The following is a 68,445-nucleotide window of genomic DNA, read 5'->3' as shown; positions in this document are numbered from 1 at the left end:
GAATACGGTTTACTCAATGCACTGTGGGTGGTAGGGGGTTGTAGGGGCTTGACGGGCAGCAGTGGTGTGGCTGTAGCATGTGGCAGCTACGACAGCATTTAAATTAACCATTTAGAGTAATATTTTTTCATTTAATGTGCGAGTGCGTACACAGTAAAAATGCACTGTGCGAGGTAAAGTTTATTATGTACTTAATTATGGGCACAAAATACCAGCAAAGTCAGCATTTTAAAATTCATTTTGAAAAGTAATCAAAACTATGTTCTTTGACTTGAGCTACAGAAACTTAGCAAACATTAAAGCATAAGTAAAATTAGGTCAAATAAGCCAAAGCAAATATAGCAACCACAAGCAGAACAAATAATTAATTAGCTTAAAGACTTTGAGCTTTGCTGAATCGCTTTAGATGAATGAAAAGCCACAATATTAATTGTTTAGCAAGCATTGTTGCAAGCGATTATTATGTGATTATGATGTAGTCTTATTAACAAAATAATTTGATAAACATGCACGTCTAATCCCCATATTTATGCAATAAACATTCAAGCTGGATTAAAGCAAATAAGTACGTGAATTAAATGCGCTTATAAATGCTGGTAATACTTTATTTGTGCTGTCAATTTGAGCCCATATAAAAATGGAACTATGGTAAACAAGCCACGTCAACCAAACAACTGAGCAAATAACGGTAAACATTTTGCCATTCAGTCCAAATCGTATGTAATTAATCATTCAGATGCGGTCCCTAACAAAAAAACAAGAACAAAAACAAAAACAAAAAACTTCAAAATAAAAGCTGATATCACCATCTGTACTGAGGGCGACCATTTGCATCCTTTTTGGTCATGTTTTTTTGTTTGTCCTGGCTTGGGGTTGAACAAATTGCTATAAATAACAAAATATTTGGCAACAGGGAGCGCAGTGCGGGAAGCGGGGAGATGACAGGGTTTTTGTTTGTATGCACTGTCGCTACACAGATATGTTTCAAAACAAAAGGTTATCGTACAAGTTGTGTAAGTGCATGTAATCCAATTCTACGATAAAATGAAAAAAATAAAAGAAAAGAAAGTGCGAAACGAAAGTCAATATATATTTACTTTGAATGTTTCCTTGCATACACAGGCTTACAGGGTATCTGGGAGTTGATCTCAATCGACATTTGACATTCTTAGCTGTTATTTTTATGTCTGAATGCCTTTTGTGCGCCAGCTGGATATGAAACGGAGTTTCTCTTTTCTTTTTTTTTGAAAGGATTCTTGGTCAGGCTGCCAAGGCAGGAACAAGTGCAGCCGTTCACACGCTCCGGCATGAAAATGAATGAAACAACAGAAAAGCAAAAACAAGCCTGCAATGGCAACAACAATGTGAACAGCTTGCCACAGAGATGACCATAGAAATGCAAATGGAAACTCAACGGCATGCATTGCTTGAATTAATGCAGAGACTCCTCAAACGCATCTTCTTGATGGATACGACAGAGCAGCAGCAACCTCAAATTGGAGTCGATAACTTTTCGGGTTCAGGCACCCATTGCAGGATCTCAACCTGCAGCGGGAGCAGCTGCCAAACAAAGTGGAAACTGGCAAGGAAAAGGTAAAGAAAAACCGTTGACGGGTAAATGTGGAAAATTGGTGGCGCAGCAAGGGTCAGAAATCATCAAGAAAAAAAAGGGTATAAGAAAAAAGAGAAATGGAAAAATATGCAAATATTGAACGAGACAATCAAATATGCAACAGTAATTTTTTGTATCAACGCCCTGACGGGCAGCTATATGCCCTGGCATTGTATTACGGCCCCAGGGATTGAGACAAAGGGTTGATGTGCTCCCCGGACTACATAAGCAAGTCGGCTGGGAGCTGCAAGAAACTTAACTAAATAATTCCGTATACCCTTTCTTAGTGAGCATATTGGACTTTTATTATATCTTAAAATATAAATAACTCAATTGGGTCTTAAAAGAATTGAAGGCCTCCTTTCACTACATATTTTGTTAGAGAAAATGGTTGCCACAATGTGACGGGGTATTAAGACTGCGGCAAGATAAAGTAACTTTTTTTTGGGGTTGTACAATTGTAAGTTGAAATCAGCAGACTGAGAGACAGTCAGAGACAAATGATAAACTTGCCTAAAATTTATATTTTATTATGCGAGCAACATTTTGTGTATTTGTGAAGAAGACTATCGCCAAACCCTTGGCCCAAATCGGTGCCACATAAGTTTTGTGTTTTTAAATTCATAAAATAACAGCAAAGGCAAGTTGCCATTTAAAGAGTACATTTGATCATGAATTTCACTTAGGCAACTAAACAAGCCAAGATTTTCACCATACTTGGCCTACAAATCTAATTCGCTTTTACTTTATTATATGCTTAGTTCGCGGATTAAATGGGTTAATCATCATGATGATTACGTTAACAGTTTGTCTAAGAGGAAAGTCAACTCTGAATAGAAGCTTGTTGTGAATAATACTCATGCATATTATCAATCACACTTCATTGCATCTCCAAACTCAATGGATTTCAACAAGTATTCAGAGATGCTTAAGTGTTATTCAATGCTCGCTGCGTTTTAAGCCAAGATGACACACACAACACACACTTGGCAGCTTAAAAGTATGTTTGCACTTGAGCACACAATTTATAAATATGTCGAGAAAAAGTTGTGCAACTATTATTTCTAACAAAATAAACATAACATTCACTTTTCTATTTCTCAAATTTAATTAAGACGACTTTAATAATAATATTTAATTTAACTCATGAAAACATTTCGAACATTGTTAGTGAAATTTGTCCATGAGCTTCTGCTTGAAAAGTATTTCTAAATTTTGGGACATTTACGGCACGGACTTTGTCAGTTAACTGTACTTTGTTGGGTTTACGAGTACGTGCAGCAGCAGCAAATGTTCAAAGGCAGATCATAAACTGGAATATGGCACTGGAGCACAAGAAGGTCGGGTTGTGATTGGTGGAGGGAGAGGAGGTGGGAGCAGGACATTAAGGAGTTTGCTGCTGCTGCATGTCAATCCAAGTCTTTTGGGGCAGTTAAATGGAGTTATTGATAGGTGCGCAGTTTGACAATAAATATTTGAGCAAGAACTCAGCTGCCTCATAATATTAAAAGCATAATAAAAAATGTTTACAAATGGAAAACCAACTGAAAGAAAGCGAAAAAAACCGTTATAAAAATGAATGAAAATCACAAGAAAAATAAACACATGAATATTTTTTTGGTATTTTGATAAAACAAAATTCGTTCTTTGAAGTAGTGAATTAAATCAAATAAGTGTGACATTAACAACATACGTCAGTGATTCGTCATCAAGGAAATAAATCATTTTGTCGCTTCATAAAGAGATCAATTTCATATTGTGCTTAAGTCTGACACTTGTGTACAAATAATACTTAAGAGCCTCCAATAAACATAAATTTACCTCAATTGCCACGCCCAGCTGCCTTAAACTCCGGCTCGTATCTAAGCACTAAAAATGTGTTTATGATACTGTGAGGTATATAAATATTTATGTGCTGTGTTGGCCTGTTCATAATGGTCATCAGTGCTAATGACTTGGTCACTTTACGTCGTACCGTATGAAAAATCACTGGGCTGTTAAGCACACGTAGCCACGCCCACACGCCATTTGTCTTGTACAGTCGGGGACATAAAACTGTTGACATGTCATTTGTCATATTCACGCGACTCACCACAAAAACATTGGCTCGCCTCCCTGGGTCTGCGTGTTAATTTGCATATTGCGCAGATATGGAAAATATTTGTAAGGCCTGATCCCGTTTAAAAAAGATAAAATGAAGTTGGGAAATCTGGGCCTGGAAAATCAATACTTGAAATTTAAAGAAAAACAACAGCAGTCTACTACCTACTCTATTTTGCTTTAATTTCTGTTTAGGAGCTCAAACAAAATTTCAAAATGAACACAATACGAAAAATTCGATCAATTAGAAGAATAGATGCAAGCCAGCTGCTGTATTACAGTACCGAAAAAGGATCGAAAGAGTCCAAGAAGTGCTCCGACCTTAAGGCAATTGCTGTGCCAAAGCCAGATAAGAAGAAGCCACAAAAGAAGGAGCCGCCAAAAAGCAAGGATCAGAAAAGGGTCACACTGATCCAGGGTGATGGTGTGGGCTGTGAGCTGACCACCGCATTGAGGCAGGTTTTCGAGTCAGCCAAAGTGCCAGTGAAATGGGAGGTGTTTGTCGACTACAAGGATTGTGAAACCAATAAGATTAGCCCAAAGCTGGTGGAATCCCTCAAGCGCAACAAAGTGGGCATCAAGGGGCCCATGGATCCCGTTTTTCTCAAACAGCTACGCAAAGCATTCGATTTGTACGCCTTTGTGGCAGTCTGCCGCAATCTGAAAGGTCAGAAGTCGGTGTATGACAAACTCGACTGTGTCGTCATCCGAGATGTGATCGAGGGCGAATATTCGGGCATTGAACACAATGTTGTGCCGGGCATCCTGCAGTCCATCAAGGTGTGCACGTCGTTGAATGCCGACCGCATCGCACGCTATGTGTTCAAGTATGCCAAGGAGAATCAGCGCAAGAAGATCACCGTGGCGCATAAGGCGAACATTATGCAACTGACCGATGGCAACTTTCTGGAAAGCATGCGGCAGGAAGCCACCAAGCATTTTGGTTCGGTGACTTTTGAAGAGCGGTACATGGACACCGCCTGCTTGAATCTGGTCATGCAGCCCGGCCTGAGCGATGTACTTGTCGCCTCTAGCATGTATGGCGATGTCCTTGTCATGATGGCCTCCGGCATTATGGGTGGCAAGTCATTGTGTCCCGGCTTTGGTGTTAGTAAACATGGTTTGATCTACGATACACTGAATAAGATCAACATGAATCTCGCTGGCAAGGATATTATCAATCCCACGGGCATGTTCCTGTCAGCGGCACTTATGTTGCGAACCTTGAAACTCAACTCGCATGCAGATATCATTCAATGTGCTGTCGAGCAGCTCTTTCAGGATACCGATATACGCACCCCGGATGTCGGTGGAACGGCCAAGTGCTCAGAGTTAACAAAAGCAGTGTGTGATATTATTTCAAACATGGAAGAATAACACTTTTAGTTGCAGCGAAATTATGCTTGGTGTGTGTGTCCCAAAATCCGTATATCCACATGGAAATTCTATGTATAAATTGGTTTAAAACCCAGCGAACATCTGCACGTTCTACACGAAAAGTAAAAAACTGTTGTTTTTTCTATTTTGGCCAACAATATGAAAAGTTTTGGACAAGCACGTGTGCGGAATAACGGTAACTGGCTACAAGTTGAAACTAAAATATAACCCAAATTAGATTCACTCCACAGGTAGTTTGTGCTGATAGCTGAGCCAACAAATGCCAAAAGTTTTCATATTTTTTCTTTTTTCTGTCCGTTTTTTGTTTGTTGGCTAACAGAAAAGTCAAAAATTGGACTTTTTGTAAGCGAAACTTTAAGGGGGTTGTGCTTTGGAGTTTATTTTGAAAACAACATAAGCGAAAATTGTTTTATGCTTTTTCAAGTTTATGTTGATTTGTGTTGACAAAATTCTAAATTCATAAATAAATAATTGGCTCGGGTGAAGAGTGGAAACTATAAAGTTTTAGTTAAAAGTCGCTTTTAAGAGGGTTGCTTTTGTTGTGGTTGTTTTGCTTGTAATTTGCCATTAATAATATGATTATTGCTATCAAAGCAGCTGCAACGAAGAGGAAGGGTCTCGTCCCTGGGTCGGTCACGTGCTGACCAAGTGCTGACAATGTAAGCCAAGATGCAAAGATGCCAACAAGCCAGACAGTCGACAAGCGACAAGACAGTAAGTTGCTGCTGTAGAAAAACTTGTTAAAATTTAATAATTTATGGCCATGGCCCATCGAGGCGAGCAAGTAATAAACGTCAGTTTTTGTGAGCTTCCAGCAGCAGCATAAAATTGGCCAAGCTTTTCAGCTAGCAGCACAGCTGACAGCAGTTCAAGATAGGAAACGTGAACGTAAACCACTTCTACTGCGAGACGGCAACGATTCTAGGATTCAAGCATTCGAGCATCGAGGCTGCCGGGCATCCAGGCACCCTGGCATTCCAGCCAAACCAATTTGGCTGCCTGCAGAATATTGCAAAAACCTTTTCATCTCCTTTCTGTTTCTTTTTTGAGTCGGCTTGCTTATGCGTCTAACTAATATGTAGTTGTAATTAAATTTTAGCTTTGCCCACCCCTTGGTCTAACTGGCCGCTCTCCGACAGTTATGCGGAGCCACAGGGCAAATTACCAGTCAGTTGTGTGCACTTCATGTAAATTGACTTCGGCGACACTTGAGTTCACTTCCAAGCTTTTAGATCACATCTACTTGGCCCTTTACTTACTACGTGGACGGCATTTTAATATCATTGTTAATTGTAAAGGTAGAAGTTGCTGCTCGAGAAGCATATTAAATGCCACTTGACTGCACTGTCTGCCGTGTGGCAACAACAACCAACCCAAACTGCTGTTCAAGATCTCAGTCAGTTTTCCCAATCTTTTCAGTTATTCAAAAGTCATCATTGACAAAATCCAATTAAGAAAATTACAATTTCATTGGATGGAACACCCACTTTGTCTAGCTAGCATTCCTATTATTTTTATATCATTTTTCTCCAATGTCTGATGGAAATAAAAGACTGAATTTTAAAGTTATATCTTTTGCATCGTAATAGATCATGTGTAAAAGTTTCCTCAAGAGCAAGCTTCCTTTTCTGTATACTTCCAATTATGCTAGCCTATCTACGAAAAGAATATTGTATTCCACAGAACCCCGAGATCTATGAGTGAATGCGTTCATATGTGGAAAAACCTTTGAGGCACGCATTTGCCGCAAGCCGGCAATTTCATTTTCGGGCTTGTAAAATAAACATGTGCGCCCCTAACTTTTATTGGTGAAACTTCAGAATCTGAACCAGACATAAAAAATAGAGTACTTTAGCTGACATAACTAGATTTAAGTTTCCAGACCATTTAAAAATAACCACTGTGTTGCAATCGATTTAATACTTGTAACAGCAGAGTTTTGGGTATATCCTAGGCAATCTCCCTTGCTAGAGCATACGTGCTTATTTTGCCAATTATTAGTTTGGTTTATTGTAAATTCAAATCTATTATTGCGGATGTAATTGCAGCTATTTAAGCCACACATAGTGCCCGTCTCTGTCTGCCACTCTCTCTCTCTTTCTCTCTCTCTCTCTCTTTCTCTCTCTAGTCTGATTGTTTTCTCCAAAAGTGCCACATGCCACGACTCTTGGATAGAGCACAAGCAAGAACTACAATAATAAGAATAAATATTTAAAATACAGGGAATTCTTGCATCATTGAGATGCATCCCGCTGATGTTGCCCTAGCATATCTCTCTCTCTCTCTCTCTCTCTATATCTCTCTCTCTCTCTTACTGTTTGTCCTGTTGCGCATTTTGTGCACATTTGTAAATGAACGCACGGGTTAATTATGGACATAATTGAGGATACTTGTGTCGCTGGCCAAATTAAAATAACGCAATCTGAATTCAGCATCAGAACGGAGCAGAGCTGAGCATAACTGCACAGCTTTGTTCCTATAATTACAGTATTATGGTCCTTAATCTGGGGCTGCTGTGTGTGAGCTTTCCCATCAATAATGTATACCTTAAGCTGCTTTTGTGCAGTTCTTTAATTTAAAATTGACCTGTGAAAACAGATTATGATGTTAATAAATGTCAGAAAAACCCAAGGAAGCTAGCAACTCTGGTTGCTCGGATGCTTCAAAGGATTCCTGTTAATGTTTAAGCTTATATTGCATCATAATTTGACTTATTTAATACTTTGTTTTAAAACTTAGCATTTATACATTTCTTTGGGTTTATTTTTTATTTTAATTTTTGCTATTTCAGCGCGCCCAAGAAAGTATGCTGTTAATAGTGAAAATTATAGATAAGTGGCGAAAGCAAGCTGAATATATTAAATCCAAACCCTGATAGACGGGACTAGTTAAGAGTAGTTGACCACCAAGGGAGCTACTTGTTAGTTATGAAAATTGTTTTGACCCCGCCAACAGGCAGCATTCTTCAGCAATCTCCTGTTGTCCAAATTGTACAGTATAATAAGGAGATTTCTTTAGTTTTTACTATGCAAATTGCTAATTGTACTCATCACGGGTTGCGCTGTCTCCTTTTTGCTTGTACTTCTCTAACGAGAAATGCAAAACACTCTCCATTCACAAAATGTTCAATGGCATAAAGAATAAAATGAGCCAGAGCTGGGTAAAAATTAGCGTTGACTCCAGGCTCGCACTCGTTATATAGCTACTATTTGCGCATACATTCATACTACTATACTATATAGAAACTTAAGTGCCCAGAAATGCGGGCGCACTGAGGCGTACAAATTGTTTGGGGACTAGCAAGAGCTAGAGTGGGGGAACGGGAGGAGAAGCTGAGCGAGAAGTGCTTCCACCTCACAAGTGGATATCCTTTGCCGAAGGAGCAGCAGGCGAGCTGACAAGCAGAGAGACGCTGCTGTGGATTTAAACAAAAGTTCCCAGACGTCTTTTTTGTTTTCCATTTTTTTTTATCTTCATTTGCACTACATGGCCGCATTATGCAAAGAGCGATAGGAAGACACCCAAAACCTGAGAACAGCGGCATGTAGCGGATGCCATTGGAAGTGCTATAAGTTGGCGTGAAGTATTTGCATGAGAATGCAGAATGTACCGAAAAGGTGCCAAATAATGCCAAAAGTAACAAAAGTAATTTAAATATAAGCAATCCCCTGCTCTTTTGCAATTCTGTGCGAATAACTCCCATTAGCAGTTATTAAATAAGTTAATTATAATTAAGTATCTCATGCGTATAAGAAAACACACAAAAAAGACACTTATATTAAATTTGTTAAAATTAAAATGCAATATAACTATAAATGGTAATGTATTTAAGAGCAATTTGGAGCTCGATCTTAAGGTGATTCAATATTGAATAAAAAGGCATATGGCCTATGTCTTTCCCAAGAATTTTGAATATAAAATAAATAATAAATGATAAAAAAAAACAAAACCAACCTCTGCATTCATTTGCTATGCGACAACTGAAATTGAAGTTGAACTCGCCAAGGTTTTCCCTATCAGCTCTGCGCATAAAAATTAGAACTGTTATACTGAACGCAACAACTTGGGAAATGGAACAGTACCTTCAGAGATTCCCACAGTCTGAACAGGAGCCTGTCTGTTCCAGGACATTTTACATAAATTTGCACAATTTCAACAAAGTTCATTTGCATTTTTTATGCATTTCTAAGGACTAAGGCCGAAGGGCAGTCGATTAAGTAGGGAAAGCAGCAGGCGCAACTCTGTATGCAATTAAGGCTATCAGCTTCTACACACATCGAATTTCAAATTACACCAGGCAACTGTTCAATAATGTGAGATATCGTAAGAATGAGGAGGTCCAGCATGTATATTTATAGACAATTTGCATAGCTTGGCATAATCGAAATCGATTGAAGAGTGCATGTTACTCGAATTCCATTTAGTCGACTAGAGGAGAACTATAATGAATGCTGTGCATTGTTGTATTGCTTACTGTAGCCATATTGGCACTGAATTACCAAAGGTATCTCGATTAATTCTTCACACCCAATTAGATCTTGGGGCTTTGCAGCATTCGCAATTGGCTGCTTGGTATGCAATGCATTCGTCTAAGTTTGCTTTTAAAGATTGCACAAATGCAACACAATTAGGTTTTAAAGTAATTAAAACTAACAAAAGTTTCGCTTACTTTGAAAGTTGCAGGTCGTGAATGCTTTGCCAAGGCGGTGACCCACTAAAGCACGTCCTGCCTCCTGCCTCCTGCCACGCAGCAGCCAAATGTAATTGGTCGTTGCTGCTACTGGGATTTTTGGTAGTCTTGCAATGTCAGCTACGCCATTTAGCCTTGTCACATTATTTTGGTTATCCTCCGTCTGCTTTTTGCTTGCTTGGCTTCGCTTTTGGGGCAAGCACAGCTTCTAATTGTTCTTGTAATCGCACTGGTGCCAGTTTTGCCACCGTTGCCAAACCATCGCCATTCGCCATTCATTCATTCATGCCTAACTCCATCCGACCCCACCACCCCCCTCTGCCAACAATCTACTTCATCTTGTTCAGCCGTCTGCATCGTTGGCCAAGCTGGCGGATAAGACGAGAACATCTTCTCCAAGCAGTCAGCGAATCATCAGCTAATGCCCCCAAACCCGGCTCCGCCATGTGCTTTCTAACCTTACTCACAATGTGTGAGTGTGTGTGACTTGATGCACTTTATTTTCATTCCTGTTTCTGTTGCTGTTCCCAGATGCAGTTCAGTTCAGTTCAGTTGAGTTCAGTTCAGCTGAGCTGAGCTGAGTTGAGTTTGCGTTAGTTGAGTTTAGTTTTGTGATAGTTGGGCTTTCCGTCTGTTCGTTTGCCTGTCTGTCTCCGCCTCTGCCAGAGCACTTTAGTACTTGTGCATCGGATGTTGAATTTCCGAATTTTACTTTTTTTTTTTGATTTTTATTTTTCAAACTTAACTTTTCTAACTGCTCGAATTAAGTTTAAGTACATGATGCGGTTTGTGCAAATAGGTTAAGTCACAACACTAGATTCAGTTAACTTTTTTACTGAATATGTTCACGATTCGGATTGCAGCTCGGCGTATGAATATTGTTCACTTATCACGACTGACTTTATCATAATAATAATTTCAACCTCATTTTATGAATGTTTCCGCAACTCTCAAATCAAAGTCCAAGTACGTGAATACAAAACTTCAACTGATATGATTTCCATTCGAAAATCGTGACTGCAGTCAACTTCAATCTTCAATCGATTATGCAACATCCATAAAAAATAGCCACACACACACACACAAGCATGCAACTGGGCAACTCTTGAAGTTCAACTACATGGAATACATTGCTTAACTGCCCGTACTTATGAATGTGGAAAAGGGCTTGTGAATTTTCATGTTTTCCATGTTTTTCTTTTTCTTTTTGGTTTGGTTTTGTGAAACAAAACTATGTTTTGGGCTGGACATTTACGGGTCAAAACTTTGCATGGCAAATTTGTGGTCTTATCTAAGTTTCAACGCACACAAACAAAATTTATTACTTAACTTCTTTCATGGCTGCCTTATGTGCAAGTAACGAAAGGAAAACATAAAAAAAATTATATTTAATTAAGAACAAACAAAAAAAAATTAAGATATAAAAATTAGAAATAAATTAAAAAGGGTAATTCAAAAACAAAGACTTAAAATATCATAAATTTTACTGGGTGAGTTTGTTAAAACACATTGCAAGATTGAATTTTCGTGCTTACCACAACGAGTGGCAGTCTGATGTGTTCACCCACCCCTACGCTCCGAACAATGGTTCAATCGACATACCAGAAACGGATGTGTGTGTGTGTGCTCAGTTCTTGTGCCTTTTGTTATTTGATTTAAGCACCACTATATTTAAATTATGATTGTTCAACATGAATATTTATTGCATTTAGTTAGACAATCGTTGCCGCATTTTGGCTATACTTGCAATACTTGTGTGCCATTTATTCTATGATATTCAGTTTATGACCAGGAGCAGCGTGTACTTTCTGTGGCTCAGGGCTGGGTAGGGAATGATGGTGGCGGTGGTGATGCGTGTGCTTAAACATAATGCATTTTCAATTTATGATTTTGAGTTGAAAATTTGATTTAAAGCTATTGCAGCTTATGGTTAACACACAAATTATTGCCTTTTTCACAACAATTGCAGTGAAAAAGTGTATTTTTGTAACAAAATATTTGAGTTTAATTCGGCAAAGAATGCGAGAACTGAAAGGTTTGTGCAAACCAAGAGGCCAGAAACGGAACCCAGCTCGACTCACTCTGACAATGCAATTAGTTAGTCAAGCATAATGCAATTAAAATTTTCTCGTCACATATATATATATATATATATATATGTACATATCATTTACATATATCTCTATAAAAATATATATAAATATATATGTGACAACAAATAAAAAATGAACAACACCAAGAGCAAGAATTCAAATAAAATATAATACGGCTATGCGCAAAATGGCAAACAGAAATGAATAATTTATGGCAAACACATGCAAAATAAGTCGACAGAAGTTTGTGTTCGCCTTTCGGATATGGTCAACAAGAGCTGCTGACCAATGGCCGGCAGTTTCACTATTACTTCCAACTCCAGCTGCGGCTGCACTCACAGAAAACATCATTTGACTGGGAAATATAAAAGAAAATTTACAAATTAAATTATTGCTTTCCATTCATTTATTTATATGTAAGAGATAAGATTATTTTAAAATAATTTAAAGTCTATAAAACATTGATTTGTTTATTTCATTCTGCAGCCACGAAACAGGAGCATAAGAAATTTGTTTATCTATTTATGATTTATTTTCTTGACATGGATGTAATATTTCACAAAATGTTGAAATTATTATTAGCAAACAAAAGTCATATTTTACTTTAAATATATAGTTAGCAGAGTAATCATAGTATTTGTCTGAGTGTAGCTGGGTGTGCGCTACATTTATGCACATAAATTTTAACGGCTTTTTGGCTCTACCTTATGCAGATTTGTTTAACTTCAAAAGAAATAACAAACTGAACAGCATTGGCTGCTGTTACTGCTGCTGCTGTTGCTGCTGTTGCAACAGCAATTCCAAGTTTTTCACTAACATTAATCCAGTAAACCGTAAACAAACGAGGCCAGTCAACAAAGGGACAACATTTCGTATGAGCTATTAAGTGTGTCATGTGTGTGTGTGTGTGTGCGCCACGTGTGTGTGTGTTATTATAAGCATGTGTGTGTTTGTCGTATATCTTATGCTTTCAGCCTGCTGTAAATGTTGTTAGTTTTGTGCTGTGTTGCAAAACATTTGGCTTTTCTAATTGTGCTGCCCATATCTAAGGGCAACCAGCCAGATTTATTATGCCTAGAAATGGTATTCCATTTAAAAGATCCCCTGTTAAATTGCCTGCATAGAATATCTGTATTGATCAACTTGTCAAACAAGCAAACAAACCTAAACTGAAACAAATTACTAACATATAAATATTTAGAAAAATATAAACAAATTGTATTAAATCATTAAAAGGACGGAAGCCTTTTATGCTTGTTAAAAGGCACAACAAATATTTAATTTCCGACTTAATAGCTACGAATTAAATTAGTTTCTGGTATTGTGGATATTTAGTTACTCTTTGAAATATGCAGAATTTATATAGATTAACAAAACTTGGCCAACAAATTCAGTTTTTGCTAATAGCAACGAAAATGTCATTAACTCTCTACTTACTGCAATCGTTTCGCTCTCTTTCGCTTTCTTTTCTTTCTCTGTCTCGCTGTCGCTCTCTATATCCCTCGCTCTCTCTCTCTCTTTGCTCTATCGCTCTCTCTACAGAGTGTACAAATTTTGTGTTGCAAGTTTTAGTTTATGTTTTCAATTTCATCAACATCAACTAAAACGAAAAAGCTATTAACTCGAAATGCGTCCGAGATGAGGATGGAGGACCTGAATGTGCCACTGGTCGGGATTGGGAGGGTGGGGGCTAGGAGGCTGGCAGGGCGTGGCACCATTTCCCTCTTGAATTTGCGTAAAATTTACACGAATTTGATTATTATTATGATGGCAATTTGCAAAAATGTCATCTCTCAACTGCAGAAAAAGAGAAATAGAAAATATATAGTTGGACAAACGGAAATTTCTCATTGCGCAAAGTGGCGCAGGACACAAAAAAAAAAAAGAAAAAAAAAAACTGGGTGCCCAGCTAAGTGGCTGGGGAGCATTGAGATTGGGTCAGTTATGGCTATGGTTACCCTGTGTTGTGCAGCAAGTGCAGCAGCTCGAGCAGCTGGAACGACAGTCCTTGGCATCAATTGTGCCTTTCCACCTAAGAGAAATGTATAGTCCTTTGGAAGTAGTGCGTCTTGTTGCCATCTACTCGCTTATCGCGGTTGCCCCATAATTATGACGCACTTTGTGGTCATAGATGGGGCAGCGATGTCCTTCGTGTGCTTTCTCCTCCGTCCGGCACATCCTGCAGCAGGATGTTCAATTTTCGCTCGCCTCTTATTTCGCTTTGCCATTTTGATTTCCTTATTTGCCTTGTCGCATTTTGCATTCATTTGCCTTTTGCACTTTATCTACCAACGTTGCATTACTTTAAGTGGCAAAAAACCGCGCACCCACACCCCCTCCCCCATCCTCCTTTAACGGCTATCCCCGGCTCGTCCGCACTTGACTCTTGCCGCTTCAGCGGCGGCTCACTGAAATTATCTGCTGGCAAAATCAAAAGTTTTGTGCTTTTATGTGGCTATGTCGGCTGGGAGGGGGTAAGTGGGGTGGGAGGGTTTTTTAGTGGGCGTGTCAGTCGGGAGAAACAAGCGCCTGGAATTGTGTCAAGGACACAACGCCCCAAGGCACACTTGGAGGCAAATTCAAGAAATTATTTGCGTAAAAGGAAAACATCGCCGCAAACATTGTTTAACTTTCATTGCCTTTCTCCCATTTGCCGACTTTAACATTTGTTTACAATACAACACACACACAACACACACTAACACCCAAATTAGCAATAAAAACCAGCTCTCAGGATACGACTGCTTGGCAGAGACTTATCGACCACAGAACATGCCCCATGCCATGTGGCGCGTTTAGTTGCCAACAATTATGGAAACTAACCATGCAAATATATAAATCATTTATTGTAATGAGTGTATTGGGTCTTAATTAAAATAAGTGTTCACTGGCACAGGCAAATAAGTTCCATAAATGATTTATGAGACATTTATGGAACTTATTTGCCTGTGACAATCCGATTGCTTTTCTTAAAATAAGCTTATCTGTTTCATAATACTTACTTACACTCATAGAAAATCAACACTGAGGCAGCTTAATGAATTCATAATCTAGCTTAAATCTCTAACATTTTCTTGTTATTTATTATACACATTTACTTTGTTGTTTCGCCTAAAATCCTTAAAGCCAAATGCAATTATCTAAAAGTAATATTTCTATGCAATTTACACTGGCCTTGGGCGGGCAGCTCAACGAGATCTCAAGTCGAATTACAACTTTAAATTGACATGCCTGACACACACACACACACCAACACACACATATGTATATATATATAATGCACACGTGGCATGCGCTAGTAGTATTCACATAGATGTCGTATCTTATAAGATTTACGATTCTAGGTCATACAAAGGGACTAACAATGTGCGCTGGTCTATTTTATGGCTACGGTAAGTGGCTTACTTTAACAACCCGACAAAAAGTTATCGGAGAAAGTATCTTGGCGAATGTGTGAATGTGAATACGCGAGTATGAGTGTGTGTGTGTGTGTGTGTATGTGTGAATGCGGAATGCAAGTAACTCACAAAAGCGCATGTAAGAGGCGCCACAAGGACAAATGCAACCACATTCTATATACGCCACCTTGCCATTGATGAGACTCTTATGCGCATCAATAAGCCTCGCCTTGTGCATATTTTGTAGCTCAATCTTACACTGCGTTCACACATTCAGCACTACACTCAGAAAAATACAAATGGCCAACAATTTAAAAGATTCAACTCAATTTAAAGTTGAACTCAGAATTAGTTATTGTTTTTCGTACTTGCATTCAACGCTCAAATGCCCAACAGTGTTTTCTTACTTCTGACGCACATCAATTTCTCCCAGTGTGCTGTCAATTCATTCGTTTAATTTAATTTTCTTACGACTGCCGCTGTCGCTGGAACTGTGACCCGGACAAGATGCCAAAGTTGCTGGAACTTCATTAAGTCGAAATCTGACAGGCAACTGAGCGCAAAAGTGAATCCCTTCCAAGGCCAGCCACTTGTGGATATGTCTGTATTCCATAACCCACTCCGAGTACTGATTTTCCTCTGGCCCTAACGACGGCTCAAATTCTTTGCGATTTTCATGCTGGCAGGCGAAATTAAATGAACCAGAAACTTGGCAAAAAGTATTTTAACCAGCGAAAATGTTGATGATAGGCCTTTGACTTTTTATGGGCTGCAGCAGTAAAGGATTTATGAATCTTTTGCTACTCTTGTCCGGTTGTGTCAATAAGAGAAAAAGGTGAGTTTAATAAGAAGAGATTGTTCGCAAAGCTTGCTGGGATTTGTCAGTTTATAGCTGAGAAAACAATGTTGATTATTTTAGAGATAAGTTCAGATTTTCGATATAATTATTATAAAAAAGTTTATCTATACACTGTATTCCAGCTTAAGGGTATTCTGTAGTCGATCAGCTCAACAACTGACACTGAATACCTTTCAAACTTGCTAGGATTCGGTTTGCTGATTGTGCAAGGCGCCAAGTTCTGCGTTCCAAAGTTGCTCATAAGTATTTTGCCAAGGGGAAAAATAACTTTGACATCAAGTTGGCAAGCAAAGTCTCTTAACAATCCCACAAGTCCACTTTCCAATGCTAATCAACAGTGCGCTTCAAACAGCGACGAAAGACAGACAAATCTGCATAAAGTCTCAAGTTTCAAGCTCAAATGCAAAAGCCGAAAACACTTTTGAATTGCATCACTTCAATAATTACACAAGTCTGAATATAATTGGCTGTTTCTTATCCGATCTTGATGAAATTCGGGCAGTTGATCAATAATATGCATATTCATATTATATATTAATAAGAAGCCTCTGCCTTTAAGATTGTCTTACTTATTGCTATCGGAAATCGAAATGTATCGATATTCGAGAATCGGAGGCAGCTATCGATGAAATAAAGCAAGCTCATTCTGCACCGGATATACGAGAACCTATATTCCAAATTTGCTCTCTAGCTCATATAGTCTCTAAGATCCGTGTGTTCAAAAATAAATGGCTATATCGACTCCGCTGTTGATCCTGATCAAGAATATACATGTATATACCTTATGGGGTCGGAGATGCTTCCTTCTGTCTGTCACATACATTTGGACGAAACCAATATAGCCTTTTTACCCAATTTTATTGGGTTCAAGGCATAAAAATCGATTGATAATTGCTATTCAATGGATTTAAATTGCGACAATGATATGACAAAAGTATAATCATAAAAGTGCAACTAACAATCCTAAACTCCTTATGTAGTTCCCTTATGGCGTTTGGTTTCACAGTTTCTACATCTTCTACATCTAGAAAAAGTATTCGAAATGGCTTTTCACAAGTTTTACATGTCAAATCAGCTTTTAAAGATTTCCCATTTGCAAGCAATGAAACTACATAGCCTCTGGCATTCGCTGGGTGCGTTTAGCATCGGCTCCTTGGCGACGTATGGAAGCCTAAGGATGCTCGATCGTCGACAGGTGGACGAAAGCCAGTTTGATGAGTCTGCAAATTCGAACAAGGGTGGCTGGTGCCATGACTGGGATCAGCGCAAACAGCTAATGGAAACGTCAAACGGACAGGAGGATGGTCAGGAAGGACCCGTTGCATTACGTCACATAGTTTTGGTGAGGCATGGAAAGTACACCTCCTCGCCGGATGGCGGTCATCTTACGGATCTGGGACGATTGCAGGCCCATCGTGCCGGCCGGCGGCTGCGTGAGATGGGCGTATTGTGGGATCATGTGGTGGCCTCGACAATGACACGTGCCCAGGAGACGGCGATGATCATACTGAAGCAAATTAACTTTGATCCGCTCAAGATGAAACGCTGCGAACTGCTGCCCGAGGGCACACCCTGCCCGGCAGATCCGCCCCAGAAGCGCAGTGCCGCCAGCGTGGAGCGGGCCTATCGCCGCGACGGGCCACGCATCGAGGCCGCCTTTCGACGCTATTTCTTTCGCGCCTCGCCCGACCAGAAGCAGGACTCCTACTTGCTCCTGATTGGCCACGCCAATGTCATCCGCTATCTGGTCTGTCGTGCCCTACAGTTCTCACCGGAAGCGTGGACACGTTTTAGCTTGCATCACGGCTCCATCACATGGCTGACAATATGGCCATCCGGCTATGTGACACTACGTTGCCTCGGCGATTCTGGCTTCATGTCCGTCGAGGAACTAACCTCATAACGGCCGCCCAAGCATGCGAAAACATCCGAATGAAACCTATTTTGCAGTAACGTATTAACGCTGTTTGTCCCTCACATGCAAAAGGGCTCAAAATATACATATTTGCATATATTCGATGTTCAAATTATAGTATGGCCTTTTTTAAGAAACGCTCCATCATTTTAAAGACGAATATTGGTGATGAAATCCATTAAAGATCGAAATATAAATTATCAGGCCACGCACTCTCACTTCCCCCCTAAAATAATTCGCGAAATCCTCATATTCCATAATTTTAGAGCTATAAAAAAATGGTAAATAAAACTCTGATACACAAAAGCTGATACAAAATCAAATTCAATGGAGAGATATTAAACTTTTGACAATTTGTGAATTGCGGGCAAGTGTATTTTATTCAGCATCCTTTTGGCACCACTTAAGTACTTCATTTACACACAATTTTTTCGTCACGCAGAAATACGCATACTTATGGGCACTTAAGTGTATGAGCTCTTATATGTGTATCTGTATGTGTGTGTGTTGACGTCATTTGTAACCAGACTTTTTGGCATTATAATCTCCCCTACTTTTGCCAGCTGACCATCCGGAACGTGACTTTTCCGTCCATTTCTGTCATGTAGAGCTGCAGGCAACGGAAAAGCCCTCCATATAACTTTGGCCGAAATCACTTTGCCCGCTGTTGGCCACTGTGGGTCTGCAGCCAGCTTGCCTGCGGCTGCCACGCCCACGAAATGTCGGCGTTGGACCTGTGTTGTCGCCACATTTATGCACTCTTTCGGCTTTGTATCTGCTCATTAGTGCGGCTTTAATTTCACTTCCCTGATGGTTCGGTTTTGGTTCTGGTCTCGCCTGAGGTTTGTTAGTTTTGCTGCTCATTTTGGTGGTGTTTGTGCGCTTCCTGTAAATTTCCATCCTAACAACTTCAGTTTTATTACACAATTGCATTATTTCTGCCTGCTCGCGGCAATTTCAATGTCTGTCAACTATTTAATATTTCCACATTGTCACTGGAATTTTAATAAAACAAATATTTACGTATGTAATGCTCGGTATATGTCTGGTTAGCCTTTGCCACAGCCACAGCCTCTGCCTCTGCCTCTGCCTCTGCCTCTGCCTCTGCCTCTGCCTCTGCCTCTGCCTCTGCCTGACCCATAAAACTGTATGCCTGTTCTGCCAGTTGGCAGTTCCAATAAGTACATATTGATTTCTTAAATATTTGGTATCCATAAGGCATTTTCACAGACAGCAATTGTTTTCCTCTAAACATGAGTTAGTCATTCGAATTTGTATCTTTAACATTTTATCTCGAAATAGTTGAAAAGTTATCTTCGAATTATTATACTTTTGCAGTTATTTTTTAATGATTTGAATTCTTGTTTTCGGAAATGTGACTGCATTTTGTTATTCAAAATTCCTCATAAAATTGCATTCTTGTGCATACATATATGAACATCGATAAGTGGCAAAGTGTGATTGGCAAAGCCTTACGGCTCAAGGGTCACTTCGTCCGGTTCCTTTTGATCCGGTGGCAATAATTGACGCATTGCCTTCCGCTTGCGTCGCTGACTGCAACTGCCACAGATGCGCATCGAGAAGAAATAGACCAGCTCAATGAAGCTCAAACTGGAGATGCCCATGAACAAGCCAAAGATGCCGCCACAATTGGATATCAATGTGGATACGCCAAAGAGAATCGTACGCTTGATGGCAGTAAACTGATGCTCCTTGAAGTACACGGTTAGACGAGAGCCAATGGCACTGCAAAAGAATATACATATATAGAATCTGTCTATTGTCAATAGAAAGAGAAAGCAACTGCTTACTCAGTGTGCTCGTAGACCTCCCGGAAGGCTTTTATTGTCTTCTCCACATTGTAGAAGGCGCGCGAGATCTCAAAGTTGTACTCCAGCGAGGTGCAGGCGGGCATACAATTGCACATGACCTTGGCATTCACATCGATGCTCTGCTGTATTGTCTGATTCTGCAGCAGTGTATATAGCTCATCCTGTGCGGCCGTATAGCAGGAAATATCGGCCAGACCACACACCGGCACATCCAGTGGCTCTGCATTGGCAAACATGGAATTGAATTATTGGCAATATAAGATTATTTCAGTTATCAATAATCTCACTCACTGGGCATCCAGAACTTGACGCAGCCACATTTCGACATGGTAAAGTTGGCGAGACACTCGGTCTGGCAATTACTCTGCGAATAGCTGCGGAAGAAGGTCAGAGCACGCTCATCATCGAAGTAACACTGACGTCTGTGGAATAATGTTGGCGAATTTTTTCAATGTTTATAATTGCTATAAATCAAATGCATACTTTCAAATTTTATAATCTAAAAGTAAGTAAATGTTAGGACCAATTGAAATCAATTATTAAATATCGAAAATTTAGTAAATATTTTAAGGGTTGTGAGTTTTATGAATGTTATAAATATTGCAAATACTATAAATGCAATAAAACTTGTGAGTGTCATGAATTTAAAAAAAAATGAACCTATAAAAATGAATAATGATAGTTTTTAATGGAAGTGGTGCCATTAACTTATTCGAATAGTGCAACCATGTATAATATTTGGTATGAGTGTGTCTCTGATGTGCTCACTTTTCAGCGCTAATTTCGTGTAAATTATCCGTGGACACGACATAGTTGGGCAGCACGCTAACCATGACTTCATGGCCATGGGGCACCAGTATATAATTGCCCGAGGTGAGCGGCACACTCTCCGGAGAGTTGAGAAACACCTGCAGCAACAATACAATAAACACACACCCAAAACAAAATAAAGAACACCTCAAATTTATTACTCACTTTGTAGCCCTGCTTAAAGCTGCGACAGTCGTAGTCGTAATTGTGCTCCAGTCCCTGCAGAAAGGCAAAGAAACCGTTGCGCACCGAGGAGACCACAGTGCGTTGCGGATACGAATTCTGACCCTGATCCACAAAGCCCGAGCCCAATGACCAATTGCCGGTAATGTTATTGAGTCTGGGCAAATCCGTATCAAAGAAGTTTTGAAAATCAACAACATCTGGATCCACGTAGCTGATAAAGCGCTCATCGCGATAAATGTCCTTGGGACGCAGTCCATTGAACTGATAGCAAATTCCCTCGTCCGTGGCCACAAAGTCAAACAACTTGTTGCAGAAGTAAAAGCGACCATTCCATTTGCAAAACGGACCCGTCGCATTCTTCGATATACTCAAATCCACCAGTGTTTCAGTCACGTCCTGCGTTAGGGAACTCCTCAGCTTAGATATCAACGGCGCAAATTTGGCTGCCACATCAGTGTCACAGATATGCATCGTGGCGGCCAAGCGCTCTAAACTGTGAGAAAAAAACTGATAATTAGAATGCTCTACATATTATATATCAATTAAAGGTGAAAGTTATCGAAAAACTAAAATAAATGTGATCTGTGCAAATTTTTCTGTTACTCTACAATTCATTTAGACCGATAGCTAACCAGCCGGACTAAATCGACTTGACTGTTTAGTCTCATCAAGAGATACTTCCTTTTGCCTGTTACATAACTTCACATAATTCTAGTGCCCCGGCAATACTCAACTCTTCCTCATCGATGCTGGATATTTCATTATTTTCCTTAAAGTCCCGCCATATGCTTTCCGAGACATTCGCATAGTCGAAAATATTGCGTTCCATTTTGATTTCCGGGCAAATTGTTATGGTGGGAAATGGTATCATGTGCACCGGCACCAGCGTCTCATCAAAGCCCAGTATAACTGGCGAGTCCTGCCACTTTAGATAGGTGGCCCAAATCAGGGACACAGCAAAGTAAACCGATGTGCAGATCAGTACCAGCCAATACAATCTAAGGACGACACAATTTGAGAAGCGGTAACAAATCGAAGCCCATTACAAAGGGCAACACACGCACTTCTCATAGATGGGTCGATGCACCTCGAATATGTAGCGAATGCCATGGATGGTAGTGCTCTTCGAGTACTCCAGCAGCAGACCCTTGCAAGCGGACAGACGACTGCCGTATCTGATCCGGGATTTGATAATCACATCACTGGGCACATCACTTAACGCCGCCGATGTGATGCTAGCACGTTGATAGTCGAGTCCTGGCAGTGTCAACAGCTCCGGTCCCGGCAGCAGGCTGCGCGGCTTTTCATCTGGCACCGCTGTTGCGGCCATGTTTCCGTATAATGCAACACAAACACTAACGTTGCTGCCCCAACTAAGCTGTTACGGTTGTGCGACCTGTGGTTTTATAGCCAGAGTTAAAATGGGTGCGTCCACAAGAGCATTCTTGTGGGATTTCACACTTTGCGCTCGGGGAGCAGTATGCCACGATGTCCATATAATTAGTCTAATTGCTGGCTTAAATTTCCAGCAAAGGCTACGTAAACTAGCTAGAAATATGCTGTAATAACTAATATGCGAACGGCAACATATCAAATGAGAAAGGTATGCTCTTTAAAATAGATGTGCTTTATTTCTGTCTATTGTGGATTGTATATATTTATTCTTGAATAGATATATTTATTCATGTTCGTAATTTAAGAAAGTTCACGTAACAGCTGCGACTGTCAATGGCAACTCCATTTGCTGATATTGTCAAGTTTCGTTTGATTCAATTTTAGCATTTGTATACCCTTTCAGAGGATATTTTAATTTTGTGTTGAAGTTTGTAGTTCATTGACGAGATCTCCGGCTCCATAAAGTAGTTATCAGCACAATGAGCCGAGTCAATAAAGCCATGTCCGTCTGATGATCTCTTTCGAATTTGGAAAACGATGAGTTCCAAGATATCCCAACCAACAATTTGGACAACATCGAATTACTATATCATAAAGTTTTCATAAGAACAATTGGCCATTTTGTTAAATTTATAACGCTATTCAGATGTCGACAGGTTAACAAGGGTATATAATATTCCTTCTTGTTAGTTTTAAATGTAGAAAAGCATGTTGGATGGTGAATAGCAATAGCTGCTGTGCAAATCCGAAGCGTAAAATGCATAAATCAAAGGAAAATTGAATTTTAGCCATGTAAAGCAGTGCATACGCTGAGGCGCAATGAAAACGACAACGTTGTCGTCGAGGTCGACACACGCTGGCAGGCAATGTGACAATATGTTAGAAGCACCACTCGGTGAAAAAGAAACACGCCCAAGCAACCAACCACCCACCCACCCACCCACTCTGCCTGCCAACGACAGACCCCCCACAAGCACTACAGTCAACGGTCGGGCAAAAAGTTTGTCTGGCTTGTCGCTGATGCCACTTTAAATACAAAATCTTCGAGTGTTTTATGCAAAGACCAAGCCAAATAAGAAAGTAAAATAAAAAAACAATGACAGCTTTCTTATACTCATTGTATAATATTCAGTAGCTTAAAGTGGAGCAATAAAGCGGCAATTATTGAGTTAATGTAACGGGAGATTATACTATATATAAAGTATACGCAATGTTTCTATAACTGAGCTAACAAGATATGACTTATGACATATATTAACTTCGTTTATTATTTATTAATATTTTTGCTAGCACCTCAAGAAGTTATATATAACGATTCTGCTTGATTTCAGAAAAGTTATTGAACAGTCACTCCAATGAAATCAATCTTCTGCATACAAATATATATAATATTGCCAAGTGATCTATCTGAAATAATGTTTCACCCTTTTCTTTTCCATCTCTAAACCTTCCCGCCAATATTGCTGTAACCAACACGTGCTGTGCGTACAAAGGCAAAAATGGTAGAATAGAATTCACCACTGTTTATAGGCAATCATACCATACGTTTTAACCGATTTTTAGTCGCCTGTTGCCACAAAATAAACTAAAGAGAATTTCTAAGTTTTCTTTGTCGATTATTTGGGCTTCGAGCACTTTGTTCCGTTCAGTCTTCTGTGGGCGCTTGAATTTGTAAAACGTGTCGAGCTTTTATTTGCAGCTCAACAAATAAATTGAAAATAAATCATTTACACGGATAATGCGTGTATTATTGTCCCAGGATACTGCAGCAGTTCCTGGGAAGTGCGAATGGATGCATCAACTGATAATGGTCGCTGAATTGGTGTATCTAAAACAAATTACACATTTTACTCGTGCTCAGCGTTCATGAAATCAATAAAAATGGCAGGCCAGCAGAAAAATGCAATTTTGAAAAGCAAACAACGAATATATTCTGAATATGTCAGTAAATAAGTGTTGTCGTTGCAGTTATTTCATTTGCTTTATGTTATAAACTAAACGTGCGACTAAATAAATCGTCAAAACAAATTGCTGAAAATTTGCATATTAATGAGTTTTAATTCGAAAATCGCTTGGGGAATGCCAGTCAGCATTTAACAGGCCCTCCAATTACGCAAATAACCAGTGAAAGAGACGCAAACATAAAGTGGGATAAAGAAAGACAGAGACAGTCAGAGGAAGAGGGAAAGTGAGAGTGAGAGTGAGAACAAACTAAGTCAATCAATTCAAACAGCAAACGAGGTAAGTTTATTTAGCATAGAGAATTTATTAATTAGTAGATTTTTGCGCATTGGCAAGAATTGGAGCGTTAAACATGATTAACATCGAAATTAACGACTCCACTGGTATATTGACATTTGGAGCTTAATGAATGCATTTAACAGCAAAAACCGGTTATAACTTATATGTTGGTACATTTTATATTAAGCATACGCGACGTTTTCATTATCTTTAGATTTTTATGCAAATATATGACTTAAGATAGATGAAATGAATCGGAATTAAAATGTCATAATGTTTTGTCAGCCCATTTTTTTTTTTATTATTTTGAAAGGTTCTAAGCTAACCATCTTAATGAACAAAGTTGCAAGTTTGATAACAATGCCATGGCACTCTCCTCGTATTGAAAGCTACAATGGTATAAATGTAAACATATTAAAATAGTAATAAATAATAAAACAGTTACACAATTAATAATTAAATTATTATTAATGTGCACATTAGTTGCATTTATTTGTGCATTTTATTTATGTGCAAATTAGTTGCATTTATGAGAGCATAAATTACATATTTGTATGTATTTGTGTAACTAATTGTATATTTTATGAATGCATATACATCACATCACATGGAACTTAGCCAATGGCTTGTGACATTTGAAGTTATATTCCCAGATCTAAGCCGTGTTGTGAACTTTGCCCATCTTATGCTAAAGAACCAGTAATTGTCATAAAACGGCTTTTACTAATATGCAGCTAACAATACACAACAGCAACAGTGACTACAGAAGCAACAACAATAACAACATGTTCGTAGAAGTTGCGTATCGAGTTGCCTTCAAAAGAGCTTGGCAAGCAATTCGAGGCGCCTTGACTTGTGTCCATTGAGCTCACATAATCGCACAGATACCGACAGAGACAGAGATATAGATACAGAGAGAGATAGAGATAGAGAGAGAGAGGATTTTGTGGAGGTAGCAAATGCTTTGCCATAGAGTATCACATTTTAATGGCCCACTTTTGAGCCCAAGACTATTTAAGTTTCGCTCGTATTGGTTTGTTCTAATTCTGAACCGAGTGCAAGTCCCAGAGCAGAACAATTAGCCAGCACCATATATATATTGTCAAGGAAACCGAACTAAAGAGTTGCCGATTGCTTGAGGGGCTTCCCAAGCGACTGGGGTTGCCGCACTCAACAGCAACAGCAACAGCAACTTAAATAGCAACAGCAGACCAATGACGAAAAAGGAATGAAAATATATATATATATATACATATATCTTTGCAACAATATGTTGCAGGTAGTGAAAGTCATTACCCACGAGGTGAAATGGAATTCTCAACTGTTGACAGCGAAGCAAACAGATAAAAAGAGACACAAAACAGAAGACGACACCAGCGACACCAGCGACAACAGCGACAACAGTTGCAAATAAATGAAAAATGAATTTAATAGAATTAACGAGTGTGCAAAATTCAATTCAAGGCGTCACTTATATTCATGGACAACACGAGTAAAACAAAACTGTTACCAATTTGGGGCAACACCTTGAAATAGCAGTGAAACAATAGAATAGTTTAAAAGTTGAATGCAATACGAACATGGTCAGGGTGGACAATTGCAAATGAAATAATCATCTAGATACATTTTTGTATACATATTTATAGAGGGCTTTGCTTGCCAGCAATTGTATAAAATATATTCTATATTAAATTAATGTACTTACTACAGTTTTTGAATTCTTAGAATATTTCCATGGTAAATACTTTTAATAAATATTCCTTCTTTATTCATTTACCCAAATAACTCTTAAAGCCTTACCTAAATATTTAAATAAAAGTTGCATAAAAATACAACAAGACATTCGTTGTCCCGCCGCAAGTCTATTAAAATGCATAAGCAACTTATGCTGTAAATTAATTTCCAGGAAAATTATGTGAAAATGTGGCACGAGCCAAGGCAATAATTATTAATTTATATATGTATGTTTCATGTAATCTATGTGTGCTCTTATAAATATGAATACATAATTGGAACATAAAATTCCGAAAATATTTTACAATATCCCTGCTCACACACCATACTCCATATGTATTCTTGGTGTGTTTCCACAGGCATTCATTGTCCTCGTATCCCATTTATTCATTTCAGCTACACACATACACACACCCACAGCCACACTCACAAGAGGAAGCGACTGGCCACAAAGATGGACCTACGTATACGTAATCTAACACTGCCAACGCCAGGCGCAACAACAATTATATTCTCGTCAACAGCAACAACAGCAACGGCCGCAGCAATGTCTAGTGCCACAGCAACAACAATATCACCGACAACAACAGCAGCGACAACAACAACGACATCCACATTTTTTACATACAGCATACCAGGCATGGACATTGCGCCAGGACCATTTATATTCACCTACGTTAGTGAATTTTTATCGCTTATCACGCCCGAAGAATTGCCGCTTGGTAAGTTGCATGAGAATGAGAAGGAGAAGGGTCAGGATGTGTATATATGTGCATAAATATTTATGTGTGTGTATGCGTGTGTGTTTTTAAGTGACTTTGTGTGTGTGTGTCTGTGGCTTGGTGTCTGGTTTTGTCTGACTGCCAAACAGCCAAGGCATTAACTGTGGGAATGTGGCAGGGTCGACATTTTCATATCATTTACAAAATGTTTAACAGCTATGACGAGTCCTTTGAAATGTGTGCAAGATAATTAGACAATTTGACAAACACTTAAGCGTTTACACTTGTGAATTATAGATTGAACTTTAAAAGTTAAAGTCAGTTAAGTATCAGCATATCAATAGAATAAACCGGTTAGTAGAAAAGCACAAAAAAAGCTACATCTTTGCTAAATTTCATAGATTAATCACATCACAATAAATTATACAAAGAACCTAGACTGTCGATAGTTAAAGAGACTACAAAGATCAGAATGAGTTCCCAAATAATAGCCTTCAATCTCCACTTTCTTCTCAAAGATGGTGAATGATTTCCATTGTCGAATCGCGACCTTTTGTGAATGCATTGTGAATGCCGCACGCTGGTCGACATTGGATGAAACTAGGATACTAAATTCAGTTGGCGTACATTTTGTGCACACATTAAGACTCGTGTCTTACACGAATTTGCCTTATTGCCGCTTTCTTAGCAAATCAAAAAAGTTTAAAAAAATGACAATTTCAGGCATTGCCAACTTAGAGCAAAGTCGGCTACGACTTCAGCTGATTTAGGAAACTCTTTGAATATGAGTTAACAAAAATATTTTTACAATAAGAAAAAAATTGATAAGTTGAGCGAGGATCGAGAAGAAGCCGATGTCAGATGTCCGATGAGCAAAAGCTGGCCAGCTTTATGAAGAAATATGGCGAACAAGAGGCGGTAGCACGCCATTATCTCGCTACCAACAATTGGGCTCTGGAACAGGCCGGCCTCAAATATGAGGCGGACAGGTCCAAAGAGCGAGGCAGAAATGTACCAGACCTTAATTCTCTGCAGAGCCTTTTAAGTCGTCAGACGCTCACTAGGGCGACACCCCGAGAGGCTTATCTCGGCGATGTCTCCGAAAGTTCCGTGCGCCAACAACATCAACAGTTGAAGCGGGTGCACATTGAAGACTCAACACCAGCGCTGACCACAGCGGACAGTGATCGCAGCTTGAGGGCTTGGGGACATGGAGTAAGTTTGGGCAGCGCTCATCCAATTATTCCGTTGCCGCCACGCGCCTCGGGCTCGGACTCCTCCGACCAAGATGAGAATGAGAGTGAGCAGAGTGTGGTGATTTTGCATTTGTGGAGCGAGGGATTCACACTGGGCGAGGGCCCATTGCGACTCTATGAGATACCAGAAAATGATCGATTTTTACGTCGTGTTATGCGCGGTGATTTTCCAAATGAGATGCTGGAGCTCGGTCAGCGGATGGAGCTGACTGTACGGGATCACACGAATACCTCTTATCGCGAACTATCGCGCAAGCAATTCATGGGCTTTGGTCGTGCCTTGTCCAGTCCTCCGTCCAGTTTGGTAACGGCTGACGGTGCGTTGTCACCGACGGAACAGCAACAGGAGCAGCAGCAACAGGAGCAGGAGCAGAGTGCAATTGATTCACTCCAGCTTAACAGACAAACTGGAATGACAACAATACAGTTTCGTCTCGCAGATGGCAGCCGCATTTCCGCTCAGTTTAATACCACCCATAATGTGGGAGATCTTTATAGATTTGTGCGAATGGCGAGGCCCCAATATGCCAGTGAAAACTTTCTGCTCATGACTGCATTTCCACGAAACGAACTCATTGAGACCGATCAACGCCCCTTGGCGGAAACGAATCTACTCAATGTGGTCATCATCCAGCATATCAATGAGCGAGAGGATCCCCAACAAGTTGACCAATCGACGGACTGAGATTTTACATTTTGATTCAAAATTAATTCAGTTGCAGTTTCTCAAATATATACAAAAATTATTTAATATTAATAGAATTCTAGAATTGGATCTCATCTTAAAATTTTTATTAAATAACGTCTCCGAATTTCTAAGTGCTTTGCAACTTTTTTAAAACTTCACTTTTTAAAGAATAAAAATAAAATTATCTAATCTAACCACTTCTAAAACCTTGCCTGATATACCAAACGGTTAATATATATTTTATTATGATTATATTAACTTTACTTAAAGTAAAAGTAGAATATTCCAAAATATTCAAATCACAAACATTTTGTTAGATTCCATACGCGATGTACTACACAATAATGTCAGCCTTATCGACTTTGCCGCCAATGTAAGTGGACAATTAATGTTCTCGATACATTAGAAAACTATTAATGGGTTATCTTTTATACTATATTATTGTGTAGGCCATTAAAATCGAATCGGGTTTCATTGCGCTGATGAGCATATTTGCCATATTGGCTCTGGTTCCGTTGATTGCCACGTGTGCGTGGTGCTGTGGTCGTCGCGCCACCCAGGACGAGGTGGATCTCATACGCAATGCATCTGTTAACATCCGGGACGAGTCGCTGGAGGATAATTTGCGATGTCGGAAAAGTGCCGGTCTGGTCACACTCTGGATTGTCTTTATATTGCTCACGTAAGTTGCTTATACAGTTGGCAAGTTGTAACTTTTTGCAAGTTTTCAGCATCAATTTGTTGGCACTTTGCAGGCTGAGCGACTTTAGCATATTTTATGCGAATAGTCGCCTCTCGGCGGGCATTGAGATGACGCCGGAGATGGTCAAGTCAGCCGTGCACGATGTGGAGGTCTTTCTTAAGGATACGCATCTACAAATCAAACACAAACTGGATAATGGCTTTCATGTTTCCGTTGAAAGGGTCGTCAAAGACTTGGAAGGTCAGTGGGTGGCAACGAAAAACTAAAAAAATAAGAAAAACTTTGCCAACTGCCAACTTTATGGCGCACATTTTATAGTTTTCGATTCTTGTAGTATTATGCTAAAACTTTATGCATTGCATTGTGAGTTATTGCAGTGGCTTTCTCTGCTCGACTCTACTCAGCTGTCCCTTTGCTCTTCCCAGCCTATCAGCAATGGTTCTCCTCGCATGTGAACTTAATTTACTGTATATTTCTTTTCTATTCCCAACAGACGTGGATATTCTCCTTGGCGAGCCAATTCAAGCGGAAATATCTGCACACACTGGCCTCGAGCTCGCATATGATTCATTGACGACACTTAGCCTGGGTGAGTCTTTTTGGTTAAGTGCTCCACTGCGATTGTCTGCCTCAATGCATTAAAACTCGGACTTGACCCAAATCCCTATTCTATTCGTCTTGTGTTTATTTCAAGGACAACCCTAACTAGGTAATACTGGGCTCTGTGTGAATAATCGAACAGACCCAAAAGGTGATTTATTTTATCGCCAAACTTTAATTCAAAGACTGCAAAAATGTTAAATCATAAAGTATGCAAGTTGATATTAAATGGCATAAATAAACTTAAGTTTTTTTTGATTTCTATAAGCGATAAAAGTACTGCATTTAAAATAGGAGACATGAGTTTTAGCTTTACTGCCACTGATTTTCAATAAATAATTTACAAATTTCATTTAAGTTTCCTGCACCACGCGTTACTCTAGACTTGACATACACATTTTTATTGTATCTATCTATAAATGTGCACCAGTTTTAAGTTGAGCAAAAATATAATATTGTATCATATGACAACAAAATGTATTTTGAAGTGCGCTGCGGAAGAAACGATTGTATGCGCCCAATTTCATTATGGGGATGCAAACGGGCAAATAAAAACTAGAGAAGATGTTCCGAAATGCGAAGCCTGACTCTCAGTCTCAGTTTCAGTTGTCAGGCTGGCAGGCTGGCAGTCGGCATCCACATCCGGTGACAAGTTGACACAAGCGAAGAGCAAATGCCAAGAGGACAACTGCATTACATTCACACACAATGTGTAATTTAGAAGAGGACTCGTATCCCAACTACCCACACTGTTGCCCCACAAATAAATATGTGCTACAATAATATTTTCATTGGATTTTGTTGCAGCGAACGCGGAGCTCATCTATCGTGTCCTCATGCTCCAGGAGACCGTTGGACGCGCCCTCAAGTTGTCGCAGGAGGCCGCCGCCCGCATGGAGGAGCTGCAGATACAGTTGTCCGTGTTGCAGCGCCAATGCACGTACAGGGATCGTCCGCTATGCGACACATTGCGTATACGCAGCTTCGAGGAGAACGGCGTTGTCGACGCCCTCAAAACGGTGAGTTGGTCAATTATAGTTTAGACGATTTTGTTTTGCTATAATTCTGTATGTCTGCCTCATCCGCGTCTGTCTGTATCCGATTTTCGTTTTGTGTACAATTTGTCAGCTGCAAGAGGACCAGAGCATCTTTCGCATGCGTTACTTGGGCGAAATTGAATTTGGTGCCACTGTCAAAAATCTAACATCGGAAGTTGGCGTCTCACGTTCCATTTTCAGCAATTTCCCGCAACAAGTTAAACACGACACGGCATACGAACGCAACTGTAAGTTCTCTCCCATCCCGCAATCATAGCTCACAAAATAATATAATAAATTGTACTGCACGTGAAAATAAACAAAAAAAATAGATAGACAATTTCAAGTGGATACGATTTGGCTCATGAAATTGTTGCTTGTGTGTAGCCATCGTTAAAGGAACTGGCTGTGTTTCACGACTGGCTGTGAGCATGTGAAATATTAACTTTTCATAACTAAACAATCCAACTTAGTTGGTCCATAGATGTCCAATTGTTAAACATAATGATTGCTAAGACAAAAAGTATTCTTTTATTTGCCAAAAGCATTGCGCGATAATCCTTAAAACTATTATTATCTTGTTGATTTCAAGATTCGAGTCCTGGCACAATCAAAAGACATTTAATGTTGTTCTTCGTTGGTTGAGGGATGGGCAGCAATCCACTCAAGAGCGCGCGCAATTGCTTCTGGGATTGGGGGAGATGTGGGCAGAACGTCACTCTGTGGCTGATAACCGTTCTCATCGGCCACATAATTGAGATTGACCGGCAGACCCTCGGGCGAGGTCCAGCTGAAGCTGCCGTGGATGGTGCCGTGCTCATCACCACTAGCAGTTTGTTCAATGCCATTGCTGGTCTTTAATTCTGAATTAAAACCATCAGCGCGGACATCATCCGTGCGGCTAAGGACTTCAGCGTGGGCATCATCACCTGGAGATACAGCTGGCATGGCGACGGCCAGGCCGATAAGCGCGCAGATCATCAACTGTGAATAATTTATTAGTAGCCACCGTCCTTGATTATTCAGTTCGCACCAAAAGACTTACGATTTTAAACATTTTGATTAGTGTATAGTTGTGGAATGCAGTGTGAAAATTAACTGATGCTCCACTCCAGAATGGCAGCGCCTTTTATACAAATTTCTCAGGCAAGTTGTTTGCTAACTTTTCGAGAGTATCATATATGCATGTTTAGCTAGCAACAAACAAAATTGTTTAATAACGACTTAGACTATATGATGTCACACTTCATGACCAGTAAAGTTGTATTAAAACTCGGCCATCTTAGACACGTCGAAGATAATATACCCTTGCCGACCGGAGTCCTTCTGCAAACGTTCCAATTTGGGGCCCGGAGTTCGAAATATTATTATATTGTACATTTTAAACAAATTTTCAAATAAATGAATATATTACAAGTTTCATTTAGATAGGTTATAACGCCTAGGACCTTGTATTCATATACATAGATAGGACAGATGGAAATTGTTATATCGACTCTGCTGCCAGTGATGCTAATCAGAAATATATATGCTTTAAAGGGTCGAGGAAGTATCCTTCAATGCAGTACAAACTTTAAGACAATATTATAATACCCACCCCAAATATTTGGAATCATGTTCGTTAGAGACTCAACATATGAAGGGCAAAACTATTTGAGTCCGGTGATCAAGGCGTTAATTGATTTTTTGTTTATTTTAAGCCAAAAATAATATTTTTAAACAAGTTTTATTTTAATTATACCAGTTTTATGTCTAGCTGCAAGCTAAATATTTCTTATTTCTGTAGATATCAGGAGGTTTGATCTCAATCTATCCACTTGGAACTTATTTTTCAACTGATTTTTCCGTTTATATATTATCAAAAATTTTCTTTTTTCTTTCTGAAACTGTTTTGTCTTAGTTGACTTTGTTGCTATTAAAGCTTCTTAGTTAATTACATTTACATTTCTGCACAGATAAAACGATTTTGTTGAACAAAATGCATAAAACCCAAAACTCAATTATGGTCTCACTTTAAATGTACAATTCAATCAATAGCACATGTCAGCTCAGAGTAGTGGTAAACATGTTTTGCCCATGAGAACACGGTTTGGATTAGGGGCGACTCTTTGGGGGGTGGCCTAACTTGTGCAGATTCAGCACAATATTAATTACTGTCACTTGGGCAACACAATTGAATACACTAATTGAATTGCCAAACTTGTCCGCACAGATACGTTGGAACAGTTGGCCAGCATCAGGCACAGGACAACGGCAAATGCTCAGATGCTCACATCGACAATAAATGCTTTGCTCGAGCGACTGCAGCGAATGTGGCCAGCCTTGGAGCCGGCTTACAATGAGCTCAAGGAGTGGGCGAACACATATTGGAGTATCGGTTGGATAGCAGCCATGCTGATCGTTTGGGTCTTACTCTTCATGATGATGTCCTACTGCTGTTTCCTGTGCGAATCAAATGTGAAATCGGGCGTGGTCTTTCTCATTGCAGTAATGATCATTTGCCTGGGCAGCATATGTTTGACCTTCTATGGTGTTACCTCGCTGGCCGTTGGCGGCAACACTGAAGTCTTCCTCTGTCGCTCCCTAAACGACAATAATTATGAGATGCTGGGTAAGCTATTCGATAAGCCGGGCTATGTCTATGCCCAGGAGCCCCAAACTGGCATCATTGGTGAACTAATGCGTCCCGCTGGCGTCAATCGTTCTGTGGTCAATGTCAGTCTGGGCACAGCGCTCAGGTGAGTTAAACGCAAAAGCAACTTCTTACCTGTTGCCCACTAATATATATATATGCGTTAACTTAGACTTCCCAGCATGAGAGAGAGAGAGAGAGAGAGACAGATAACCCAATTAGCACCTACAAGTATAACCTACTCAAGTCCAACAAGTAACGAATTTTGCTATCCAATTACTTTGATACTGTACGTGCCTGTAATTTTGATAGCCCTCAAACCCATCGAACAAGCACTCAATCTACCTGTTTTGTTGGCCATCTTTAATCAGCTGTCAATTTTTGTGCGTGTTTTTTTTTTGTTCTCCATATAGTCAATCTTTATCTTTAGTTGTGGCAAGTTGTGTGCTCTGCAGAGGTGGCTTAGTTGCAGGATCAAATTTATTGATTGACTGCTCTTGATTAACTGAAAACTCACAGTGATTGTAAAAAGAGCTCCTCCGATGTGATTAAACTAATAAAACTAATTTTAAGTGGCTTGGAATAACTTCTAAATCAAGTTTTTATATGTATATATTATTATTTATTTTACTTTTAGAAGACTTTTTGTATAAGCTATATGTTTTATTTATTTTTTTTATTATTTTACTAATTTAGAAATGTTTTGCATATTTCTATGATGTGGAGATTGCATCTTTAAGTTACATGAAGCTAATCAAAACTAAGTTAGTTAATAGTTCAACACAGCCCTTTGCCAACTTGCCACATTGCCTGCCACCCAGAAACGTGTCTATTGATTCTCGCCCGTTCACTTGATTACCAAAAAGTTGCTCGAGCCTAAATCCCTACAGCCGAGAGCACTATCACAAGTTTGCAATTGGCGAACTCCTCGGACGCAAGTAGTAGATTTGGCCAGCAATCAAATGTTCGTCACTGTGCTAAAAACTTATTATTCCAACAGCGCACAGTCTGCCGGACTACACAGATATTTAGATACTTTAGTAGCACTCGTACGTACGGTCAACTAAGCCGCAAAGTTTTGAAAGCCTAGAGAAATTTTGCTAGATGCCGCATGCCACTTAATTTTACGCAGAAATGCCACTGCACACACCACATACATAGTAACACCCACAACTTGTAGCCACAAAATTTTAAGCCCAATTCCAATTATCTGCACAGATCCAAGTGCGGATGAATGCGACCGATGCAGAATATGCATGACCGACCGCACACACCACCCCCCACCACAGCCACTCGAGTGCACCAATTCTTGCCACATAACTGTCTCTCTGGCTGGCTGTGTGTGTGTGTGTGTGTGTGTGTTGGTGTGTCTGGTTTTCGTCCAAAAGTAGCACCCGAACGAATATTGCAAGCTGACAAAGTTTGCATGCAGTAAACTGAAAATCTTTTGAAATTTCTTTGCCACTTTACAACACTGTGCACAATGTTATCAAATTTCACCCAAAAACACACTTACATGGCGTATACGCAATTCAGGGGTTGCGAACAAAATCAAGCATCGTACAATGTCTTTCAATTGGATGCGTTCGTTAATACCACAAAAATAGCCGATTTAAAACAATTCCCAAAAGTCTCAACGGCCATCGATGCAATTTCCGTATCGGAACGCACACTGCTCTCGCTGACACAATCCATCCAGCACATTTTGGAGAATATGCTGCAAACATCCGCATTCAATTTAACCACATACCGTAATAGCGTCGGCGCACCCACGCCCGAAAAGGATTTGGCTACATTCATCGACCAAATGCAACGCGTTGCACTCCAGGTGAGCAAGCAATTGACCCCATTAGTTTAATAAAACAACAACAAATCAACAACATTTTGTTGAGTCATCGAAAAAATGTATATCAAATTTTACGTAAAATGTTACTTATAAAACCAATCAATTAAAATTAATTGTTGATAAATAAATATTTCAGTTATAACTGATTAGATATATAGTCTTAATTATTTGATTTTAAAAGTGTGTCTGAAGCAGAAATAGTATTACACTGCTTATACAAGTTATACACATTTTTCCCCGCCTTCTTCCTCATCCAAACAATCCATCGCGAATCCCAATTAGATTCAGGATGTGGCCACTTCGTCTCGCATGACAACGCTGGGCAGCCGATCGAAACGATTGCAGGCAGCCATTTTGCAGCCGCTGGAGAATTTACAGAATGAGATACTCTACCATCTGACAGCGTTGGAGCTGCAGAGAGATCCCTGGGCAAAGCAGGTCAATCAGACGCTCAATCATTTGAAGAGCATTCAGGGCTATCTGGAGAATAAGGCTGGCGAGATCTGTCACAATCTGACGCGAGTCTACACAGAGCGGTGAGTAGAGGATGTGCCTACTAACCCAATTATATGCGACATGGTGCATGCAACACTCACACACACACACACACGCACATACATGGAAGGGGCAGACAGGCAACAATTTACCGAGGTTAATTGCACTGAAAGCTGAGTGATTTTCTATGGGGCAATCGCATCCTTGCATCAACACTCGTTACGTTTCGCCTGCGGCTGACCAGAGTCCTTCTTGTCTATATATCAGTATGTGTGTATGTGTGTGTGTGTGTTTTATTGTTGTTTTGCAGTGTTGCTCTTTTCAGAGCAGCAACAGCAACAGCAGCAGCAGCATCTGGCAAACATAAACAAACGACACATCGAGCAAACAACTTCAACTCAACCAGGGGCATTGTACACACATAGTTGCTCTTGTTTTATCAGATAATTGAAAGTCGTAATCGTTTGATTAAGTTTGCCAAGTGTCATGATTGTATTTCTGTTTTTTTCTGAAGAACAACTCGAAATTGAAGTACAACAGATAATTTCGACTGCATTGTAATTACAATGGTTGAATGATGCCATTTAGAAATTGACTTTTGAGTTATAAGTGGATGAGAACCAGTCTGAGTACTCAACTGAAAGACTTATGTTTATTGTAGCTAAAACGTAATGAAAGAAATTAAAGCGTAAAGATAAAAACAAAGATAATGTTTACCTTGACAGTCTGAAGGCCTATTTGACGAGCAGTCGCGCCACCATGGAATCCCAGCTGGGTGATACGACCACCAAGTGTCGTCCATTCTACGATACTTTCGATGCCAGTCGCATTTTTCTGTGCCGCAATCTGGTTGACTTCATCAATGGTCTGTGGTTCTTCATCTTTCTGACGCTACTGCTCTGGGCAATTGGAACGCCAGTGGGCCTCAATCTGATCACCATACAGACGCGCCTCAATGCCATGCAGCGGGCCCAAGCACGCAGCAAGAACAAGCAGCGGCGCAGCGATCGAAGTGACCGAGATGACGACCGGGGCCGACGAGGAGATAGTCGGGGACGCCAGAAGCAGCGCACGACCAGCTCAGCGAAGCGGGAACAGCAGCGGGAGCGCAGCACCAGCAGCACAGCAAGAGCAAGAGCAACCAGACCACCACTGTAAGTAGAGAGCAGAGATCAATTCTCGCATTTTGTGATGGAGTAGGATAAGTTATGAGTTATATATAAAATAAATCGCTTGGTTTTATGTGCTAATTGTTTGAACAGCACAGAAAGAGTGGAAAATAATATTAATCTTGTACACAGACGTCGCACTGCCACCGAAGAGACACTGGACATAGCCGATGACGACTCTACGCCCTCTAGGCAAACCCAGCAGCAGCAGCAGCCGCAGCACCAACTGAGACGTCAGGAGTCGGAGCAGCGTGAGCTGGAGCGTGAGCGGATGCGAGATCGTGATCGGGAGCGTGAGCCGCGGAGTCGAGAGCGTGAGCTGAGCCGCGGACGCGAAATGGTGACCATCAATACGCCAGTGCGAAGTCGCCAGCAGCTGTGAGTAGATAGATGAAACAATTGTTGCAAGCCACACATCTTCACCAGCTTTTTCACTCATCACATTGGGAAAATGCTGAGCAGTCAACGCGACGATGACAATTGGGGCTCATCCAGTGCGCCCAGTCGCGCCAACTCCAATGAGCGCGACAGCAGTCAATCTAGAAAGAATATCAACATTTGGCAGTCCCGCAATAAGGTCAAGCCACCGCTGTAAGTTGACCCTAAGCTGACTCAGCCCACCCGCCCCTCACAGATTACCCGCCCCATCTGATTCCACTCTGTTATTGTTGTTGCTGTCGCCCAGTCGCCGCCAGGGCACTGAGGAGTTTGACTTTGAGGATACACAGCAGGATAGTGGCTGGCGCTCCAAGAATAGCGCCAGTCCCGAGCAACAACGTCAGCCGGATAATCGCCGACTGCAGTCGGATAATCGCAATCAGTTGCGTGCTAAACCAAAGCTGTAAGTGTGCCACGCCCCCTTGTTCCGTGTTTGAGTGACTCGTTTCTCCATTGAAGACGTGGTAGCAATGTGGACAGATCTGGCAGTGAGCTGATTCGTCGTCCGGTCACGCCCGTTCTGAGCGTCAATCCGGATATACCCGCTGCGGTGCCCATGCCCCGAACGCCGATGCGTTTGCGGAACAAAGTCTCATTGACTGCCCGAGCCGTGCAGGACATTATCAACAAGCGGAGTCAGCGCCTGTGAGTTAGCACCCAGCCCGTAGAGACTCAATTAGAGATGACAGCTCGAAACTTACTTCCTTTCACACATCAAACCAAAGTGCCTCAAAGTGCCTTGAAGCCCCTTATCTGATTTTGAAAGACCCATCAAAATCAAACCAAATCGAGCCAGCTATATTTAAAAAAATTCCAGATATTTATTATTATCACCTACACCATTTCAAGTGCTACCATTTTAAGGCCTTAAAGAATGATTATTAATTAGGAAAAGTTGTTGAATTGGATACCCTGTATTCTTTTTTCATAGCCAACGCACTGGTACCGATGAATTTGATTTGGATGAGAGCGATATGTATGGTACTGGGGCACATCTGGACGCTGACGCTGTAGCGGCGTAAGACTCATTCTATCAGCATTAATAGATACATTTACTAATCCTATTATAATTATAATTTACAATTATTTTTTTAGTGCCCGTCGCACTCCGCCACGCGGTGCACCGCCTCCTCCGCCACCGCCAGCGGCTGGGATGAACAGGTTCTATCAACGTTATTGAACATTTATCGAATGCGCTTTTGTTTTTTGTTCCATTTGATATTGATTATTTTTTGTTTGTTTTGTAATCGAATACTTGACAAAGAGTACCAATCAAAACACACACAAATTCTTATGTGTTCACAGCGACAAAGTCTATATATTCTGAACCTTACCTTTTTTTCTCGTACCGCCAACCGACAACCCACAAAAATGGCACGATACCCTGTAAAATGCAGTGTAAGTCGAGAACGGAGTGTGCGTTGGAACGCTGAGGAGGACTTTGTCTTCGAGGATGTTGACTCACCGAACCGGAATCCCATGTACTTGAGCCGTAATATCCATTAAAATCAAATGTGTCCTTCATTTAGTTATTTCTTTTGTATTTGGCCTATAATATATTTACCAGATTCTAAGTTAAATGTAGTCTAGTTACAAGTTTGTAGCATCAACGATTCAATATCTATTAAGCATTTACGGTTGCAAGCAATCAAAAAAATTAAATAATAAAGCAACATAAATACAATATTGTATAAAGTTGGAGATCTTCAATGAACATCAAATGAGAGCATTGTAGTTGGCCGTGGAATACTCTGTTAGCTGAAGCGAAGAAGTTTCAGATTTTAAATATACTAGAAAGTAATCTTAAAATATGCCTTTGGAATCACAGAAAAATAATGTGCTATCAATTAGAATGCTAATCAGCCCGGATTCAGGTCCCCTTCTAATAGATAATGCAGTTCTGATCATTTTTCATCTATAAAAAATGTCATACCCAATAATTTCAAGATAAATTTGAGTAGTTCTCGCAGTTTATGTAGTATTTAATGGATCGTAATGAGGTAGGCAGGAATTGACAGAATGTTCTTTTGTCAAACAGTTTACTTCTTCTTCAAGAAGGGGCTGAGGACAGCCGGTGCAGCATAAGTGGCAACTGGGGCAGCATAGGCTGGAGCGGCGGCATACGTTGCCACAGGCGCACCGTACACGGACGCTGTGTAGGCGGGAGCAGCAGCTGCGTATGTGGAGTAGGCAGCGGGCACAGCATGAGCCGAGTAGGTGGTCACTGGAGCAGCGGCATAGGTGGCTGCTGCATAGCTGGGTGCTGCGGCATAGGTTGCAGCTGCATACGTGGGTGCTGCGGCATATGTGGTGGCAGCAAATCCGGGAGCAGCAGCATAGGTCAAAGGTGAAGCCAAAAATCCAGCCTGAGCGACGGCCACGCACAGAGCGACGAAGCAGATGAAGAACTGCAAGCAAGGACGAATATTAGAACTGGTAGACCAAAAACAGTATAAGAGATCCTTGGACTTACTTTCATGTTGTTGATTTTGATTTGAGTTGTCAGCGACTGATGCTTTTGGCCAATTAGCCAAACGGTTTTATAGCCACTCTGCGGTCACAGCCTACAACGCCCTCAAACGAGTTTACGGCTTAGGCCGCAGACCCAATATAAAAATAATAATAAATAAAAAAAAAATTGTCGCTGAATTAGAACACAATGCGGACGCAATGAGAAATTGTTTGTGCCCCCAATTATTTGGCTTGGTAACGTTCAATGAACGCGGATGCCGCACCTCGTACCGAAAAGAACCAATCTCATCAAAGTGCCAAATGTTTGTCGCTGCGTGTCAAATGGATTAAATTATATTTTCCATTTCATGTTTTGGCAACGTTTATAATTAAATTATATCAGCGCTTGTTTGACAGCATCAAAGTCAAGAGTTAAGCTCGTTCACAAGTGCTGGAAGAGATTGAGCATATTCAGGTTCTTTGGCTAACTTTTACCCGGCTTTTTCTATTTATATGCTTAATGATTTTTATGGGCATGAATCGGTTTATAAGTTGCCTTTATATAAATCCGCTTTATTTAAAATTAAATAATCTAAAAAGCAAATCTCTTTTATATCAATTCAAATGCATATTTAATGCTTTAAGAAAAACAGTGCAAGATCATTTTAAATACATTATATTAGATGCTTTACAATAAGATTTAGAATATTTATGAATTAAGCAAGCTTTAAAAACAATGAGCAGTTATACATTTTACATATTTTAATTTGCTTACTTTACGTTCGAAAAGATAAGGATTTTGTGTTCAACGAACATTAATTTAAGTTAGTAAATAATTGTATTATGAGCATTGGACATGTGTTGATATTTAGCTACTCATTTTAAGCAGGAATGTTGCAGTTTGTAGATCAAATGTTTTGTGATAAATAATTGTTACAATTATATGAGGTGATGGTGTGACTAGAATTGAGAGCTGCATGTGTTTAATGCCAACAACTGATTGATCTAATGCTTAGCTTAATCTTTGGTATAAGACACACTTTGGACAGGAATCTGAAGCCGAAACAAAATCCGAACTATTACGCCGATGATTCCGGCAGCGGCGTCGCTGGAGCTGTGTCCAGATCTAATGTGTGAGTTGCCGTTGTTTTCGATTGTTTCCGGCGCACATCGATCTCGTAGAGCGCCAGTCCGAACTGATGAACAAACGAGCTGAACTGGCGGCTCAGGTAGGCAAAGCTCAGCGTTGGCGGCTGCTCCACAGCGCAAGTGCCGCGCAGATCGTCGTGCGTCCAATGCGGTGCATCCACATCGCAGGGATGGCGGCCCTGCAGGCGTGGAAACGCCTCCGTTGACAAATGTGGATAGAAAACGGAGACGAGCTCAAAGTTCAGATAGCTGCTGGCATTGGAGCGCTGCAGTGCCTCATGCAGCTCCCCGCTCAGTGCAGCTGGTATGGCCAAATAGATCTTGTAACGCAATCGTTTCACACCATTCCGCTTGAGTTCACAATTGGCCGAGATCAGCTTCACCTTGTACATCAGATTGTCCAATGCGAGCCCACCGTATTCATACAGATAAAAGTCACGTTGGCGTCGATAGCGTTGATGTGTCTGTGGATTAAAGTGCTGCAGACTCGAGCTGGGCACATTCACCAGATGCAGCGGCAGGCTGTACATGTGTGAGGTGAGCAGATGGACATGGGTCGCCGTCGGTTTAGTAGCCACCACATGCGACATCCGCTGTGCCAGCGGAAACATACCCGCTTGATGGATGAAGCCAAAGAAGAGCGTCAACAGCACATTGCAAACATACCAAATGCGGAGCAGATGCGGCGCTGACACTCTGCTGCACAACAGCCGCTTGTAGAACCAAATCAACAGTGGATGTTGCGTCTGAAATGGATAAACTGGAGTAAATCCCGTAATCAGCTTCGGAGCGTGTAACAGAAGCAATGGAAATGTGAGTGGCAGCAAAAAACGCGGCTCCTGATGATTGATCAGTGATAAAAAGAACAATGGCACAAAGATTGCGCCCGACATCAGCGAGACAATGCTCTGGAACTTGGGCAGCAGTTGATACTCGGCGCAAAAGAAGCGCAACAGGAGCTGAGCAAATGCACCCAACGAGGCCACGCCCAGAACATTAAAGAGCAGCGGCACATTGATCAGCAGATGCACATAGCATGGATGCACGCCATGCGACGCTGTCTGCGCCGAGTCCAGATTGTATTTGATAAAGTTCCACGGCGTAAAGACAAAATTGTCTATGCCCAATTGGAGCATGTGCAGCTCACCGACCGTTAAATGCTGATAGTACAGCGAATCACAGAATATGAACAGCAGCAGAGCTGGCAGGGCACACAGGCAGAAGAGTCCGATGCGCAGATTGAAGTCCCGAAAGGTCACGCTCCTCGTGCCCATGCCACGCAGCAACCAGAAGAAGACCATGGGTGCTCCGAAGAGCAGGAAAGTGGGTCGATTGAAGACGCCGGCGACACAAATACTGGACATGGCGAACATATGCTGCAAGTTGTGCGCAGGCAGCGCATTCTTCAGTTTCCATATCTTGACGCGTTCACTAATCGATGCCGCCTTGTCGTACTTCTCCTCAAGAAACTCCTTTTTGAAGACAACCGTATTTGTTCTCAGCATGCATTCGGCCACCAGACAGAGTAGCCAGGCGCACATGGCCAGCTCGAGGGTGTTGGAGAAGGTGCGTGTGCCAAAGACAAGCAACACCCAACAGCTGGCAAGCGCCAGAAGACGGATCTCATGTCGCAATCCATACAACCGGCAAATGCGATACATGCAATAGTCGTTGCTGTACGAGATCAGCGTGTAGATGAGGCGTGGGAACACCAGATAGGCATAGCTATTGATCAGTTCCAGGTGCCAGAATTCACGCACATACATCGCCACAAACTCATAGAAGCTCCACGGCACACGGAGCAAAGCCCACGGCAGCGTTATGCTCCGCACCGGCATCGTATTGTTGAACTCCCATGTGCGTGTGTGTTCCAAGCGAAAGTGATCACCTAGTAGAGACAAAGAGACGAGAGTAATTTATTGAGATTCATCCCAAACATATCTACTCACCCGTCATCACCTCGACGCTCTGGAAAAACTCATCGGGATGCACGTAGCCCAATTGGGGCACAAATACTAGCACCAGGCGCAGTGCCGCGAAGAAGAAATAGGTGCTCAGGTAGGCAGCAGTGGGGTTGCGATTCTCCCACAGTTGCGAAAAGTGTCGCGTAATGCGCATTATTGCAATTAATCAAATGAAAACTAAACTAAGCAAACTATTTGGATTTGGTTTTTGGGTTTGTTTACAAAATACAAGTACATAAGTTTCAAAGTCTGGCAACGCTGCACAGCGATATATCAAGCAATATATCGTTTCGTTTGGTAATAATACTCAAATTGTAATGTAAACAGTTTGATGTATATTGCAGAGGAACATGGCGCGCACTCTTGCTAGGTATTTAAAAACGTACTTCTTAGTGTAAACGCACTAATGATTCTGGAAAAAAGTAGATTAATTGAATAAAAGAGGTACTCTATAACAAAAAAGCAATCAGCGAATAGTAAAAGTGTGTTGCTCCTTCAATCGAGTAACATTTCTGCAAAGCACTGATAGATAGCTGTGTATGTTACGCGAAAATGGCACTGTAAAGATAAACAGTTTGAGTGTCACTGTGCTACAACGGCGCCAAAATAGATAACGGTTTTTAACTTAACGAGGCTTATAAATTAAGTATACGAAACAAAAAGAAAATAACTAAATTTCGTGTTTTTACATTATCTGCATATCTGCAAATGCAAGCTGAAGTTTGAGTACGATTATACTTACCTATTTACGCGGCAAATTAGCGAGTAGCATGCAAATTGCGTTTGCATCCAATTACAACAACTTAAGCAGATGCTGTTGTTGTTTTGTTGTTGGTGGTGCTGCGTCTTTGCGTGAGCCACCTTCACGCCGATGACGTATGTAAGCAGTTTGTGGTCGTGGGCGCGCTGGCTAGGAAATTCAAATATCCGATTTCATTTATATAAGTTTTGGGGCGTGTAATAGCCCATAAATGTACTGAGACACGATGACGCGGCACCAATTGGCATTTGTAGAATAAGCGTGTAGACTCTAAGCCGCTTCAACATGCTCATTGACAGACGCGCCCACACCAAGAAACAGCAGCAGCAGCAGCAACAGCAACAACAACAATAACAAAGTCCTCAACGTCGTTCTTAATCATGGAGCACTGATCGCAAGGTTTTGTCCGAAGCGCTCATATGCGTGACGTCACAGCTTAAGGGTGCATGCCATTCTTTGACAATGCGCTAAGCTAATGAGAGAGTGTGTGAGAGAGAGAGAGAGAGCGATCGCGAATCTCACCTACCTCAACCATATAAAACGTGAGCAGCGCAAGGCGCGCACAATCAGTATTCAACTGAAGCCGCTGCCCCGCAGTCGTCATTGCCGTCGCCCGTCGCCGTTGTCACAAGTCAATTGTAATTAAACTGATTTGTTTGACTTGAATAAATTAGAGCAGCAGCATCTGCACAACGAATGCATTTGTTTATTGAAAGTCTATAAATTAGACTCCGAATAAACGCGCGCGCGCAAAAAAAATAGCATCCACATCAAAATCAAAACAGTGCAAAAAATAATACATAAATAGCCACTCAATAAAAACAATTGCTTTTTGTTCTTTTTCGGGTGAGATATGAAGTGTTTTAATTAAAATTGATGTTGCTGAAGATGTTCGTCTGCCACTCAATTGAAACGAGTAAAGAGCACTCAAAAATGCTTATAAGCAAAAGTGAATGAACATAAATCAGTCATAAGTAAGTATTTAATTTTTAGAAACTGAATTTATTATGATCATCAACTTGCAAAAAAAGCAAAGTCTAAAGAACGAATTGATGTTGTTGCATTGTCATTTAACATCAACACAAAAGAATATACTTAAGCAGAGTCAGTTAAAATCGAGCATTTAATAGCAAATAGCGCATTTGACCCAACTGCCACCCACTTCCCCTGCTGCTGCCCTTCAATCAACTTTCGCAAGCAACAGTTTGTCGCAATTTAAGTTACAGTTGCCACCTGTCCGGCTCAGGCAACAGTCGACCAACAAACCGCCCCAGAACCAGCCCCTTCCCAGAACAAAGCCCGCATACATTTAACCGACACACGAAGGACAACAGTTCGGCTCGGCTGTTGTCCTGAACACGAGTCGGATGCCCACCTATAAAAGGAGGCGCCTCGCTCGCATTGGCAGCAGTTGCCACCAAGAAGCGGCGCGCGCCACTCAAATTTTTGAAATTTGCCTTGTTCAAGTGGAAAAGTGAAAGTGAAATATTTTAAGTAAATGTAGTGGGTTTTAAAAAAATAAATATATGTTGTAAGAAAATAAATAACCAGGATCTTTATAGTCAAAAGTAAGTGTTTTCAATGCTTTTACTTAAATAATGATTTCAAAAGATTTTATGGATATAAACTAAACAAAACTAAATATTTTTAGATATTTCCTTGAGTGACTTTTTATATTTCATTATATTTCAAGTGTTTAAGCTAGCTATTATATCGATATTTAATAATTTTTAATAATAAATATAATATTGCCACTCCAATGAGTTATTTTCTGATATTTGCTTTTATGTTTGGAATTACCATAAGCAATTAATTTGCAATTCATATGTGCCATTTGTTTCCTGTCTCCCTATCTTTGAGTGCCTTTTAATTATTTCCAATTTGCGCAGTGCTGTTTTGTCTTATCACAATTTCGAACGAAGCAGCTTCACACGAGGAATTTTTTATTTATTTTTTTTCTTAAGATATGTGTTAAAGCTGTGACAGGTGCAAAAGTATCCGTACCATTAAATGGTAATTAAAAATGTTAATTGAAAGGCAAATGTATTCTACTTACTTTGCAAAGAAGGCCGTACAAGAAATGAAAATCAGTAATAATTTGCAAACAAAAAATGAATAAAAGAAAATCAGTGAAAAGTGCAGGCTTATCCTATACAAATAATCCAACAGGTACTCGCCTGAAGCAATTTCAATCGCTGCACTCCAAAACACATATTAAATGTCAATATTTGAACACTTTCAAGCCCCGGCGGCTGTTATGCACGCATCGCAAATGTAACTGATAACGATTAAAATAAAGCCAAGCAATATTTATGGCGACGCACACACACACACACATGAGAGTCCATCAGTATTTACAACATTGACATTGAACATCGCCAATTTGGTCAGCGATGCGCACCACTTGCCCAACGATGTCCGGCGATGGCCTCAAAACGCAAATCGGCCCAATCACTGAGCCATAGATTACCACACAAAGGACACCTCAGGGAACGCGATGCGTCCGACAGAATACAAGCATTTGTACATATGTATCTCAGTGGGTGGGAGTGTGTGCGTCTCCGCAGGGCAGCCAGTAAAAGTCGAAAGCAATTGCCCAAAAATGCAGTCAATCAAAACATTTGAAATATAATTATTAATGTTGAGAGAGGAAAAAAAACAGTTGAAATTAAACACTAATTGTATAAGTTAATGAATGGAAACATATGGAAAAAGTATAAAAGAAAAACAATTGTTATAATAATAATTTAAAGTCGATCGATAATTGATCGGAATTTTTTATAGAAAAGTAAAATAAAGACCAAAAAGGAAAAAATCCCCCATTTCTTGTCAATTTGCTCATTTTACATATTATTTTTTTTTTTAAACATAATTTTTATAATTTTTGACCAGCCTGATGCACCCTAATATTAGCTCATTCCTTTCGATATGAATTTTTGAGGACATCACATATACACACATATGCTGCAATGCCACTGAAATAAGTGCTTGCGTATGTGTGTGTGTGTGTGTGTGTGTGTGTTGTGAACAGCAATTGGGTGGAGACTCATTAGTTGTGCATCCATGGAAGTAACATGTAATCCTTTAACCGCTTGCAGTTAATGGCAATCGCAATTGCAGTCTCAAGGTCACCGCCACCGCCTCTACTCCCCCCGTCCGTGGGCGATGTGTTGACCAGCATGTAAACACAAAAGGCGAAATGCAATTTTCAATGCGCAGCGTACGCTAAAGGTTGGCCGAAAAAGAGAAGAAGCAGGTGTGCACAAGAGAGACAGATACAGCGGGAGAGAGAGAGAGAGAGGGGGAGAGAGCGGGAGTGAGGGTGAGAGTGAGAGTGAGAGAGAGAGAGAGAGAGAGCGAGAGCGAGAGGAGCCTGACCTTGGCTCTGGGTTTCGGCTCTGGCACAGCCGCAAACGAATCCCGTGGCGCAGGGCAGTCCTTCTGTCCGGCTGGCGACGCTAGTGCCCCGATCGGCGTACTCGGCCACGCCCATGCCAAAGCCAACGCCCACCAGGGCAGAAACAGAGATACTCAAGCTCAACATGGATCGCAGCAGCAAGAGCAACAGCAACAGCACCGAGTTCGCTCACAGTGCGACGGCAACGAGTGCAACCGCAACAGCACCATGGGGCAACAACAAGGAGTCGCCGAACAATGAGGATGACTCCAACGAAGATGATGGCGATACTGCAACACCAGCCAAGGTCACCGATCCGCTGGCGCCGCGTCTCACCAACAACGAGGTACATTCACAGTTTATTTCCCGTATTTGTCCCCCAAATCCCTAACAACATTATTTCACTTTTGAAATGTTCTTCATTTTCTTCATTTTCACTTTTTCTTTTGCAGCGCGTTTTGGTCGTTTCTGTAACGGAGCGTCCTCGTGAGACTTGGGGCCAAAAGGCCGAGTTTCTGTTGGCCGTCATCGGTTTTGCTGTCGATTTGGGCAACGTTTGGCGATTTCCCTATATCTGCTATCAGAATGGCGGTGGCGCCTTTTTGGTGCCATACTGCGTCTTTCTCATCTTTGGAGGTCTACCTTTGTTTTATATGGAACTGGCTCTGGGTCAGTTTCATCGATGCGGTTGCATTAGCATCTGGAAGCGCATTTGTCCAGCTCTCAAGGGTAAGTGGAAACAAATTCGCAACAGTTAAGTTAAGGCATAGAAATATTAATTAATTTCAAGCGCCAATTTAAAAGTTTCTCACATTTTTTAAGTAAACGTGTCCATTTTTGTTTTTAAGCTGAAAAAATGTGATCTCCGAAACTTAAGATTATTGTTTATTATATTTTTAATATTCCTTTTAATAATAAAATTTGTCGACTTTTTTGACACACCCTCGGGCAAAGTATTTTTGCTACCTGTAGCTTATGTTTATGGCGCCAGCTAATAAATGAATCACAAACATTGAATTAAGGGTAGCAAAAAAAGCATTAAAGTGAAATTGCGTATTGAAATCTATTAAGCAGCCAATAAACGTTCAACATGAGTTATTTACACAGTCAAATGCCGCCAGCTTAATATATATATATATATATATACATATATATCAATTTAAAAGCTTTCATATTACGTATACGCACATTTCATAAAGTCTTTAAAAATATGCGAACAAAAATTATGTCACATATTTTATATGATGTTGCTGGTTATTTTCGAGCATTTGGGGCACCCGCAGCCTGCTTGCAACACATGTCTTTGGGAGTTGGCTCTCATTGTTTCTGGGTCCCCCCACCTCCTCCCAAACTGCTGCTGACAACATTATCAGCTGAAGTCTGAAAGGGACACGCTTTCAGTTATTCAGTTTTTGAAATTGATAAGGCAGTGGGACGAACAGACGGACTGACGGACTGACTGAATATTGTTGCAACAATTAATGTCGCATTCAAGTGAAATTTATATTTGAATAGAGCACAAATCAGGCGCATTCGGAACTCCGTAATTAAATTGTTGACGAAGGCGTCGCCTTCCGGAAATTGACTTATCTCGATAAACACGAAGACACTCAAAAGTTTTTGCATATCAAGTTGATAATTCCATTAAATGGCGAAAACAAAATGGGCACAGCTCTCTGCTCTCAAATGGATTTTGCTTCTTGCTTCTTGATGACTATCCACGCTCTACATGCATAAGTTGATTTATTCTGTGGCTGACTGGCGCTTTAAACTTGCATCAACTTCCATTCTGCTGACTCACTGAATCACTGTGTGCCACACACTTGGAACCGTTTGAATCGTTTTCTGTTCACGCTTCCTGGGCACCCCCTCCGAGCCGAACGGCAAACATTACTTTGTGGCCGCCCATCATTTGCTCAACAAGTGTTTGCTCGGCGAAACCTTTGCGCCAACTTTCTGCCAGGCGATTAAAACTGAAAAGAAACGATGCAAAAAAAGAAAAAAAAAAACAACCAGAAGCGTTTAAGTGACGAGTGCTTGACTCTTAGATGCCCAGTAGCTAGCTCTCAAAGTAGTCTTCCATCTAAATGGAAAGCCTCCAAATTTGTACACTAAAAACTAAACACATTTTTAAAAGAAATATCTGCCAAGCAAATAGCTTCACTATGCCGCCCTCGAAATCAACTTGAAAATATCCCACTTAACTTGTGCTTGTGGCAATGTTTGAATAAAGGAAAGCAGAGCACAAAACCAACTGAAAATCACGTGACGTGTCTTATTGGCATCATCAAGTGAACTGTTAGAGTGGCGTTGGGGTGAAAGGGGTGGTGTAGGGGTGGTGTGCTGGTGTGTGGTGGTGCATAGATAGATACCTGGTAGCAGAATCCATAAAGACATCTCAGTTATCCATTTGTTCGTTCCTCTGTCCGACCCAATAAGCAGAAATGTGTAAAATGTCACGTGGGAATATTTCAACTTGATGATTTTTCTCATCGTTATCAATCAGAGATTGGCATTCCCATGATGCACACACACTCACAATGGATACCTGTTGATAAAAAAAAAACGTGTTTTGTTTTAAGAATTTAAATGTTGTCATGAAACTTAGAAATTTAACATGATTTCTTAATGAAACTTGTGTGTTCAAATAAACATGGGGTATAAATTAATATTGCTTTTAGTGAGTTAAAGTTTGGTTAACCATGTCTAAAAGATACTTCCCTATCCATGGACAGGTGTTGGCTATGCGATTTGTTTGATCGACATCTATATGGGGATGTACTACAATACAATTATTGGATGGGCGGTTTATTATTTATTTGCCTCATTTACCTCCAAGTTGCCATGGACGTCATGCGATAATCCATGGAACACACAAAACTGTATGCCAGTGACCAACGAGAACTTCACAGAACTGGCCACATCGCCAGCCAAGGAGTTTTTTGAGTAAGTTCCATATAACTGTTATATATATATATACTTATATAGCTTTATATATATATTACTCAATCATACAGACGACAGGTATTGGAGAGCTATAAGAGCAATGGTTTGGATTTCATGGGCCCAGTTAAGCCCACATTGGCGCTCTGTGTTTTTGGCGTCTTCGTCCTTGTTTATTTCTCGCTGTGGAAAGGTGTACGTAGTGCGGGAAAGGTCGTCTGGGTTACCGCCCTGGCGCCCTACGTAGTGCTCATTATTTTGTTGGTGCGCGGTGTCTCTTTGCCCGGCGCCGATGAGGGCATCAAGTATTATTTGACTCCGGAGTGGCATAAGTTGAAGAACTCCAAAGTTTGGATCGATGCCGCCTCGCAGATATTTTTCTCGCTGGGTCCTGGGTTTGGCACCCTACTTGCCTTGTCCAGCTACAATAAATTTAATAACAATTGCTACAGGGATGCGCTCATAACCAGCAGCATTAATTGCCTGACTAGCTTCCTGGCTGGATTTGTTATCTTCTCCGTGCTGGGGTAAGTTCTTATGCTAAATAAAGTGATAAAAATAAATAATCAATAATAAATTATATATAATGTATTATCTATTAGTCTTATCTATATAGTAATTGAATCAATATTGCTATTAACCTTTACCATTTAGCTACATGGCCTTTGTGCAGAAAACCTCGATTGATAAGGTGGGCTTAGAGGGCCCGGGACTCGTCTTTATTGTCTATCCCGAGGCCATCGCAACGATGAGTGGCTCTGTCTTCTGGAGCATTATATTCTTTCTAATGCTCATCACGCTGGGATTGGACAGCACATTTGGTGGACTGGAGGCGATGATAACGGCTCTCTGTGACGAGTATCCACGTGTGATTGGAAGACGCCGAGAGTTGTTTGTGCTGCTGCTGCTCGCCTTCATTTTCCTGTGTGCGTTGCCCACAATGACCTATGTAAGTAACTTGGCTAACGCTATCTATCTATCAGTCGAAGTGATTCGCTTAATTAACTGTTAAGTGCGAGAACTCAAGCTGCTCCATATGCATGGGTTGGTAGGTTTAAGGATAGCAAACTTCCCCCCATGAACATCACACATGGCTCATTAAACGCAGCTACTGCGATGACTGGCGATTGTCTTCGAGTCTGCCAGTCAGTCAGTTAGGCAGTTAGTCAGTCGGATAACTGTTTAAATATGCCAGTTTAGTTGAGGCAAAAAACGATGGATTGCCATGTTAAGTGCTTTTTATCGTACCTTCAGTTAATCTCACATACTTACTTAGTCTCCAGTCAAGTGGCTTCCTTTCATCTACCCCTCCTCCCGTCCCCCACATCCTTTTCTCCTGCATTTTTATCACCTGTCAGCTCACTTGCTTCCTTTCGGCTGGGCCAAGCAGTTGTTGTTGGCTTTCGCTCTTGGCCAAACACTTGTCCGAACGTTTGCCACTTTGTCTGATTACATTTGAAATTGTAATTTAGTATCTTCCACATGTATATATATATATATATATTGTGTCTTGGTCACTTGCCTTGGAGTATCGGTCAAATGGATCAAGCTATTCCATTTCTATGCATATCTTAACCGGCAACTCCATCTGCATCCATTAATCAAACACAACTGCATCCATTTCTTCGCATCCTTCTTTTCCTAGTTGGGTTTTGTTATGATAGAATAAGACTTATTGAATATATTATTTTAATGTTCAGATTTATTTTGCAAGTTATCTCAATAAATATACAACAACATGTAAATAAAGCATTTCTGACTTCGGTTTCCTTCCAATTGGTAAACAACAAAACTATTGCTTTCCTATTAAGCAAATCCTAACTCAGACCTGTGGTAATTTACTGCATTAATCATATTTTCTTATCGATGCCAATCTTGTTTTTCAGGGCGGAGTTGTTTTGGTCAACTTTTTGAATGTCTACGGACCCGGTCTGGCTATACTCTTTGTGGTATTTGTGGAAGCAGCTGGCGTATTTTGGTTTTATGGCGTTGATCGCTTCAGCGACGATGTGGAGCAAATGTTGGGCTCCAGGCCGGGTCTCTTCTGGCGCATCTGTTGGACGTACATTAGTCCAGTGTTTCTACTGGTAAGTTCAAGTTACAAATGTCAAATGATATCAATTAAATATTATATGCTTTTGCAGACCATCTTTATATTCTCGATATTGGGCTACAAGGAAATGCTGGGCGAGGAGTTTTATTATCCACCATGGAGCACCCAGGTGGGCTGGGCTGTCACGTGCTCATCGGTGATGTGCATACCCATGTATATGATATACAAGTTCTTCTTTGCATCCAAGGGGAATTGTAAGCAGCGGTTGCAGGAGACGTTTAAGCCGGACGAGAGCTGTGGCTCGGTGGTGCCGGGCCAGCAGGGCACTTCGGTGTGACATGACAATGCTGTCCACTTGAATATACACACCAGCAAAACCAACATAAATATCTATAATTTGAATTGTAAAAGCTTAACACCAACTAAAACAACAACAGCAACGTCAGCAAAAGCTAAACAAAAAACAGAAGTTGACAGCAGCAATAATAAGCTGCTAGATTTCAACAGTTACTACGCTTACCACACAAATAATCTTAGCTATATGGAGACAGATGGATTGGATGATGATACGGAGAAGAAGGAGATGAAGGAGAAGGAGGATAATCGGCCACACACAAACTTACAGAATAGCAATGATATTATTACATATAGTGCTAGTGCTAGTCTTAGCCATAGTTTAAGTCTCGGCTCGGTCAACGAGAAAAGCTACCAAAGCAATCCAACAACTGCTGCCGAGGACAATAACTGCGCCCGAATGATCAGCCGCTGCAAGCCGCTCAAGTTTCCACTTGCCAGTGAGTGGTTGGTTTAAAGTTTACAAAAAACCACACTATTGTAAGCAAAAAGAATCAAATGAGAAGTTGCAATCGTTCCATTCGAAAACTCTGCAAAACAGCCATTTGCGGATTTTTCATTTCTCATTTTTTTTTTGGGCCAGCTTTTGTTTTTTTTTTACTGCAAGTATTTATCGTATGAAGTTATCGTAATTATAGTTGTTAGTGCACAATTTGCAAAGAACTCATTGTTTGAACTAGCCTAAATACGCGTATAATCCATTATCTAAAACTTACCATAAATAACAAGCAAATACATAAATTTATATCATGTTAAATTGCTGCTCGTTGCAAAATCAAATATGTATTAAGTATCGCCGAAAATCAAATAGTTCAAGCTGGTTTATTTGGAATTAGCATTAAGTTAAATAATTGTATATTGTGAAAGTAAATTGGTAACAAATGCTTTTTAAATAGCAATATCGCAAGATAAATAATACTTAGCTCAACTTGTTAAGAACACCCTGTACAATGCATATGTAAGCCAACATATATAGAGATATATGATATATCGTATTCTTCCTTTCAAAAACAATTGTAGAACAGCCATTTACAATTGTTTTTCGATTTGTAATCTTTTTGATTTGAATATAATTTTGGTAGTACCAAAAGCCAATGAGAAAACAAATGTTTCATTTTAACGGAGTAGGCCTCAATTTGCCACTGCCAATGGTCGTTTTAGTTTGGTCTTCCCTCTGCATTGATAATATATATATTTATTTTTCCAGGCACCCTGCAATTCCAATTTGTTTGTTTCAATTGTAGTTTGAGCGAAGCTTTCTATAATAATTTTTTTTAAATGAAACATTCGCCGGTAAGTTTTAAATTAGTTTTAAATTTTAATTACATCAACTTGCTGGTTACTTTGTTTTTTAGCGTACTAAAATAGCTACAAAAAATAGTTAAAATATGATCTCGCTGTGTGTATCCATACATATATATATATATATGCATATAGCCATGTACGATATTCAAGTGTGAATCATGTGTTATGAAGAGATATAATGTGAGCTATTATTTCGCCACGGTTTCTGTTGACATATGAATCCCTGGACGCTGAGGTGGCCAAAAAATGGTTTGCTGTTTATGTCGCCTGATGTTGTTTTTGCTGTTGCTGTTGTTAGTGCTGCTGCTTCTTGCGTTTGCGACGTGATTTGCGTTTTTTCTTTCGTTCCTATTTCTTAGCACTCTTGCCGCCATCGTCCTTGCTCTTGTCGGACTTCTCATCGGACTTCTTGTCCTTGCTGGTATCCTTATCCTTAGTATCCTTGTTCTCCTTATCCTTGCTATCCTTATTCTTATCCTTGCCATCCTTATCAGCCCCCTCGACAACCTTCTTGCCTTCCTCAGCATCACGATTCGCCAGCTTATTGTTGATCAGATTATGCAGCGCAATTATCGAACGCACCATCGAAGCCAAATAGACGACGAGCATCTGATCGTTGGTCTTCACATACATTGTGCCCGTGAACTGATCGCTGGTAATATCGGGCAGCAGATTGAATATATCCTGCAGTTGGTAGACAATCTGATGGTTGATGGGCATTTTGCCATCACCGACACGCTGCAGATACTGTTTAATATCGCGCAGTTGGGCATTGAGACCCTTGAGGCCCATCAGCTGATTTGTGATTTTTTGCGACAGGCTGCCCACCGTAGTGTCCTTAATATCGCGCAACAAATGCTCTACGCCCACTTCTTCCGCCTCCTCGGCGCCAATTTCGCTGGGGACATGCTCGAAAGTTTTGCTGGTGGGCGAACCGTCGTCGTGCACTTCCTCAACGGATATGTACGCCTCTGTGGGCAGACCCAGATCCTTGGGCTTGGCATCGATGATGACGAGCACTGAGTTGGGACAATAGCGGCGAATCAGCTCATTTATGGCTATATCATTCTGATGCAGCTTCGGCCCGGTGTGATACCAGCCCACCACGCGTTCACGTGCATTGACCTTCTTGAACATGCCATACATATTCTCCAGATAATCATGATCCAAGAACCAAACCGATTTATCCTTGTCATCCTCATCAAAAGGCACTGAAAAAAATAGTTTTTGATTATTGATTATATATAGTTTTTTTTTTTTAATGCTTGCTACTCACCTGCAAAACTGTTAGACACATCAAGGACACCCTTGGAGCGCCAGCATCCCAGAAGGACGCCAACGACACGCTTCTGGTTACCAATTTTGCCCATGCGATTGAAATGGTCCACAACCGATAACAGAACCAGAGGATGGACAATCACTTTGTTTACGCTTACTTCCAGCGACGGCATTTTGTATTTTTGTTTGTTGTTGTTGTGCTTGTTGGGCAAAATATGCTACGCACAGCGTGCTATGCTTCTGTCTTATTTGCAAAACGTACTTGCGACAATTTTGCAACAAAATGTTATTTGTTGCGAGTAACAATTTGAGCGAAACACCGAAATGACAAGCAAATTCTTCCTCTTCTGACGTGTGGCTAGTGATGGCTATTACATCGATTCATTGCATAGTGCGATGATTCGATACATATTCAACTATTCTTCCATCAGCTATCGATATATGCATGCTTTATGCAACAACAATTAAGCATTTATTATACTCGCAACCAAAAACTTAAAATAACGTCGATATATCGATATATTTGATTAAGAATAGCAAATTTTATTTGTGAAATTATTACTAATAATTACTAGTGCGCTGAGGCAACAATAAAACTATTAGTGTTAGTAGTTTAATGCTAGTTGGTAGGCCGCTGTCGTTATATACTTGGCGTGAATGTGTAGTAGTTGTGAATTGCTGTTTCTGTTTTGCCTTGGCGGCACTGCACACACGCACACCGGTTGTGTTCCTCTCTCACACGCTAATCGCCATTTTGGTCAGTAGAATAGGAGAATGCGCGTTGCCATATCGTCGCTGACTATAGTGCAATAACTGGTCACACTGATTGGCGTTGCGCGAGAGAAATTGACAAAATATCCAAAGCAATTAGCAATCTGAGTGCAAAACGTTTTTTTATCTAAGCGAAAATTTTAGTAATGCCATAAAATTCGTTGGGCGCGTTAGTCGTGCGTTGTTGTGTATAACCAACTGATATGATAAAATGAGTGTGATGCGACGATGAGGTAATTGTTTTTAGCTACCGTCGCTTGCTGCGTTCGTCTACAGTTTCACGCACACACATAAACTCGAACACACCAATACACACGCCCAGTTTGATGGGCGGCCGCGGCGTAATCATCAATGAGCAACTGTAAAACGAGGCTGAGACTCGGACTGAAGCTGAGGCTTCAGCTTCAAAGTGCGCGCGTGTTGTTTACAAATTGTGTGTTTGCATTGCTTAAATTCATGTGTTTATCGTATCGGTTATAGCCAAAGCTGGCTGCTGCCTGTGCCAAAAAACTGTCAATGCGAAAGAAAAGCAGACGAAGACCAAAGCCAAAGCCAACAAGAAGAAGAAGAGCCAAGCAAGCGAGCAGAGACTCAGCCTCAGCTCGGTAGACATATACGCACGCATACACATGCAAATGCACACACACGCACACTTGTACACACTATACACACAGACAGTCGTTTTACGCTCTTTTTTGTCTACGTCTTTTACTTTTCTCGTTTGTAATCATTTTCCAGCCATTCGTATGTGTTTCTTTCTATGTGGTGTACAAATATTAGAGCTCGCGAGCTGCTAATTAAATTATAAACATACAGAAGCGAAAAGAGACAGGAGACGAGAGTCGTGAGACAAGAGCCAAAGCCAAAGCCAAACCCACGACCCCAAACTAGGCAGCGCTGCTTTGGCCCATTTCCATTCGAACTACTGTGACAAAGAAGAAGAAGCACACAGAACAGAAGGAGAAGAAGCAGGTGAGCAACGAGAGAGTTTTAAATTTAGACAAAAAAAGATGAAAAAAGAGCAGTTAGCAAAGCTCGAATCAATCAATGAAACTCAAGCTCAATCAATGATGCATGTGTTTGCTTTTCTTCTTGTTGTTGTTGTCGTTGTTACGCAGCTTTCACCAAATTCAAATCGAGTTTAAAACCTGGCTGGTTGCCACTGCGCTCCTTGCAGCATGTAGAACAGAAGGCGCCACAACTACAAAAAATTTCATAAATTCAATTTGTGCAAGAAGCAACAGCAGAGAGCGAGAGAGAGAGAGAGTCAACCAAAAGTTGAACAAAGCCCCAAAATGTCCTTTATAACGAATTTGAAGAAGGTCTTCCACCTGGGCGGGGGCGGCGATGCCAAAAAGAAACGCCTGTACAACAACATCAAAATGGAAACGGATCCGGCGGAAGTGTGGGAAATGGTCGGTGAATTGGGCGACGGCGCCTTCGGCAAGGTCTACAAGGCCCAGCACAAGGAGCACAGACGCTTTGCCGCTGCCAAAATGTGCACGCTCGAAGATGAGGAAAATCTCAGCGATCACATGGTCGAAATCGATATACTCTCGGAAATTAAACATCCGAATATTGTTGAACTGTACGAGGCATTCTCGATAGATGACAAACTGTGGGTGAGTCATTCATCACATCATATACCACATACCAGTTCATATGTTTGTATATTAGAAGTATTTACAAGTGATTCAGTCGAGTACTTTGCAAATGCATTTCATGTTAACAAGATATGAAATATAAGAATGTAATTTGAATATTTAAATAATTGCGATTGCGAATGGAATTTCTTGAATTTTTAAAATGAAATAAACTAAATAATTTATTTAAATAGCACAATATAAACTAAATAAATTATATAAATATTATATTATAAACTAAATTATTCACATAATTAGTACATATATAAATTATTTAGTGAATTTTATTTATATATATGGTAGATTATCTAAATTATTTAGAATATTTCATTTATTTTAAATAAAAAAATTACAAGATAACGATGAAAATAAGTTTAGCTTTTAGCATTCCCGGAAAATGTTTATATATATTTAATTTGAATTCGTTGTATTAGATGCTTATTGAATATTGTGACGGCGGCGCCTTGGACAGCATTATGGTGGAGCTGGAGAAGCCCCTAACCGAGCCACAAATTGCCTATGTGTGCAAGCATATGACTGAGGGCCTGACATTTCTACACAAGAACAAGGTCATACATCGAGATTTGAAGGCTGGCAATGTGCTGCTCACCATGGAGGGTGGCGTCAAGCTGGGTACGCAGCTCTAAATTAATTAAGTCGTAATCCAAACTAATTGACCTTTTTGCTTTGCAATGCTTTGTTGTTTTTGCAGCTGATTTCGGTGTGTCGGCCAAAAATAAGCACACGATGCAAAAGCACGACACGTTCATCGGTACGCCCTATTGGATGGCACCCGAGCTGGTGCTGTGCGAAACGTTTCGCGATAATCCGTATGATCACAAGGTGGACATTTGGTCCCTGGGCATAACACTTATTGAGCTGGCGCAAATGGAGCCACCGAATAGCGAAATGTCGCCAATGCGCGTCCTGCTCAAGATACAAAAGAGCGAACCGCCCAAATTGGAGCAGCCGAGCAGATGGAGCAAGGAATTCAACGATTTTCTTAAAAAGTCTTTAGTCAAGGTGCGATATTGAAAGTGTTTCCAATTAGTTACATCATAAAACTTAACAAACTGTATTATTTTGTTTTGTAGGATCCACAGCTGCGTCCGGCAACGGAAGTGTTGCTGCAACATGGTTTTATTAGCCGCAATTTGGATGCCAAACCCATTAAGGATCTGCTGCTCGAGTACAAGGCCGAGGTTGTCGAGGAGGTCGTCGATGATGAGGCTGAGGTTAGTTATCATTTCAATTTATTGACACTACCTGTTGTTGCCAGCACAATATATGCACCTGTAATACAGCCAGAGCTAGAGATGATACTAACTCTCTCTCTTTGTACAATTTTCTCTTACACGCTGCCTCCTCGCTCCAAAAAAAAACAAAAACTCAACAAAACCAAAAAAAAAAAAAACCAACATATTTTTGCACATTGCGATAAATCTTTTCATTTATTTACTTTATACTCTCCGTCAATTGTCGGCCATGTTGAGTTCTTATCGTTATACGTAAAATTTGTTTTCTTCTTCACTCGTTTATTATTTTGTGTGTGCGATTGTCTGCAATTGATTTAGAAGCTTAAGCGCCAGGTGAAGCGGCGCTCGCTCTATCAGAGGGTTGGTAAGTCGTTCTGCAGCCAAATAGCTACCCAGTCAGTCAGCCGTTCCTCCCGCCCTGTCAGTGACCGCCTCCTCTATCGCACGCTCCACTTTATTCAAGTTATTTTACTTATTTTTTTTATCAGCATTGCCAAATATGTTTATCTTTGCTTCATGTAGTTGCAGTCAAGTTGCTACTTCTGTATTTTTGGTTTGCTTTTGTTTGGAGGTCACATACACATTGTAGATTTTAAAAGCAATCTTTAGCTATTGTATACATACAACTATATATATATATTTATATTCAGAATTTTATCATACGAGTTCCATGTATTTTTGTTTATCAAACTTATTGCTCATTTCTTATCGTCAATAATTAATCTGATTAAAATTAATAGGCTAACTATAGATAATTATCGTATCACTGATATTTCGGCGAGCTGTCTTTTAATTGAGTTTGATTTATTTTTCACGGATCTCGACGAGATTTCGTTGATATTCATTGATTTCTAGGTACAATCTCTTTTATAAATTGTTGACTCAGTTAGCAGATGCTATCTTTTCATATTTTTAGACATTGATAACACACTTAAATTCTTTAGAAAGCCCCTGCTTATGTTGACATATATTAACATTAATGCATTCACGATAGTTTAATACTTGTTGACCTGTTTTCAAGTCTATAAATGGAACAATAAAGCGTTAGTAACAGCATTAGTAAAAGCGTTACAGAGCTTCATGGGGAAGCCTACTTCTTAAAATAAATAAATATCTATGTAAACATAAATATAAAGCAAATTGTTTTAGCCATCACCTAAAAGTAAATAATAGTAGTTGTAAACAGTGCTAGGAAATTCAGTGCCAGCTGTTAAAGTATTTGCTAATGATTGTATTTTACTTTCTTGCACAGGAACCCCGCAACTCGGCGCTCCAGCTCGACCTGGACGATGATTCTGCCTCGCTGCAGAGCCAAGACATTGACAAACGTAAGTTGCACTTGAGTGATGAGTTCAGATTTATTTTATTTATTTAACTCGATATGTATGCAGTTCCAGGTACACCTACATCCATATCGCGGGATTCCAAAGAGCAATCCCAACCAAGTAGCAGTCTACCAACAACAGCAGCAGCAGTCGCAGCAGCAGCAGCACCAGCAGCAGCAACTACAATTACAGCAACAACTAAAGCAACAACACCAGACAAACCAAACCAGAGCAAGCTACAGGACCAAGTGCCTGGAGGAGTGGTCGAAACAGCAGCGCCGCATACCAAAGTGCCCGCACCAGCGCCGCCATCGCCACAACAACAACAACAGCAGCAACAACAATCGCCCCAAGCAGCTGCAGCTGTGCTACAAAAATCAACTGAAGATGTTGCCGAAACAAATGAAAAGTCTGATGCAGACAAAAAGGTGAGTCGCCACTTCTTTTTGTTGACAATCTTGTTGCAAACTTATATGCTATAATTACGCCTGCCTTTCTAATCGCAACCATATGTTTTGTATTTGTCGTCACTTGCAGCAGCACTTTGTCAAAAAGGAGAAGGGCAAAGCGCCACCACCGCCATCAGCAGTTGCTGCTGCCTCAGCTGCCGCTGCCGCTGCCGTTGCTGCTGCTGCTGCCAGTGCTAAGCAGCCACAAACGGATGTGGAGAGAGGAGCATCGCCCAAGCGACAGCCGGAGCCGACAACAGCCATTGAAGTGACCATTGGCCAAGATGCCATGGAGTCCAAGCCGCAGCCCCCATCGCCCACCGCCTCGTCCACAATTTCGGTGCATTCGGTGGCCTCCAGCAGTTCGGGCAGTGTTATGGGCGCCATTTTAAGCTCCAGCACATCGCTGATAACCATCAATAGCAGCGATGCATCGCCGTCTGCGCGTCAACAGCAATCGGTGCCGCCGCCACCACCACCGCCGCCTGAACAGCACCTGGTGCTGCCGAATAGCCTGGAGTCGGTTAGTCAAATCACCGTTGTGACCAGCACGCATCCGCCGGTGATCATCGATAATACGGCACAGAATGAGGTCATCATTGTGTCGAATGATTTGAATAAGAGCACACATCTGCACGAGTCATCCACCGATGATGACTTCCCCTCGCTGGACGATAGCCTCGGGGATCAGGTGAAGCAATCATCCATGATACTAAGCGTCAATGAGCGTCAAGATGGAGGAGGATCAGCAGCTGCCGCCGCCGCCGCAGCAGCTGTTCATGCACGCAAGCTGGACGAGAGCGAGGTACTGATTGTGAGTCCCTCGTATGCGGACGATGATTCGGCATATAATACGGCATCGGGCAGTCATGATCACAGTGATCAGCTGATGGACACCAGCCATGTGTCTGTTGTGACAGTTGGCGACGAGGTCATCCGGGTCAAGGATAGCAGCAATCAGCAGCCAAACAAGCGCCAACAGCAACAGTCGCAGCCGAATGGCATTGTGCCGGAGGATGTTAATATTATAGTGAATCGCTTTAAACCCGGCCAGGAGCATGAGAAACGCATCTCACCGGACAGCAGCCTGGGCTCTGGGTCCAGCGAGAATGGCTCGGTGCGCGGCAGACGGGGCGTTGAGGTGCAGATAATCAGCGGAGGCGGAGATGCGGACAGCATTGGCACCAACACTAGTCAGGACAGTCCCACCGAGGTGGACAACAAGCAGCAGCAGCAATCCATGATGCCACCACCACCGCCATCGGTGACAAACAATCGTCTTGCGCTCGCCATTGACGAGGAAGAGGAGGCAGCAGATGTGGTGGTCATTAGGACGAAACCCCGTGTGCCCGCCTCGGCCAAGTCGGCCGGGCTCACCAAGGAGGAGATCGAGCTGCGCAATCTGCGCAAGAAGACGCGCAAGCGTACGCGTAAATTTGAAATCGATGGCGTACAAATGACCACAACGACCAGTCGTGTGATCTACGGGGATGAGGAGAACGGGCGCATCTATGACGATCATGATTTCCGTAAGCAGGAGCTGCGCGAACTGAAAATGCTGCAGAAGCAGGAGAAGAAACAGCAGACGGAGTTGCAGCAGAAGGAGCAGATGGCCAAGGAGCAGCAGGATCGCCGCTTCGACCAGGAGCGCGTCTCGCTGGAGAAGACATACGAAGCGGATATGGATACGCTGGCGCGTCAGCACAAGCAGCTGATCGAGAAGACCGAACAGACGCAGGAGAATGAGTTGCGCAGCTCGTCGAAACGCATTCGGTCCGAGCAGGAGCAGGAGCTGAAGATATTCCGCGAGAATCTTAAGCAGGAGATCCGTCTGCTCAAGCAGGAGGTCGATCTGTTTCCCAAAGACAAGCGCAAGGATGAGTTCAAGCAGCGGCGCACCGCCATGGAACTGGACCACGAGGAGAAGGAGCGCTCATTTCTCGATTCGCTCAAGGAGCGACACGAGCTGTTGCTGCGTCGGCTCAGCGAGAAGCATCGCGATCATTTGGCCACCATCAATCGCAATTTCCTGCAGCAGAAACAGAATGCGATGCGCACGCGCGAGGCTCTGCTCTGGGAGCTGGAGGAGAAGCAGCTGCACGAACGCCATCAATTGTCCAAGCGGCATGTGAAGGAGTTGTGCTTTATGCAGCGCCACCAGATGATCATTCGGCACGAGAAGGAGCTCGATCAAGTCAAGCGCATGCTGCAGCGCAAGGAGGAGGATCTGCTCAAGAAGCAAACTCTCGAGAAGCGCGCCTTGCCCAAACGCATTCGAGCCGAGCGCAAGGCACGTGACCTCATGTTCCGCGAATCGTTGCGCATATCCATGAGCATGGATCCGGACATGGAGCGTGATCGCTTGAAGAAAGTGAGTTTCAGTTACTGTTTCCATTTGATTGAGTTGTCTTAATTGCCTTGTACCTTACAGTTCCAAGAGCAGGAGAAGAAACGCTATATGCAGGAAGAGCGTCGCTTCGAGGTCAAGCACCAGAAGCAATTGGAGGAGCTGCGCGCCACACGTGAAAGCGCCATTAGGTGAGTTCTACACTTGCAGATCGAAAGGGTCACTTTAACTTATCAATATATTCGACTCCACACAGAGAACTCGAACAGCTGCAGAATGAGAAGCGCAAGGCACTCGTGGAGCATGAGCATGCCAAGCTCTCGGAGATCGATGAGCGCCTCAAGGCCGAGCTGCGCGATTGGCGCGAGCAGTTGGTGCCACGCAAACAGGTGTGTATCCCCAATGGTGTTTAGTGCCGCTTTCACTCTCTTTTCCCTCCTCTCCCTCCTTCCTCCCTTGCCTCCCCACCAAAGAAAAACCAACCCAAAGCAGGGCTAGTTTGTCAAAAAAAATAAAAACGAAGCTATTCGCCTCATTTTTGTTGGTGTTTTGTGTTTTTGTACAGTTGTGCGTAGTTTATTTGAATTGATTGTAAGTTTTAATTTTTAATACGGTTGTAAATATTAAGCATATTTCTTGGTTAACGGTGGTATTTTGTTGTGGTGTCTTGTGCTCCCCATTAAACCTTTGCCTCAGCCTCTGCCTCTGCCCCTGCTTCTGCCCCATGCCCATTCTGCCAAACGTCACAACGTTTGCAGCAAAAGTTGAGCAATAATCGGACATTTCGTGGCCTATATGACTTATGCACCATATCTAGCAGGTGCAGTAAAGATAGCGATAACAATTGTATTACTAACACACCTTTTTCAATGACATCATTTTTTTCAACAAGCGCCTGTCGTAAAGATATCGAAGATATGCTAATTGGAATTAGTATTGAAAATTAACGAGTACACAATTGAAACTGATAAGTTAAAATACTGATATCAACAAGCTTTGTTATAAAGTAATTCTTTAAATAGATTGCAGTGTTTATAAATTATTATTACTCTTAAATAATATTAGTTAAATATCAAAGAGATGCGATTATTGCTCGAGGCCAAAAACGTTTTGAGTTTGCGGAATCGAAGAGCAAGAAGCAAATGCAACGAGCCCAAAACCAAATCAAATTATATATATTTTGATCAACTTTTCTCTCTCTCTTTACACCCCTCCACGCAAATGCATACACTTTGGTGGCCTACTACTGTACCTACTATCTACTACAAAACTACAAAAACATAATAATAATAATAATAATGATTTAAATATGTTTTTTTAAAAACAAAAAACAAACGCTTACCGCTGTGCTTTCCAAAACTCTACTAACCAAACAAATAAATCGACTCTCTCGGGCTTGCATGTGTTGCTAACAAACAAACAACCAAACAAAAACAAACTGAACCCCAAAAACCGAATCAGCGACTGAATCTGCTGGTTAGCGCTGCTATTGATGAACATGAGCGGCGACACGGTCTTGTCTCCAATCGCAGCGAATTCGAGGATCTTGATGTGGAGCTGCCCGTCCGTTTGCGTGGCATCTTCAGTGAGCGCTCCGCGCGTTTCCTGCCACGCAACACATTCATCGAGTTGCAACAGGTGCCCAGGTCGCGTTCTTCGCTTCTGATGCTTGGCGGCGTCGCTGGTCGAGCTAATTTCCGTGGCTCGGCGCCCGATCTGAGTCGCAGTGTGCCAAGCACTCCGATCATGCATAAACATCAACGGGCCCAGATGCGCAGCGACCTGGTGCTGGAGGAGGAGGATGACGAGAGGGAGCAGAGCTTGAAACGTGCCAGTGTTGCTGCCATGCCGGCAGCAAGTGAACTGCGTTTGATCATCAAACAGCCGCCCAGCAATGAGCTGGTCAAGGTGGTCACCAGCACCCCGCAGCTGAACAGCGCCGACGAGGCAAACAGCAAGCCAGCAATGAGCACCTTCAAGCAGAGCAGCGCAACAACAACACCAACAACGCCACCGAAGACACCCGATGAGCTGGGACTGGTGACGCATCGCTTTGGTCGTCCCGCAGATCCCGTGGAGCTGCGCATACACGAGGGTCCCGTGCTGACGGCACGCACACAGCGCCTGCTGCACTCGACCTCGTTTGCCATCAAGCGACCCTCGCTCGCCAGTCGCCACAGCAGCGGTCGCTCTTCGCTGAGCAGCGCCCAGTCCATGTACAATATGCACGAGCTGAGCAGCTCGACGCGCTACTGCAGCGATGCGGAGCTGATATTCGATTCGGGAGTCAAGGCGGCCGCCTTGCTGGATGAGGTGCAGCCGCAGCTGCGCTCCACGCTGAAGACGACCCCGAATGGTGGCAGTGCTACCACAGATGATTTCTACCAAGATTTGTACGCGGCTAAATATAGGCTGCCGCGCATTACTCAGCGCCAGCTCAGCCTAGACGAGAATAATAAAGCCGCCTGAGCAGCTTCCTTTCAAAGTGCTTCCCCGCATACTTAAAACAAGACAGAAAAAGAAAAGAGAAAAACAAATACAAAAGCAAGAATCAAATGAAAACAAGAAACAAATGCTTACTCTTCGCACTCGCCTCATGTTAGCAGCGTCTCCTTAACACACACTCTTGACTCTAGCATAAACTGCGCTTCATATCCTTCATCCTTACTGCTTGCTTATGGTGCTCTAGAACACATATCACTTGAACTAATAATCTATCTTAACTCTCTTGCCCACTACTACTACTACTACTACTTCTAACTACATCTGCTCCCTACTTTTTTCGAAACGCTGTATAATTGCCATTAAAACAATAATTTGCCAAAGTTATTTATTATTAATTTTTTTTGTTGTTAACTGAAAATAATGATAATAAATTGTTCGACTATTTATTATGCCAGTTATAACATTGTTTAAGACCGCCCCCGCAACCGTTGCATTCCATTTTAGCAGTATTACAAAAAACAAAGAAAAGTACTTAGCTACCAAGAAACAAAAAAAAAGATGCAAATAAATCTAAAAAATAATAGTAAAATAATACTTATCCGGATGCCAAGCATACTACACTTAACTACTATAATCCTACTATATAAATGTCTATGTATACATTGATATTCATATTCATGATGCTTCACTGTACACACACACACATACTTCCACATACACATAAACACACACACTCACTCAAAAAACAAACAAAATACATCCACAACAACAAACAACGCGCTGCTTTTAATATATTTATACAAAAAAAGAAAACCAAAACCACAACACAATCAAAATTATGTTCAAAAACAAAACCTTTTCTTGCCGGCACTTCTCTTCTACTATTCGTAAAGCAACTACAACAGCAGCTGCAACAAGAGGTTAGTCTATGGGCCCAAAAGCTCTTAACTCTATACTATCTATCTATCTATAACTATCTAAACTCTCTCTTGTAGACTCTACTTATTATGATTAAAAAAATGCATGCTCAAAATATAAAATATTTATAAATATATACTTATACTTATACTTATCTAGTTTGCTTTAGTAGTAGACACTTATTGGATGTTGTTGTGTGCTTCAAAATGTTATTGCGTATGATTTGAAATGTTTACAAATTGAAAACTGTATTAATTCAAGTTTATATTGTTTACCTTTTTGCGGCTGACAGCGTTTGGAGGAGACATTTTCCCAGCAGCTGGATGAGATGGAGACGCTGTATGGCGGCGCATTGATAGTCTCTGTGCCCACGGATACATTGCAGCGCGATCATTTCACGGGCTCCACACGCAGCAGCCTCAGCTCCTATTCCGAGGGATGAGAAACAGTAGCAGAAGCAGCAGCAGCTATGCAACAATTGGCAGCCATCTATAAAAAGGCTGATGCTAAAAAAAAGGCGTACCCCTTTTCCCCCCTCCACTTATCTAATAAATACGTACATACATAAAATATATATATGAATATATATATGCATAGGTATATATACTATATAGCAAATGCCAAGCAGCGCGTTTTTTGGGTAAAGCAAAAATTTGTGTCGTCAAACTTTAAGCATAGGACGTAATTATACTTTTTTTTGCATTGTATTTTAGCCTACTTATTATTCAATTACTCATACTTATCATATATGCAACTATGTACATGTCCTATCCCTATAACTAACTCTACACATATGCTATATCTATATTTCTATATACACACATACACAGATGTATGTCGATATCGTAATATGCAGGCAGAAGCAGATCATTCAGAGCAGCAAACAAATATTCTACTTAAAATATAAAGATAATTAAATATATATATATTAATTGTTGCCCAACCACACACACACACAAATAGACAAAAAGTTAAACACAACACAAAACAAAACACAGATCTTTTGTTGACTTTATCGCTATTGTAAATAAATACTTACATACACACATGTATTATTCATAACTGATGAGTGTAGGCAGGCAACTCTTTACCTACAATACAAAACAGAGATACAATACTTAAGTCTATGATGTAATGGTATGTGAGGGTTTAGCAAAAGTTATTTGTGGCACATCTGAAATAGTTGTATGTTAGCGATTCAAACTCCAATCGAATGTGTGAGAGATGAAAATTGAGAATTGAGACCAGCGAGAGAGAAAGAAAGAAAAAGAGAGAGCCCGGCCTTGCATGTTGCTGGAGAATGATAAAAGATATTTATATTTGTAAACGTTTATGCTTATATATTTTATATATACATATATAAACCTAAATTTAATATAAAAACAAGAAAATATATAAAAAAAATACTTCCAAAACATCCGACGCGTGACTATTTCAACCTTTATTTGGGTGTCCAAGGAATTGTAGGGGCTTGGTCGCGCTAGAAGTACGTTTTTGAGTCATAATGGGCCATTTCCACAGGGACCGCAAAAGGATATACATATTGGAGCTCAAGGGAAGAATTACTGTCGATTTGCATCCAAGGACTTCCAGTGTTCGACCAAAAAATTTGACCAAAAATGACACAAGGGTCCCCCCTTCTGTAAATTCATAAAACTTATAAAATCTGGCATAACTGCCATTTCGAGATCTATCCGAATGTCCTTTTGATCACGGATACCTTGACCAGCCGACTCGAATAAAGTAAGAAAAAGAACGAAAGTTCTTCAAGGAATCAAAGTAAAATGA

At 41.1% G+C, this 68,445-nt stretch overlaps 10 protein-coding genes across 20 annotated transcripts; 6 read left to right on the top strand and 4 right to left on the bottom strand.

The window, feature by feature from the left end:
• Window positions 1-3,906: 3,906 nt before the first annotated feature.
• LOC6559932 (probable isocitrate dehydrogenase [NAD] subunit alpha, mitochondrial) lies at window positions 3,907-5,502 on the top strand. The gene has a single exon (XM_001985748.3). The coding sequence runs from the start codon at window positions 3,929-3,931 to the stop codon at window positions 5,087-5,089; it is 1,161 nt and encodes a 386-aa protein (XP_001985784.1). The 5' UTR covers window positions 3,907-3,928; the 3' UTR covers window positions 5,090-5,502.
• An 11,729-nt stretch (window positions 5,503-17,231) lies between these two features.
• LOC6559673 (serine/threonine-protein phosphatase Pgam5, mitochondrial) lies at window positions 17,232-18,426 on the top strand. Its single transcript, XM_001985747.2, has one exon. It carries the CDS (start codon window positions 17,253-17,255, stop codon window positions 18,051-18,053), a length of 801 nt encoding a protein of 266 aa, XP_001985783.1. The 5' UTR covers window positions 17,232-17,252; the 3' UTR covers window positions 18,054-18,426.
• Window positions 18,427-19,385: 959 nt separating this feature from the next.
• Window positions 19,386-22,236, bottom strand: LOC6559672 (pickpocket protein 28). Its single transcript, XM_001985746.2, has 7 exons — window positions 21,958-22,236; window positions 21,628-21,891; window positions 20,873-21,386; window positions 20,666-20,805; window positions 20,189-20,319; window positions 19,877-20,117; window positions 19,386-19,811 (listed from the first exon to the last, which is right to left on the bottom strand). The coding sequence occupies exons 1-7, from the start codon at window positions 22,221-22,223 to the stop codon at window positions 19,538-19,540; spliced, it is 1,830 nt and encodes a 609-aa protein (XP_001985782.1). The 5' UTR covers window positions 22,224-22,236; the 3' UTR covers window positions 19,386-19,537.
• A 1,755-nt stretch (window positions 22,237-23,991) lies between these two features.
• LOC6559855 (prominin-2) lies at window positions 23,992-39,533 on the top strand. 2 transcript variants are annotated; one of them, XM_032734851.2, is made up of 19 exons: window positions 23,992-24,529; window positions 26,660-26,985; window positions 29,247-29,302; window positions 29,379-29,611; window positions 29,685-29,872; window positions 30,126-30,221; window positions 31,040-31,251; window positions 31,361-31,517; window positions 33,482-34,007; window positions 35,438-35,729; window positions 36,030-36,283; window positions 36,968-37,396; window positions 37,544-37,789; window positions 37,874-38,002; window positions 38,097-38,252; window positions 38,309-38,494; window positions 38,781-38,867; window positions 38,945-39,010; window positions 39,247-39,533. In XM_032734851.2, exons 2-19 carry the CDS (start codon window positions 26,718-26,720, stop codon window positions 39,353-39,355), a joined length of 3,690 nt encoding a protein of 1,229 aa, XP_032590742.1. In that variant the 5' UTR covers window positions 23,992-24,529; window positions 26,660-26,717; the 3' UTR covers window positions 39,356-39,533. The 2 variants fall into 2 exon arrangements, with proteins under 2 accessions (XP_032590742.1, XP_001985778.2); XM_001985742.3 differs by lacking the exons at window positions 37,874-38,002; window positions 38,097-38,252; window positions 38,309-38,494 and having other exon boundaries at window positions 23,994-24,529.
• LOC6560394 (UBX domain-containing protein 2B) lies at window positions 27,759-29,021 on the top strand. Its single transcript, XM_001985744.2, has one exon. It carries the CDS (start codon window positions 27,847-27,849, stop codon window positions 28,924-28,926), a length of 1,080 nt encoding a protein of 359 aa, XP_001985780.1. The 5' UTR covers window positions 27,759-27,846; the 3' UTR covers window positions 28,927-29,021.
• Window positions 31,876-32,288, bottom strand: LOC6560492 (larval cuticle protein 2). Its single transcript, XM_032734852.1, has one exon. The coding sequence runs from the start codon at window positions 32,248-32,250 to the stop codon at window positions 31,891-31,893; it is 360 nt and encodes a 119-aa protein (XP_032590743.1). The 5' UTR covers window positions 32,251-32,288; the 3' UTR covers window positions 31,876-31,890.
• A 355-nt stretch (window positions 39,534-39,888) lies between the features above and the next one.
• On the bottom strand, window positions 39,889-43,601 carry LOC6561195 (GPI mannosyltransferase 4). Of its 3 annotated transcripts, XM_032735254.1 has the most exons (3): window positions 43,399-43,601; window positions 41,443-43,337; window positions 39,889-40,311 (listed from the first exon to the last, which is right to left on the bottom strand). In XM_032735254.1, the coding sequence occupies exons 1-3, from the start codon at window positions 43,565-43,567 to the stop codon at window positions 39,889-39,891; spliced, it is 2,487 nt and encodes an 828-aa protein (XP_032591145.1). In that variant the 5' UTR covers window positions 43,568-43,601. The 3 variants fall into 3 exon arrangements, with proteins under 3 accessions (XP_032591145.1, XP_043070971.1, XP_001985775.1); XM_043215036.1 differs by lacking the exons at window positions 41,443-43,337; window positions 43,399-43,601 and adding an exon at window positions 40,323-40,373 and having other exon boundaries at window positions 39,889-40,257; XM_001985739.3 differs by lacking the exon at window positions 39,889-40,311 and having other exon boundaries at window positions 41,005-43,337.
• Window positions 43,602-44,737: 1,136 nt separating this feature from the next.
• Window positions 44,738-53,007, top strand: LOC6561108 (sodium-dependent serotonin transporter). The gene is made up of 8 exons (XM_001985738.3): window positions 44,738-45,147; window positions 47,272-47,916; window positions 48,023-48,299; window positions 50,306-50,516; window positions 50,588-51,040; window positions 51,168-51,462; window positions 52,400-52,600; window positions 52,658-53,007. The coding sequence occupies exons 2-8, from the start codon at window positions 47,665-47,667 to the stop codon at window positions 52,901-52,903; spliced, it is 1,935 nt and encodes a 644-aa protein (XP_001985774.2). The 5' UTR covers window positions 44,738-45,147; window positions 47,272-47,664; the 3' UTR covers window positions 52,904-53,007.
• Window positions 53,008-54,219: 1,212 nt separating this feature from the next.
• On the bottom strand, window positions 54,220-55,888 carry LOC6559573 (26S proteasome non-ATPase regulatory subunit 7). The gene is made up of 2 exons (XM_001985736.2): window positions 55,502-55,888; window positions 54,220-55,436 (listed from the first exon to the last, which is right to left on the bottom strand). The coding sequence occupies exons 1-2, from the start codon at window positions 55,674-55,676 to the stop codon at window positions 54,574-54,576; spliced, it is 1,038 nt and encodes a 345-aa protein (XP_001985772.1). The 5' UTR covers window positions 55,677-55,888; the 3' UTR covers window positions 54,220-54,573.
• A 452-nt stretch (window positions 55,889-56,340) lies between these two features.
• Window positions 56,341-67,229, top strand: LOC6559572 (serine/threonine-protein kinase 10). Of its 8 annotated transcripts, XM_032735360.1 has the most exons (14): window positions 56,345-56,507; window positions 57,013-57,246; window positions 57,393-57,896; window positions 58,352-58,550; window positions 58,630-58,940; window positions 59,012-59,152; window positions 59,492-59,533; window positions 60,426-60,501; window positions 60,565-60,926; window positions 61,039-63,318; window positions 63,379-63,485; window positions 63,551-63,683; window positions 66,633-66,659; window positions 66,950-67,229. In XM_032735360.1, exons 3-14 carry the CDS (start codon window positions 57,570-57,572, stop codon window positions 67,097-67,099), a joined length of 4,155 nt encoding a protein of 1,384 aa, XP_032591251.1. In that variant the 5' UTR covers window positions 56,345-56,507; window positions 57,013-57,246; window positions 57,393-57,569; the 3' UTR covers window positions 67,100-67,229. The 8 variants fall into 8 exon arrangements, with proteins under 8 accessions (XP_032591245.1, XP_032591243.1, XP_032591244.1 ...); XM_032735356.1 differs by lacking the exon at window positions 59,492-59,533 and having other exon boundaries at window positions 56,346-56,507; XM_032735355.1 differs by lacking the exon at window positions 59,492-59,533 and having other exon boundaries at window positions 56,347-56,507; window positions 61,036-63,318.
• Window positions 67,230-68,445: the final 1,216 nt, after the last annotated feature.

This window comes from Drosophila grimshawi, unplaced genomic scaffold, assembly GCF_018153295.1.
Source record: "Drosophila grimshawi isolate 15287-2541.00 unplaced genomic scaffold, ASM1815329v1 contig_1367, whole genome shotgun sequence".
Lineage (NCBI taxonomy): Eukaryota > Metazoa > Arthropoda > Insecta > Diptera > Drosophilidae > Drosophila > Drosophila grimshawi.
The sequence above is the reverse complement of the archived record's forward strand: the minus strand, read 5'-3'. Positions and strand labels throughout refer to the sequence as shown.

What these genes read in the sequence shown, in the direction of transcription:
- LOC6561108 (XM_001985738.3), top strand. Translation starts at nt 47,665, where the DNA reads ATGCCAAAGCCAACGCCCACCAGGGCAGAAACAGAGATACTCAAGCTC. An exon ending in CGCGTCTCACCAACAACGAG is followed by an intron (nt 47,917 to 48,022) that starts GTACATTCACAG and finishes TTTCTTTTGCAG; the next exon opens with CGCGTTTTGGTCGTTTCTGT. An exon ending in CGTTGCCCACAATGACCTAT is followed by an intron (nt 51,463 to 52,399) that starts GTAAGTAACTTG and finishes CTTGTTTTTCAG; the next exon opens with GGCGGAGTTGTTTTGGTCAA.
- LOC6559673 (XM_001985747.2), top strand. Translation starts at nt 17,253, where the DNA reads ATGAAACTACATAGCCTCTGGCATTCGCTGGGTGCGTTTAGCATCGGC.
- LOC6559572 (XM_032735352.2), top strand. Translation starts at nt 57,570, where the DNA reads ATGTCCTTTATAACGAATTTGAAGAAGGTCTTCCACCTGGGCGGGGGC. An exon ending in GGAGGGTGGCGTCAAGCTGG is followed by an intron (nt 58,551 to 58,629) that starts GTACGCAGCTCT and finishes TTGTTTTTGCAG; the next exon opens with CTGATTTCGGTGTGTCGGCC. An exon ending in AGTTGGTGCCACGCAAACAG is followed by an intron (nt 63,684 to 64,755) that starts GTGTGTATCCCC and finishes AAACCGAATCAG; the next exon opens with CGACTGAATCTGCTGGTTAG.
- LOC6559855 (XM_032734851.2), top strand. Translation starts at nt 26,718, where the DNA reads ATGGACCTACGTATACGTAATCTAACACTGCCAACGCCAGGCGCAACA. An exon ending in TTGTCGACGCCCTCAAAACG is followed by an intron (nt 31,252 to 31,360) that starts GTGAGTTGGTCA and finishes ACAATTTGTCAG; the next exon opens with CTGCAAGAGGACCAGAGCAT. An exon ending in GACGCTGACGCTGTAGCGGC is followed by an intron (nt 38,868 to 38,944) that starts GTAAGACTCATT and finishes TTATTTTTTTAG; the next exon opens with TGCCCGTCGCACTCCGCCAC.
- LOC6560492 (XM_032734852.1), bottom strand. Translation starts at nt 32,250, where the DNA reads ATGATCTGCGCGCTTATCGGCCTGGCCGTCGCCATGCCAGCTGTATCT.
- LOC6561195 (XM_032735254.1), bottom strand. Translation starts at nt 43,567, where the DNA reads ATGCGCATTACGCGACACTTTTCGCAACTGTGGGAGAATCGCAACCCC. An exon ending in GAGCGTCGAGGTGATGACGG is followed by an intron (nt 43,338 to 43,398) that starts GTGAGTAGATAT and finishes TGTCTCTACTAG; the next exon opens with GTGATCACTTTCGCTTGGAA. An exon ending in GGAAACAATCGAAAACAACG is followed by an intron (nt 40,312 to 41,442) that starts GCAACTCACACA and finishes AGTAAGTCCAAG; the next exon opens with GATCTCTTATACTGTTTTTG.
- LOC6559932 (XM_001985748.3), top strand. Translation starts at nt 3,929, where the DNA reads ATGAACACAATACGAAAAATTCGATCAATTAGAAGAATAGATGCAAGC.
- LOC6559573 (XM_001985736.2), bottom strand. Translation starts at nt 55,676, where the DNA reads ATGCCGTCGCTGGAAGTAAGCGTAAACAAAGTGATTGTCCATCCTCTG. An exon ending in TGTGTCTAACAGTTTTGCAG is followed by an intron (nt 55,437 to 55,501) that starts GTGAGTAGCAAG and finishes TATTTTTTTCAG; the next exon opens with TGCCTTTTGATGAGGATGAC.
- LOC6560394 (XM_001985744.2), top strand. Translation starts at nt 27,847, where the DNA reads ATGTCCGATGAGCAAAAGCTGGCCAGCTTTATGAAGAAATATGGCGAA.
- LOC6559672 (XM_001985746.2), bottom strand. Translation starts at nt 22,223, where the DNA reads ATGGCCGCAACAGCGGTGCCAGATGAAAAGCCGCGCAGCCTGCTGCCG. An exon ending in CACGAAATTAGCGCTGAAAA is followed by an intron (nt 20,320 to 20,665) that starts GTGAGCACATCA and finishes ATTATTCCACAG; the next exon opens with ACGTCAGTGTTACTTCGATG. An exon ending in CGTCAAGTTCTGGATGCCCA is followed by an intron (nt 20,118 to 20,188) that starts GTGAGTGAGATT and finishes TTGCCAATGCAG; the next exon opens with AGCCACTGGATGTGCCGGTG.